Raw genomic sequence first — 72,089 nt, 5'->3', positions numbered from 1 at the left:
TATAGAAATGTTTGAAATCATGAGTAAAGTGTTCCAATATATCAGGAAGGTCTAATACGTATCAGTTGTTCCAAAATATATATATATATATATGCTTACAGTTTGTGTATACAGCCAAGAGAAAACTGAATTGTGAAGTATGTTGAATGGAATACTAGCAGAAGATGAATTTCATTTTGTAAATTTCTACTTAGTAGCAAAAAGCCAATTCCGATTGCTACGATTATTTTTTTTTTCGTTTTATTGTGAAACTGTTAAAAGAATTATATTTTATTAATCTAAAGAAGTAGAAATTGCAATAGTTTAGGTGTAACAAAATGGGTTCTATCCATTGGCACCTTTTCAAAAATATGATTGCCTCTATTCTATAAACATGTACCCTCAAGGAAAGATTATCAATAGCAGCATTATATTTTTAAACGTTCTCAAAACGTTTCAATGTTTCTTAAGTTGTAAAAAAAGTCTTGTAAACCACTTTTAAAAAGCATTAAAATTATTCAGTATCATATTTGCTGAACTAGTGTATGAACAATTTTGTTTTCTTCAGGCGAAGCTGAAAAGGAATGAAGTTAATTCCCAATAAACTGTCATAAAAAGTTGTGGTATTTAAACCCTTGGAAAAAAAACTTGTGTCATACATTCCCTAGAAAGGGAAGAAGTAGGTTGGCAAAATTTGTCGCTCCTTTTTATGTTAGAAGGGGGCGTGCTTGTTACGCGTGTTTGTGGTCGCACGGTCACATTTTTTTTTTTTTTTGGAATGCCCCATTTTTTAGGGGAAAGGGTGAGAGAGAGTGGAGTGGTTGAGAGTATAAAGTGTATAAATACCTACACGTACTTAAAGAAAACCGTTCTGAAACGTAATGAAATGTAAAAGAAATCTGAAGAATCTCTAGAATTATTCAACAATCATGGCATTGTGACGTCATGACGCAATCCGCGTGACATTGCGCAGGTAAAATGATTATAACTTGGTTAAAACCGTTGAAAGTCATAAAATAAAAAGACAATTTGTTTCTTTTACATGTAAACACCATAGTTTACATATTTACATATTTACGATCTTAAAGTGAAACAAACCAATATCTTTTATTATACTGAAACGCAAAAGATGACATTCTAATGGCATTTCTGGCATTGCAGACGATTTTGCGATTTGAATTGCAAATTGTAAAATATAGCAAAAGCTCGATTTTATTTTATTTATTTTATTTATTATTACTTTTTTTTTTTTTTTGCTGATTTCTGCCATTTTGTTTTGGCGTATTCGCGTGTTTAAAGAGCGCCAACACGCCAAAACACCAGAAACGACAAACAAGCGCCCATACGACAAATACCATATTTGTGATTCTGGCGTGTTCGACAGGGCCTTTCGTTGATAACGATTATTATTCTGTTCGACTGCTTTGTTGAAGTGTTTCTGCTGAGACCTTCAAAAATTTATTTTCAAGTACAGTTAAAATGAATAATGAAAATCAGGGGCGTAGCGTGATCAATTTAGATGTTACTCAATGGGAGAGTGTGGGAGGAGGAATCCCCTCCTCTGGCGGTGTCCGGGGAGCCTCCCGGTGGAAATATTAGAGCAAATATTTGGTGACTTTTCTAACCAAAACTATGCTCCTTTAGTTTAGAACAAAATATTCACAAACGGCTCGGAATGTAAAGAAAGGTCTATATAAGTTGATAAACGTTACAAATCGGGGTCGGGGAGAGGAGCGAGGCTGACATTTTGGAAGGACTTGGACTAGGCAGGTCACAAATTAACAACATAGTTCTTTTTCCAAACTTATTTGTTGTATACAAAATTTGCATTCACTATACATTTTATATGGAAAGACAAATGCGTTAATTTTCATAGAAAACAACGTTAGAGTAATAACATCAATGACGACCCTTTCCGCGAAATTGCACGTGTAATCTGACGTCCTTCACCAAAAAATATTAACAGAATGGTCACGTTCCAAAAATTATTTCATAATTGGACGCCAAAACTTTGAAAAAGAACATTTAATTATAGCTTTAAATAATTTTTCTGGTGTCAAAGATCACAGAACACGACTGTATTAATTTTCACTGGAGTTAAAATATTTCAAACAAAAACCAGGAACTGTATTTTTATCGGAAGGCGAATTATAGTTGAACGTGGGCGGGCCTTTTTGACTGTTCTGTTACAGAATGACGGAAAGATCAATATCTTGACATTTATTTTGATTTTCTGATACTCCTAAAAAGCAAACCAGTTATTTTTGTAGCAAGCTATCGTAAAATGTAAATATAAGAATTGAATGCTATTTATTGTGCGTTCATATGGTTATGAACCACACTGGAAGGCCAAGTATCGCTTGTGCGATTCATGAATTTGCAGGAAGTCCCAATGTGCTTTATACCCGTATAAACGCACAGAAATTATTATTAAATTCTTAAATAAAGTACACATGTGTTCATGCGTGTTACAACAGAATATATGCAAATTACCTTGCAGTAAATACTCTAAAATGCCTATGAACTGATCAGACTGCTGAGGGCAAACTTTGACTTATGCACAATTTAAAAACAGACAAAATGATGAAGCTATTTCAACAGATTCTTATTTCATTCTTTACCTAAATTTACGGCAAATTCTCTTTAAAATATTGCAGTTAGGAAAATGTTGTAAGCATTATATTGATTTCTAGACCAAGTTATTGTTTGCCATCTGTTGCATGTTTTTAATATCACAATCGTCTTCCTTTCAAAGCTTCAAAACAGTTTCGGTGAAATGAATCACTGCATCATTGGAAACCATAAAGTAAATAATTATACCGAGACAAAAGTCTTGTGACAGATGTTTAGGCTGAAATATAAAATCTATATCACGAAACAATAATAAAGAAACTTTTATAAAACTATACTGAGAAGAGAATGACTGAATAAGTTTGCAGATGTTCAAAGCTGTGAAAACATTTATTCAAGGAGAGCCTAAATTGTCCCAGTATTATCAGAATGATTTGCACCAATTCCACGTACATGGGAGGAAAACGTAGGTCACTAGGTCGTGGTGGGTCTTTAACACTTCAAGTAAGTTTTTGAATACCGATGGTTAAAAATAAATACTATAGCCTACTTATTAACGGTTAATGCGTATGCGATAATGTTACACACTGATAGCCACACGAGAACTACATGCAGATATAGACTTGTCATAGTGCACTACTGCGGGAAATATAAAGTGATAGTATTGGGAATTCATGGCATGATAAATTTTGATTGATCTATTTTTTCTGCAATACATTTTTGGAGATGAGTGTTAGGGCATAAGAAGAAGGCGGCTGGAATTATGTCTCCCATCACACAGTGGTGTGGGAGACATATTGATTTACTCCTGTCTGTATGTCTGTGTGTCTGTCTGTGTGTCTGTCTGTCACAAAGCTTGTCCGCACTCTAAGTCGAACACTTCTCATCCGGTCTTCACCAAACTTGAACAAAATGTGTGTGCCAATAAGTCCTCGGCCAAGTTCGAGAACTGGCCAAATCGGCCAAGGCACTTCGGAATTATGGCCCTTGAATTACCGAAAAACGCTCAGATTTTAGGCGCATTCCTGGAGCCAAAAGGAACCCTATACTACTCATCAGTAGTATAGGAGTCCTTTTGGCTCCAGGAATGTGCATGCAATCTGAGTAGTGTAGGAGTCCTTTTGGCCTGATGAATGTGCATGCGCTCTAGTAGGGCAAGTTCGATAATGAGCCAAAGTACTCCAGGCACTTCGGAGTTATGGCCCTTGAATTACCGAAATTCGGCCTTTTTACTCTTGTCCGTGCTCTAAGTCGAACATTTCTCATCCAATCATCAGTAAACTTGAACACAATGTGTTTGACTATAAGCCCTCGGCCAAGTTCGGTAACTAGCCAAATCGGCCCAGGCACTTTGGAATTATGGCCATTGAATTACCGAAAATCGGCCTTTTTACTCTCGTCCGTGCTCTAAGTCCAACATTTCTCATCATTTTCTTCACCAAACTTGAACCAAATGTTTTTGACCATAACTCCTTGGCCCAGTTCATCAACAAGCCAAATCGCCTGAGGCACTCCAGAATTATGGCCCTTGAATTACCCAAAATCGGCCTTTTTACTCTTCAAAGGTATATTTGTAGTGAGTAAACAGTATATAAAGACTGACTTGCTATTTAGATGATTAGGCAGTTGTGGGAGACATGCGCTTTTCTCAAAAGCAACTCTAGTTGAAATTTGTTTTCTTTATACCAGGGCTGGGACGGTTTCAAAATTTTGAAACCGGTTAATCATTTGTTTGAAATCGAATCGAACTGGTTAATTGGCCGCCATATTGAAAATGCTGTTTTCTTTCCTAACGACCGTATCAAGGTACTTTTAGTAGCTGACTTCATTAGAAACTTACGGACTTTATCGATTGCAAGCAATGTGACAATAAGTCATATTTTGATGTATTTCATTTTAGATAGATCACGAGAAGCAAATCCGAGACTATTTATTATGTTCAGTTCATGTATTTTAGCGGAAGTATTACTGTGGATCTATGTGCTGGTCTAAAAATGTATAAAGTAAAGTACGACTCGATTATAGGTTTTGCAAAATTGAAACCGGTTTCACCTAGTAATCGAATCGGATCCGATTAACCGAGTAATCGTCCCAGTCCTACTTTATTCTAACCCATCCCTCGACGGAGTGATGTAGGGTTGAGTAGGTGCTTTGCAGTATAATGACCAGGAAATATATAGTCATAACGGTATGATTTTCATGTAGAAATTAATGAATTGATAGTTTATATGACTGAAATTGAGTGTTATACTATGGCAATGAGGATAACAAAGGCTAAATGTTAATTTATGAATCTGTTCTTTTTGCTCTCGTTGATTCTCTTTGATTATGGGATAACAGATAAAATAATGCTTTGGAATTCATAGTTGTTACAGACACGGTTGCTTATCCTTCCAAATTTTACTAGTGATGGACAACTGCCATTAGGAAGATCGTTCTTATGGTCAATAGCAGCTATAGTATATATGCATCTGAAATCATATATGTATTTAGAATTTTAGATTTATTTAGATTTAAATATGTATTTACAATAACAAGTGCAAGTGGAGCAAGAAAAAAACAACAAAATTTATAAATTTTGATCGAAATTTTGATAAAAGAGCAAATGCAATCTGCCGGCATTCGTGGTGTTAGAAACATCTTAAAATGTGAAAGATTTTAAATTAGCTGTATTTTCTGCTTTAAAATAAGCATCTACAGTCCATAAAAAAAACAAACGTGTTTGTAAACATGGACGGATCCAAACGGAAGGGGAAGAAGCATTTTATAGAAATATTTCGATGGCAAAATACAATACATATCGTAGCCCTGACTAACCTATAAAACGGGCCAGTCTATTTTATAAGTACAACAACACGGTTTACACATTTAAACGAGTTGTACAGTATAACATTCCATAGTTATACAAGTTTCATTTATTTCATAATAGTCATTTATTACCAGTAAGTAAAAGACAGATTTTGAAGACACAATGACTGAAATTTCTTATTCTTATGGTTGTTACGAAAACTGTCATAAAACCAAACATTTTTATTTTTTTCACATGGAATATTCAGATTTTATTTTGGAATACATATTAGTATGTGCCAAATGATTTGTTCTTCCCATTGATATCCCTAACAGTTTCCACTCTATTTGCGCTGGTCCTCGACACTTTCATGAACACTCGCAGACTTTCAGGAGGTGGTGCCAAACGATTTCTTCTTCCCATTGACATCCCTAACAGGTTCCAGTCTATTTGCGCTGGTCTGCCACACTTTCAGGAACACTAGCAGACTTTCAGGAGGCGGTTCTAAACGAGTTATTCTTTGCTGTGTCAGCTCTCATTTGTATAGCAGGGTTACTCGGGAACCCAAAAACGTGATGTGTTCAGTCACGAACATTCTATATTGAGCATCAAGGTCAGTCACGTGAAACTAGGTAGGTCAAGGTGAATGAGTTTGTTAGCATCAAGAAGTGTTTGCAACATATAAGGGATTTACAGTGTATCTACTACTCATGTTCTTTATAATATTCAACTTATATGAAACACTTTTCCAAATTTAGCTCTTGTTTTAAAGTATTGTTGTAGAAAACAGAATCTAATGCATATGTTGCCATGGTAACACAATTTAATAATGTTTTTTATAGAAAATGTGAAGGATTTTAGTTAGCTACTAGAAATCAGAAACAGCTGACAAATCTTGCCAAATACGTACGGTTTATCATGAATGCCTTAAGCCGTTCACAAGTTTAAATTTATAGCTATAGAATTTATCTATGTCCGTTCACAAGTTTAAATTTAAAGTTACAGTATTCATCTAGGTCCGTTCACAACTTTAAATTTTTAGTTTCAGTATTCATCTATGTCCGATTTATAGTTACAATGCTCATTTATGTCCGTTCACAAGTTTAAATTTATACTTACAGTATTCAGCTGTGTCCGTTCACAAGTTTAAACTTATAGTTAAAGTATTCATCTATGTCCGTTCACAATTTTAAATTCATATTTACAGTATTAATATACTAGTATGTCCGTTTTATAGTTAAAGTAATCATCTATGTCCGTTCACAATTTTTAATTTATAGTTACAGTATTCATCTATGTCCGTTTTACAGTTTCAGTATTCATCCATGTCGATTATCAAGTTTAAGGGGACGCATATTGCTACATTCACAGTTCATACAGAAATGAGGAAGGGGTGCATATTCAAGAAATCGATGGTGGGAAGATAAAAAACATATTCCTAAACTGATATAATACTGATGGATACCTGTAATATTCAGTACTTTGTGGATAAGGATGTGGTACTATGAATGTAATAGGAAAACAGAGGTCTTTGTGAAAGTACATTCAACACAAAATATTAAGCTTTTGTATCAGGAAAAAACAGGTTTTTTACAATACCTGTGTTACAAATAATGTTGAAGGGATAAAATTTTCTTTTTAACACACCAGGTTAGCTTAAACATGTAAAAATTTAACGCCACGTCATTTCAGCTCGGGATGGACGCCATATTTCTCATTGATAAAAAATGTAAACAAAAAAATCAGAGTGGGATTAGCACTGCAATGGCATAACATGACATTCTACACAATGAATACCTTAGAACCGATATCTAAGATGCTACACAGGTCAGGTGGGTTAAATGCATAACGTCGATCACTTGAAATTGATCTTGAAAAGGTGATTAATTTTAGTTTATTTACATGGTTTTTAATTTTCCCACGACTTCTCGGCGATTCACTGCAAAAAGTATTACTGCGCCGGACGAAAGGTAACTCTATTAAACAACGGGAGACAACTTAGGTGTCAGCACGGGTTTGATTTTTAAAAAAAACATGTCGATGATTATAATTTCTTATCAAATAACGAATCCTATTCAGATATTCGTCTTTAATATCAGAAAATTATTAATTTCTATGGACATTTATAAAAAAATATTACTTACAGTGGACTACTTTGCGCATCAAACTGGTTTCCGCTTCAGTTGTGAGGCACTTCCTTTATACTTTTTGACAACAATAACAAAACACAAAATGAGTCAAAAAAGTCACTTTTAAACCGACTGCTACTTAGATCAGTGTAAGTATAGTGGTTGTTACAACATTATACTTGTTCATTAATTTACGTTAAGTTTTTCTTGAACTGCATAATCCATTATTTACGTTTAGATGATATTGCATTTACAACTTATCTGACCCCGTTTTTACGTGAATGACAGCATTCTCGCGCGACTCGTGCAAACAGAGTTACGAAAAGTATGGTGTAGAATTCAAGAACAAATTATAAATGACATTAAAGTGAGGATAACTGTATATTCGTCCAGTTTTGATCATTGACATTCCTGCTGTGTATTAGTAAGTTTTGTGAACAAGATTAGAATGTTACTTTTGCACATATACACATTGATTGGACCTCTCAACCAAATTTCATACCTTATTTTAGGGATTTTTAAGACAATACATTTTCAAAAGTTTGTTGAATGTGTTTTGATATTTAAGTGCATTGTAGTTCATGAATACCAAGTTGAAAATTAATAATGGAAACATTTCTAGGCCCTTATTGTAAGCCACTCGACTTGTGTAACGATAAATGTTTAATGTATTAAGGGGAATATACTCTTTTAGTTTTGGAATGTGGCATTCCTTGACCACCCTGTCTTTTCTTATGCACTACTTTGTAAACAAACTAAATAATGTGTTTTAGCTTACATATGCAAAATGAAAAGCAAGACAGTGAACTTATTTCACTTTTTTTTCTTAAAATTAGAATCTGTAGGAGATTGATAAATGTTTGGACAAGGTAAAGCACTATTATTTTCGCACAAAAAAATATCAATTGTTGACTTTGAATTTACACAATAAGTCTTGTGTAATTCAACAATAACTTTCTTTTTTCAGTTTTTCTCATTTTTATTTTAGTGAACAATCCTTTGTGTACTTATAACAGTTGAAACAGTATCCATTTCAAGTACCAAACCTTTGTAACTTTTTGCAGGTAAATTTTATCATACCCCACCCATTTTTTTTCTAATTTCAAAGTATGCGTCCCCTTAAATTTATAGTTACAGTATTCATCTATGTCCGTTCACAAGTTTAAAGTTATAGTTACACTATTCGACTACGTCCGTTCACAAGTTTAAAGTTATAGTTACAATATTCGACTATGTCCGTTCACAAGCTTAAATTTATAGTTACAGTGTTCATCTATGTCCGTTCACAAGTTTAAAGTTATGGTTACAATATTCGACTATGTCCGTTCACAAGTTTAAAGTTATAGTTACAATATTCGACTATGTCCGTTCACAAGTTTAAATTTATAGTTACAGTGTTCATCTATGTCCGTTCACAAGTTTTAATTTAGTTTCAGTATTCATCTAAGTATAATCCATTGTTATATGTTGTATTTTGTTGTTGTTGTTGTTGTTGTTTTCTATCAAGAAAAAAATCTCTGTGAAGAATTCAATTGATATAAACGGCTGTGACCCACTGTCCGTGTATACAAACGATTAGCATTCTTATCGTCCGATTTTATGTATCTAGATAAAACAAAAAACGATAAACCACTCTCCCCACAAACATAAAATTACCAAGCATCGAGAAGATGGCACTGACATCGAAGATCGAAAATCGAAATTAAATTTCTAGCCAGCTTTAAATTTCGAGCCAGCTCGAAGATCGAAATTCAACATTGAATATCAATTTCGTGCTAGCTTTTAACTTCTAGCCAGCTCGAAGATCGAAATTCAACACAGAATTTCGAGCTGAAATTGAATTTCGAGCCAGCTCGAAGATCGAAATTCAGATTTTCTAAAACTAGAATATCGAGCTGGGGTTGAATTTCGAGCCAGCTCGAAGATCGAAATTCAGATTTAAAGTTGAATTTCGAGCTGGGGTTGAATTTCGAGCCAGCTCGAAGATCGAAATTCAGATTTTCTAAAACTTGAATATCGAGCTGGGGTTGAATTTCGAGCCAGCTCGAAGATCGAAATTCAGATTTAAAGAAAAAGTTGAATTTCGAGCTGGGGTTGAATTTCGAGCCAGCTCGAAGATCGAAATTCAGATTTTGAAAAAGTTGAATTTCGAGCTGGGGTTGAATTTCGAGCCAGCTCGAAGATCGAAATTCAAATTATCAAAAAGTTGAATTTCGAGCTGGGGTTGAATTTCGAGCCAGCTCGAAGATCGAAATTCAGATTTTGAAAAAGTTGAATTCGAGCTGGGGTTGAATTCGAGCCAGCTCGAAGATCGAAATTCAGATTTTCTACAACTTGAATATCGAGCTGGGGTTGAATTTCGAGCCAGCTCGAAGATCGAAATTCAGATTTAAAGAAAAAGTTGAATTTAGAGCTAGGGTTGAAATTTCGAGCCAGCTCGAAGATCGAAATTCAGATTTTGTAAAAGTTGAATTCGAGCTGGGGTTGAATTTCGAGCCAGCTCGAAGATCGAAATTCAGATTTTGTAAAAGTTGAATTTCGAGCTGGGGTTGAATTTCGAGCCAGCTCGAAGATCGAAATCAGATTTTGAAAAAGTTGAATTTCGAGCTGGGGTTGAATTTCGAGCCAGCTCGAAGATCGAAATTCAGATTTTGAAAAAGTTGAATTTCGAGCTGGGGTTGAATTTCGAGCCAGCTCGAAGATCGAAATTCCAGATTTTGAAAAGTTTGAATTTCGAGCTGGGGTTGAATTTCGAGCCAGCTCGAAGATCGAAATTCAAATTATCAAAAAGTTGAATTTCGAGCTGGTGTTGAATTTCGAGCCAGCTCGAAGATCGAAATTCAGATTTTTTCAAAAAGTTGAATTTCGAGCTGGGGTTGAATTTCGAGCCAGCTCGAAGATCGAAATTCAGATTTTTCAAAAAGTTGAATTTCGAGCTGTGGTTGAATTTCGAGCCAGCTCGAAGATCGATATTCAGATTTTTTTAAAAAGTTGAATTTCGAGCTGGGGTTGAATTTCGAGCCAGCTCGAAGATCGAAATTCAAATTATGAAAAGTTGAATTTCGAGCTGGGTTGAATTTCGAGCCAGCTCGAAGATCGAAATTCAGATTTTGAAAAAGTTGAATTTCGAGCTGGGGTTGAATTTCGAAATGGGCTGGGGTTGATTATCAAAAATCTGAATTTCGATCTTCGAGCTGGCTCGAAATTCAACCCCAGCTCGAAATTCAACTTTTTCAAAATCTGAATTTCGATCTTCGAGCTGGCTCGAAATTCAACCCCAGCTCGAAATTCAACTTTTTCAAAATCTGAATTTCGATCTTCGAGCTGGCTCGAAATTCAACCTCAGCTCGAAATTCAACTTTTTCAAAATCTGAATTTCGATCTTCGAGCTGGCTCGAAATTCAACCCCAGCTCGAAATTCAACTTTTTCAAAATCTGAATTTCGATCTTCGAGCTGGCTCGAAATTCAACCTCAGCTCGAAATTCAACTTTTTGATAATTTGAATTTCGATCTTCGAGCTGGCTCGAAATTCAACCCCAGCTCGAAATCAACTTTTTCAAAATCTGAATTTCGATCTTCGAGCTGGCTCGAAATTCAACCCCAGCTCGAAATTCAACTTTTTCAAAATCTGAATTTCGATCTTCGAGCTGGCTCGAAATTCAACCTCAGCTCGAAATTCAACTTTTTGATAATTTGAATTTCGATCTTCGAGCTGGCTCGAAATTCAACCCCAGCTCGAAATTCAACTTTTTCAAAATCTGAATTTCGATCTTCGAGCTGGCTCGAAATTCAACCCTAGCTCTAAATTCAACTTTTTCTTTAAATCTGAATTTCGATCTTCGAGCTGGCTCGAAATTCAACCCCAGCTCGATATTCAAGTTGTAGAAAATCTGAATTTCGATCTTCGAGCTGGCTCGAAATTCAACCCTAGCTCGAAATTCAACTTTTTCTTTAAATCTGAATTTCGATCTTCGAGCTGGCTCGAAATTCAACCCTAGCTCGAAATTCAACTTTTTCTTTAAATCTGAATTTCGATCTTCGAGCTGGCTCGAAATTCAACCCCAGCTCGATATTCAAGTTTTAGAAAATCTGAATTTCGATCTTCGAGCTGGCTCGAAATTCAATTTCAGCTCGAAATTCTGTGTTGAATTTCGATCTTCGAGCTGGCTAGAAGTTAAAAGCTAGCACGAAATTGATATTCAATGTTGAATTTCGATCTTCGAGCTGGCTCGAAATTTAAAGCTGGCTAGAAATTTAATTTCGATTTTCGATCTTCGATGTCAGTGCCAACTTCTCGATGCTAAATTACCAGTACCCTTTTGTCAATTTCTTATATATATGTTTTGTGCACATGTTACTGCAAGATGATTTTTTGTAATCTGTGTTAATTCAATAAAGTTCAGTACTGTTCTGTTCTGCTAGATTTTTGCACTTTAAGTGAAGATCTAAATATGCATGATTTCAATGTAATAGAAGATTCATTTATTTAAAAATAGCCAGTTATTACCAATAAGTGAAAAACTGACAAATTGAAGAAACAATGTTTGAAATAGTTTACTTTTATGGTCATTACCCGTACAAAATCTGTCATAAAAAACAAACATTTTTAATCTTTTCACATAAAATTTTCAAATTTTACTTTTGAATACCTTTACTTCCAAATAATCAACTTATTAGAAACATTATTTCAAATTAAGCTTCTTTTTTAAGTACTATTGTAGAAAAAGGAATTTTTAATGCATATTGTTTCCATGGTAACGCAATTTGAATAATGTTTTTAGAGTTTTTAGTCATAGAAAATATGGAAGTTTTTAATTCGCTGTATTTTTCTACTTTAAGTAAGCATGGTTGAACCGTAATTTTCACACATACGAATTCGTCACACGTGTGAAAATTTCGTACGAATTTCTCACACATTGTGTGACAAATACGTGCGAATATGTCACACATTTGTGAAAAATTAGTTCTGTACCAGCCCTGGTTTGATGATACATGTTATGAAAAACGCTATGAATTTCTACGTTTTTTGAATAAGTACCGTAATAATCCTTGTAATGAAAATAGAGTAAATATGGTAAAAGCCAGGTCTGAGTATAACATTTTGTTACGCAAATGTAGATATGCTTATGATAAAGAAAAAACAGATAAATTGTTACAATGTAGAATTAAAAATGCTCGTATGTACTGGAACCTACTGAAGGAGTCTGCAGGTATAAAACGTTCTAATATTACATTATCAACTTTTGAAAATTACTTTAAAGCAGTTAATAATCCATTAGATAGATATTTTTCGCCTGATGAAGATATTTTATATTTTAACGACAAATACAGAAATATATGTATATCTAAAGAGGAAATCTTGTCAGCTATAAATCAGCTCAGTAATAACCGCTCAGGTGGTCCAGATTTGATACTTAATGATTTTTTGATCGCTGGAAAACATGTTTTAGTTGATGTATTTTACAATTTATTTAACAAAGCCTTTGATATCGGGTATTTTCCTGAACGGTGGTCAGAAGGATATGTTATTCCATTACACAAAAAAGGAAGCATTAATAATGTAGATAACTATAGAGGGATAACTTTGTTAAGCTGTGTCGGTAAATTATTTACACGTATAATTAATAATAGATTGCGAAATTGGGCTGAATTGTATAATGTATATATTGAAGCGCAAGCTGGATTTAGAGCTAATATGAGTACTGTTGATAATATTTTTGTGTTGCATGGTTTGATATCACATATGTTAAACCAGGGGAAACAACTCTACTGTTTGTTCGTCGATTTTAGTAAAGCTTTCGATTACGTAGTTAGGGATAATTTGTTGTATAAGCTTGTCAAACTAGGTTTACGTGGTAAAATTTTAGACATCATACAATCTATATACAGTTCTGTTAAATCAAGGGTGAAATACTTGAACAAAGTTAGTGAAGAATTTACATGTACACTTGGTGTTCGTCAAGGGGAGTGTTTATCTCCCTTTCTATTTTCCATGTATGTTAATGACCCTGAGGATACGTTCATAAGTAGCGGCTTAGATGGAATAGATGTACAAATGTTTAAGATATTTTTGTTACTTTATGCAGACGATATTGTAATTTTTGCGAATTCTGCTAATGAATTACAAGACAGTTTAAATTTATTAAATAATTATTGTAATACATGGAAACTTAAAGTAAATACATCAAAAACAAAGATTATGATTTTTAAAAGAGGCGGTAGGGTACCCGTAAACCTTTCTTTTTATTATAATAATAGTGAGATAGAAATCGTCAATAAATTTACATACCTTGGAATAGTATTTTCTACTGGAGGGGCATTTAATGCTGCTAAAACCACTTTAGCGGGCCAGGCACAGAAAGCAATTTTTCAATTAAACAAATACCTGTATAAGTTTACTTATATAACTGCTAAGTACAAATTAGATCTATTTGACAAATTAGTGTCACCAATTTTAAATTATTGTAGTGAAGTTATTGGTTTTGGTGATTGTCAAAGTATTGAAAGAATACATTTACAGTTCTGCAAAAAGTTATTAGGAGCAAAGAAAACAACACAAAATGATTTTATATATGGAGATTTAGGAAGAATGACCTATCAAACATTGCAATCGTATAATATATTAAAGTATTGGATAAAGTTGTTACATAGTAATGATAGAAAATATGTTTATAAAGTTTATCAATTGTTGAAAGGTGATTTTGAAATTGCGCCCAATAAAGTGAATTGGTGTTCTTCTGTTAAAGTGTTAATATGTTCACTAGGTTTCTATGACGTATGGTTGCAACAATACGTTGGTGATGTAAATGTTTTTCTATTTGTTCTAAAACAAAGACTTAAAGATAATTTTATTCAAAATTGGCATAGTCGATTAGAAGATTCATCGAGGGCACTTTTTTATAGAACGATATGTATATTTGAGTTTCATGACTATTTAAATGTAATTAATATTGATAAATATTCAAAAGCCTTGTCAAGATTGAGAGTTTCTTCACATAGATTAAAAATCGAATCTGGTCGATGGACAAGGCCAGTAAGTACTCCTATAAATGATAGAAAATGTTCATCATGTAATGTTTTAGAAGACGAGTTTCATTTTATTCTTGAATGTTCATTGTATAGAGATATTAGAAAGAAGTACATACATAAAAAGTATTGGAGACATCCTAGTATGATTAAACTGGTGCAGTTATTTGAATGCAAAAGCGTAAGTCAGATTAGAAATCTTGGAAAATATACATACTATGTTTTTGCTTTAAGAAATGAAATAGTTTATGGTACAAATAACATTTAATTATCTAGATGGGTATATTTAGTGAAGGATTTCCCATTTCTTTATAATCTACATTATTATCAGGTCTCTTATACAAAGCTTGATGTAATGTTTTCTAGTTGTAGAATGTGAATTATATTTAACACCAGAGACCGTGATCAATCTTACAATTCGTTTTCCGGTAAGGTTGATATCCATCGGTTGAAAATCGTTCAAATCAACTGAATTATATTTGCTATTACATTTTGTCCATCAATCTTACTTTTCGTTTCGGTAAGATTATGGTAGAAATAAAATTTAGATATGTTCATGAAATGTCGTAAATAATTATAATTATATTTGAGTTGTAAATAATTATGTATATGGAATTCATTAGATTAATAGATCTAACTGATCAATTTGGGATATCAAACATAATACGGCCAGTGTTTTATGCATTTCTCTATATGATGTCATATATTTGTTTTTTGTTATACAACTTTCTGTTTTGTAACGTTTTTATATATTTGTGAAAATTATGTTTGTCTTACTTTCCCCATATATATTGTATATCACCACTGTTCGTTTATATTATGTATATGTGTGCCACCGTGGGCTTATAGCCCAGTGGAATATATTTGAATAAACTTCTCAACTTCCCTATACCCCCTCAAAGCAGAAACGTATACTTCACAAGTCAAAAAAAAGTAGAAAAACATATGTAAAAATATTGTTCATACGAAAATTTCACACATTCCAAACAACTTTTTAAGCCACTTAGACAGATCAGGGGGGTGGGGGGCATATTTTTTTGCTATGCTTGAAACAGCTTCATTTTTCACAGGGTGATAGAGCATATTGAGTAGATGATCCATGCAGAATTTTGAGTCATTGGATCAAAGGCCAAAGTCACAGGGGGTAAAATGTCATATTCTTCAGCACTCAATATCTTGATAATCGTTTGACACTGACACTTCTGTCCATCGAATTTCGTGTCCTGTAAATTACTTCATGATTCACGGATCGGTTTGCAAATAACTAGGCACAAGTGTTGACCACATCATGACAATGTGTAGCGTGCAAGACCCAGGTCCATAGCATAAAGGTCAAGAACACAGTGCACTTTGTTGATTTACACTGTATAAGAATAGTGATTGTGTTGTTGGTGTCTGGGGCATTACGTTGCAATGCATAAGTGGGATTATAGAATGACTTCGCAAAAAATGTTAACAATATGGCCTGTCGTCCACTTTGCCGATAAAATTTTCCTAGTTTTGGGAACCTTTCGGGATCATTAATCAATAAGAGGGTCATGATGACCCTGGATCGCTCACCTAAGTAATACGAGCTACATGTTTCAAATGTCATTAAGAAAGTAGGTCAGTAGGTCACATTTATGGTCACTTAAAGTCAGTTTTAAGATCGGCGTGCAAAACTGTACATGTCATCCAAATTTAAAGGCTGTACTAGTATCTTAAAAAACAATTAAGTAGGTGAGTAGGTCATATCCACGGTCACTAAAAGTCAGTTTTAAGATAGGTGTGCTAAACTGTACATGTCCTTCAAATTTCATGGTTGTATCTTTAAAATCAAGAAGTTAGGTCAGTAGGTCAAGATCACAGTCAAGCGAACCCTAATCGATTGGGGTCATCATATACTTATAATTGAACAGTCCAGGAAATATGATCTGATAATTTTATATTTGACCCTATGGGGATAATTTGAACAATCTGAGTAGAGAACCACTAGATGATGCTACATTAAAAATATCAAAGCCCTAAGCTTTGTGGTTTAGGACAAGAAGATTTTCAAAGTTTTTCCCTATATAAGTCTATGTAAACCATGTGACCCCCAGGGCGGGGCCATATTTGACCCGTAGGGGGATAATTTGAAAAATCTTGGTAGAGGACCACTAGATGATGCTACATACAAAATACCAAAGCCCTAGGCCCTGTAATTTTGGACAAGAAGATTTTCAAAGTTTTTTCCCTGTATAAGTCTATATAAACCATGTGACCCCCAGGGCGGGGCCATATTTGACCAGCAGGGGGATAATTTGAACAATCTTGGTAGAGGACCACTAGATGATGCTACATACAAAATACCAAAGCCACAGGCTCTGTGATTTTGGGCAAGAAGATTTTCAAAGCTTTTCCTTTCGGTTGCCATGGCAACTAGAGTTCTGTATGAGAACCACTGGTGATGCTACATTATAGCCCTTAGCTTTGTGGTTTTGGACAAGAAGATTTTCAAAGTTTTTTTCCATATATAAGTCTATGTAAACCATGTGACCCCCAGGGCGGGGCCATATTTGACCCTAGGGGAATAATTTGAAAAAATTTGGTAGAGGCCTACTAGATCATGCTACATACCAGATAGGAAAGCCCTAGGACCTGTGGTTTTGGACAAGAAGATTTTCAAAGATTTTCTATATATAAGTCTATGTAAATTATGTGACCCCCAGGGCGGGGCCATATTTGACCCTAGGGGAATAATTTGAACAATCTTGGTAAAAGCCAACTAGATGATGCTACATACCAAATATCAAAACCCTAGGCCCTGTGGTTTTGGACAAGAAGATTTTCGAGTTTTTCCTTTCGGTTGCCATGGCAACTAGAGTTCTACATGAAATTAAATTCTTTGGGCAATTTTGAAAGGGGGCCACCCAAGGATCATTCCTGTGAAGTTTGGTGTAAATCTGCCCAGTGGTTTTGAAGAAGAAGATTTTTTTACAAATTGTTGACACTACTACACACGACGCACGACGGACGACGGACGACGGACACCGAGCATACATACATATATGAGCCGCGCCATGAGAAAACCAACATAGTGGCTTTGCGACAAGCATGGATCCAGACCAGCCTGCGCATCCGCGCAGTCTGGTCAGGATCCATGCTGTTCGCTAACAGTTTCTCTAATTATAATAGGCTTTGAAAGCGAACAGCATGGATCCTGATTCCTGACCAGACTGCGCGGATGCGGATGCGCAGGCTGGTCTGGATCCATGCTGGTTGCAAAGCCACTATGTTGGGTTTCTTATGGCGCAGCTCATATGTAAGTAATCTGACATTAAAATATGAATTTCTGCAGTAGTTAGCACACTGGGCTGAACATGTAACGGTCTGGTGTTCGAATCTCGGCATCGGCATTCTATTTTTCATGATTTATTTTTGTTTCTTGTTTCTTTATTGTGTTTTTTTTTCTTCTGAAAATACAAAAATGGTTGCTCGTCAATTGATCAATAGCTTGAGTTTGCATTTTTTGATGGTAATATAACTTGATCTCTTGAAAATCTAGCCAGCGTTCAGTATCGGCCAAATTCAGTGCATTCAGTGCTTTGCAGAATAACTCCAGCAGAATAGCAGAACAACTTGCCAAGATGTAAGATGTTCACTTTTGACCCTGACCCCCCCCCCCCCCCCCCCCACACACACACCCACACACACACACACCCGCAATATGCCCTTGAAATTTGTCGTTCTGCTATTCTGCTGGAGTTGTTCTGCTATTCTGCTATTCTGCTTACTTCACACAGACACTCTGTTGAACCGTAATTTTCACACTAGGATTCGTCAAATGTGTGAAAAAATTCGTACGAATTCCACACACATGTATGACGTATTTGTGAAAATTTCGTTGGTACTAAGAGGTGGTTTAAAAATGGCGCTCGAAAATTTCACAATACCTACTTGCGACATATTCGTACGTATTTGTCACGCAATGTGTGAGGAATTCGTACGAAATTTTCACATGTGTGACGAATTCGTTTGTGTGAAAATTATGGTTCAACAAAACACCACAAGTATAAAATTTCATAGTAATAGAGATTCATTTTTTTTTTCTCAAAAAAGTCATTTATTAGCAGCAAGTAAAAAACAATGGCAAAAATATCATTATTATGGTTAATACCCATGTTATAAAAACTCATAAAACCAAACATTTTTAATATTTTCATGTGAAATTTTCAGGCCATTTTTCTAAATAATATGCCTTCAAATACTTTTACTTTTTAAAAACCATATTTCAAATGAAAATGTTTTTTAAGTATTATCATAGAAAAGGGAATTTAACATATTTTTGCCATGGTAACAAAATTTGAGTAATGTTGTAGATTTTATGTTATTATCATTTTATGTATTAAGAAGGGATCTAATTTATATTATGCCAGTGTAACAGAAGATTAATTTCACTCAGAATTGTTAGCCATTACCCGTAAGTGAGAAATAAACTAGAAAGAAAGGATAATTAAAATGTTCTGTTTTTATTTTTAACATCAATATTACAAAATCTGTCATAAAACTCAAAAATTTGAAGATTTTCATCTGAAATTTTCAGGATTTTTTTCTAAATGGATATACATTCTAAATATGCAAAAATCTGAAAATGTCAAAATTCCTCATCTGGACCCATTTTCTCAGTCATGGTCACAATTATATGTTTATATGAATTTATTACTTTGGCATTCAATTCACCATAATTTATTTGAACTTAATAAAAAAAATTCTTTTCAACCTGATTAATGTTTATACATAATTTTCGGGGATGGCATGTCTAAGTATTGATGTTGTGTTTGTTATGTCCCTATTTTTTTTTAAAGTTGTATATCATTATAAAGATCGCGAGTAAAAGCAGTGAGCTTCTTTCATACATACATTAACGTTGACTTAATTTACCAAATTAATGTCAAAATGTGCAAAATTCAAGAGTAAAAGTCGAGAGTTTATACATAAACGGAGACATATTTTGGTAACGTAGGGTAATGTTTGTCACATTATTTCCTTTTTCCTTTTTAGTTCCTCTGTCATATGCAAGTCTATATATTAAAGTCAATGACTCAATTTTGTTTTAAAAGTTGACTTTGGAACCATGGTGGGGGCCAAGCATAAGGATACAAACGCAGCATAAACGGTTTATTTACCAATGGTGTGTTTGCCGCAGACGGTTACAAGACGGTACCCAAATGTGTTCCTTTCCTTTGTTGTCTATAAGTTTTACTTCGTCTATATTTTGTCAGATTCCCAAGTGAGAATTACGTTCTGTTTGTCTTACTAACTGTGTTATCCCCAATGAAGCAAACACTATGTGTTTTTCACCATCTATTGTCTGTAATATCCTAACACTACCTTTCTCAAGTTAATTAAGATTATTCCTCTCAACAGTACCCTATGCTCGCCTTAGTTTGATACGGAAAAGCCATAATACTTCAGATTTTGCAAACGGTTTTCCCACACAGTTATTTAGTGTTTTGTGGTAGCCAGCCTTTCCGTACTGTCAGTGCTTTGATCTTTCACTAACATACAGTTTATTGGCCAATTCAGAATTGTTCCCCTTGGGAAAGTACCATCTCTAACTCTATTGCTCAAGGGGAACCAGTGTTACTTTCAAGGGGGATAAACTACTATCACAGGCCAGTAGCTGGTATCACAGTAGCCAGTAGCTGGGAATGCTTTGCAATAAACGCACATATACAAAATATTTGGAAAGCTCCAGTACATTTCTGTACGTATTTTCATGTACAGTGATAAGTTGATAATCATCCGCATGTATTTGTATTTATTACATAATCGTTTCTATTCCCCGTTAAGTTACACTGGTACCGGAAACGTCAATAATTTTCCATACACTGACGCCTGAATTTCATATCGGGTGCGTGATGTAATCCAGTGTGTGTTGTTGCACTATTTTTTTCTATTTAGTTCTGTATCGTCAATACTATTCAGGCTATTGAACATATTTATGATATATACATAATATTTGTACGAGTAGATGCGTATGTAATAAAAAGGTTATCATCTTTGCATCGGGAAATATGCACTCGTTCCTCAGCGGAAGAATATTGCGCTCCTAAAGTCGCGCAATATTTCCGCTGAAGACCTCGTGCATATTTCCCGATACAAAGCTAATAACCTAAATATATGCTATGACGATAAATCACTTTCAACCTCTTTATTCAACATACCTACGAATTTCTTGCCTGAAGTACAACATGTATTTCACAAAACGCCAGTTTTCAGTTCCCATTGGATACGGAAAATATACAATGGTATAAGCAACAAGAAACATTGACAGAGTAATGCTTGAATAATTTTATTGCGATATATAACACATTCTATAGGCTTTTAATCCTGTGATAGAAGCAGATGATGAAGCTGTCCAAATGCAGAATGTTTATAATTTTTATTACTAAAAAAATACACTTCTTTCAATACTTCACATGAACTTATTCAGTCAGAGCATTAAAAGGAGTTACTAGTAATAAACATAAATGAGCCGTGCCATAGGAAAACCAACATAGTGGCTTTGCGACCAGCGCAGACTGGTCTGGATCCATGCTGGTCGCAAAGCCACTATGTTGGTTTTCTCATGGCACGGCACAAATGGACTCAATTATAATTCTAGATTATTAATCAGATATTTACATCCATGATTAACAATTTTAACAATTACTGAAAATTTGAATTAATAGAAAATTAACATATTTTAAGGGCATACCAGAAATTGTGACAGTCGCATTATAAAGAAAGCCATTATGGCCCGATAAGTTCAATGGTTAAATGCAGGTTATAATCTTTGCACATCAGTAACGCATATAAACGGATACAGTTTTTCAGTTTACAAAACCTTCATATCCAGCAATTTAAAGAGAAAAAACTTTTGATACTTCAAAACCGGTCATATTTAGCGATGGAACCCTTCTTCAGTTTTAACAATATTTAAATGCGCTATCGCCGTGACTGGTTTAAGAAAATGCATTCCATAAAAAATCAGAATATAATCTACATTATCACATTCTATCTTCCTTTTGCTTTTAACAAATCAAATTTGCATATTGTACAACTGCATATTTAATCAGTGCAACTAATTACAATAATATCTCAATATCGTTTATATATATAAATGACAAAATGTTCCATACAATACTGAAAACTTATATTTTTAAAATATATCTTCAAAATAACGTTAATTTAGAATATTGACTAGATTCTGACGGAAAAAGTATACCCGTTACAGAGCGTTCAAAGCATTTATTTATTATCTTCATTTTTGCTTTTTGGAAGATTTGGACGATGATTTTTTGGACGCTTCCTTTTCGGACGATTTGGGCGACGATCCCTTTCCGGACGATCCCTTTCCGGACGCTGACGATCCCTTTCCGGACGCTTTCTTTTCGGACGATTTGGGCGACGATCCCTTTCCGGACGATCCCTTTCCGGACGCTGACGATCCCTTTCCGGACGCTTTCTTTTCGGACGATTTGGGCGACGATCCCTTTCCGGACGATCCCTTTCCGGACGCTGACGATCCCTTTCCGGACGCTTTCTTTTCGGACGATTTGGGTGACGATCCCTTTCCGGACGCTTTCTTTTCGGACGATTTGGGCGACGATCCCTTTCCGGACCCTTTCTTTCCGGACGACTTGGACGATTTTTTACTGCTCCCTTCAGTTTTAGCGGACTTGAGTCGATTTATTAGATGTCCAAATTTCTTCGTAATGCTTGGTTTAGCCATACACTTATCCTCCATCAACTTTTTCATTGTCGGGGAATGACAGGCCTGTAGAGCGCAAAATCCACGTGTGTACCAAATATCATTTTGATTACACGTACAGAATTTATCTCCAACTTTGACAATGTCTGAGTACTTTATTATTGCCGCCCCCTCCCTACATGTTTTCTCTGAAAATATAAATTGAATTGATTTTGATATATTGCAATCTAGAAGATATTCCTTCCAGGCTAATTCAAAGACTCTTTGCAGGAAAAAAATGCTCTCTTGATCACCAGTAATTCCGTATATAGATTTTGACATTTTATAAGAGTTATAGCCATGTATTCACACACAGAGTTGTTGGTCTGATTGCCGTTATTGTCACGCCCTTTCCATTCCTCACGAGACACAGGTACTAATTATTTCATAAGCGTTCTCATGTGTGATTTAAATTGGTTGACAACTTTCATTACAACCTCCATGATACTAGTAGTCCGAAAGATAGGGCACGTTCATTTACTTTTTCTGAGCCCAAGCAAACACTTTATTTCATTTGACGGCCAATAAATTTAAAGTTGCAGGAATTCCATTTCTTTGTTGCCAAAGCGGGTGAAAAAGCGGGTGAAAATTCCAAATTTTCAACATTGGTGCCAATATCGTCGCAATAGTTATTTTTTAAAATTTCCGTTTATTTTCTAAAGGAAGCCTTTCTATATCATTTTTTTTTCATGAGAATGGATTTATTGTATAGAAAACATAATTTTCAAAAGTGCACTTGCCCCTTCATTTCTATTTTATATGTTTTATATGTAAAAATAATGCTTAAATATGCGCAAAAATAGTACATTTTTTACGATTTTCGCATTCACACAACTTGTCAATATTTGTCATTTCAAGAGCGTACATGGAATAATGTTGTGGTAGCTTTATGTCTCTGTAGCATGCCTCTACTTGATAATAGTATATAGTTTCTTGCCAGAGATGTTATGCTAAGCAGAAAAAATATGTTTGTTTACATATAACCAACAGGCCGAACACTTTTTTAACTTTCATTATGATCCCCATATTACCTTGGCATGACCAAATGTGAAGTTAAACCAGCAGAAAGTGTTAGTCTGGTTATAGATCTCCCCATATTACCTTGGCATGACCAAATGTGAAGTTAAACCAGCAGAAAGTGTTAGTCTGGTTATAGATCTCCCCATATTACCTTGGCATGACCAAATGTGAAGTTAAACCAGCAGAAAGTGTTAGTCTGGTTATAGATCTCTCCATATTACCTTGGCATGACCAAATGTGAAGTTAAACCAGCAGAAAGTGTTAGTCTGGTTATAGATCTCCCCATATTACCTTGGCATGACCAAATGTGAAGTTAAACCAGCAAAATGTGTTAGTCTGGTTATAGATCTACTTCAGATTAAAAAAAAAACAAAGCATTAACTGGCTAGGGAATTGTGAATGACAATCCTAATTTATTTTATGCTTTTCAGTGAAATACTGAACTTTGTCAGTGAAATAAAATTGATATTTTCACTGCTTCAAACAATGAAAATATCATATATTTTTTACTGGTACGGAACTAAAGCTAGGTCTACCATTATACTTGAATGCAGGCACGTAGGAAGCATTTTCAGATGGGGGAGGTGGGGAGGGTTTTTTGTTTTTGTGTTGTTTTTATTTTGTAGTCTTTTAGTTTGAGATGGGCTAAGCACTAGGCCTACTGTGCTAAGCTGTATACCTAGCACGGTGCCTGCTTAGTCAATCTAAAACAATTACAAAACTGCAGGTTACAGCTAAAATTGACTCACTGTCAAAAAATGCTCAAATTATCTCCACCACGCCTGACCCCCCCCCCCCCCCCCCCCACCCCCTGTTCCTAAGGCCCGGGAATGCGAGTGAATATAAATTATACATAATCGAAAATTCCTTGCAAAATATACTTCAGTAAAGATATAGACATATATAAATATTTACAGGATCATAAAGACATACTTTCCATCTTAATAAAATCGACTGTGACTCAATGCAGACTTGGAGCGCCGGTATAAATTACTGACTCCGGTATATATCGGATTAATTAAATTTGAACGAAAACTATCTTAAATGTGTATATTTTGTAATCATGGTGATACTAATCCTAACCTTTAGTCAGTATTTTATGCATATAATGCACTAAATGCGTGCGGACATGCAAAAATATGCATATTTTAGCCGTGCGCTACAACTGATAATCACTTTCGGGCATGCACAGAAGCCCGCTCCAACTCTGCAACAAGAAATCATTTTTTTCTGCATAGATATCATGACGTCATGAGGGGGTAAAATTGACATGATTTGTTGAAAACCATTGAAAATACATAAGATAAAATGAAAAATTGTTTATTTCAATGCAAGATCGGAATATAATTCACTCGTGAACACCAAAATTTACAGTTTCACTCGTTGCTGCGCCACTCGCGAAAATCTTTATTTATTGTGTTTACTCGGTGAAATATATTTCGATCTAGATCTATATAAAGGATGTTTGTTTGCTTTGAGTGAATATGGATTATAACCTCATTGAGAGGTGAGAAATTGAGGTGAGAAAATTTCAAATATTCGAGGTGAGATATATTATCATTATTATTATTATTATACCAGATTTATATAGCGCCCTTTTCATGATCAATTTCACGTTCAAAGGCGCTTTACATAGTTCAAATGCAGCCACACAGGGCGCATAATTCATTGATCGCGGCCGATGAGCATTTTGAATAGGACAAGTATATACGTGCTGGGGAAAATATTTCATGATGGGCCTGTGAATTCTTTACTTGTGGGTGAAACAGGTCTCATAAGCATAAATACGACTAGCTTCTACTGATTATAAAACATACCGTACGATTTGTTGTGAATTAACTGTAGTTGTACTTTTAGTAGTTCAACCGCAACCCTTGTTTAAGAGCAACATTTAAAAAAACACGTTTTTTTTCATCCTCAAGTAATAAGTAAGTAGACTCGCCCAGTTCAATCAACATAGAGCGCTTACTTCACCCGATTTACATTCGGAACATTTTCACGCGTTTCGGGCTTTATCGTATGTTTAACATGGGATTTTGGAACCGTCCAAAGATGTTGGAAATGTTTGTCTCATTGTTTATTTTTTGTTAATAAAAATGTTACTGCTTTCATTGTCTACCACTTTTTTCCACCCTTGCCTGAAAAAACAGTAATGAGTTTGTACACTGTTCGGACAATTGTGCTCTGTTGAAATTTAACCAAACACAAGTTTACCTGCATAAACAGAAAGCGTGATATGTCATCATGCGCGGATCCAGAGGGGGGGGGGGGGGGGGACCGGGGGTCTGGACCCCCTCTGGAAAATCTTTAAAAAAGGAAAGAAGACAAGAAGGAAAGAAAATGTTTTTCGAAAAAGGCAATATTAGGCAATATATGCGGCTGCTGCTACATACGACCCCGACATAATTCATATTATTTATCTAAAAGAAACTAAGAATTTTACCTTCAAGAAAGCTTGATTTTATCATTTTCCCCAAATATAACAGGTTAGTCCATAAAACTGCCCCAGAATGCAAAAAATGAAGTGCACCGGGCGATGAGAAAATGCTGTTCCTATGGTCACTATGACCGTCCTACTGACTAAATTACAAGACACCAGTGAGCCGTAATCTTTTACCAGAGAGGGACAGGCAGAGTGCCCACGGCAGAGAGATCAGAAATCAGATACAGGCTTGTCCGGCTAACTTAGCCTAGCTCGTTGCGAATAGACAGCTTGGTTCTTTAACGTACCCAGTGTATAGCACTGATACACGCAAGGATTGCCTGGGTTCCTGACCAGTACACCTCTAGTTGGGTGGGAAACACTGAAAAGCGTTTCTGAAAATTCCCGAGTAGCTGCCGGGGATCGAACCCCCGACCTCAGGATTGGAAGGCCAGTGTGCAAACTACTGAGCTATCCGTCCACCTGGTGGTATTAATTAGAAAATGTACCGGAATCGTTAAGTCATCACATGTGAAAATAATACATTTAGGCGTCGTCACGCTATGTACCCGGATAATCATAACTCTGTTCAGCGACCCTAACTCAGTGCCAACATGGCGGATGTAAAGCCGATACAACTTTGTTTTCTGTGTAATTACGATGTATAAAGGAATGTTTCTGTTGTTATATCTATCTCCATTGATCAAGTGTATATTTATTTCAAAATGTATCATGTTAAATATATCAACCCTTCTGTTTTCAGGTAGAGAAACGACGAACAAGGCAAATTTTTCAATGAAAACTTTTACAAAAAATCTTTAAAAATACTTATATGCTTTTGATGCCTCGACTATTTTGTTGTTTGAAAGCAAAAATATACTGCTTTATAGACCCTTTTACATTATGTTGTTAACACACTACATGTTGACACAATACATGTTCAAATGTAATGAAAGCGAGAAAATGATTAAAAACCTAACATTGAGTTGATAAAAACCGAACTCAGTTTACATGAGGATGGATAAAAACCTAACTTAGCACGCGAAATTGCGTGAACGGATTAAACTATCTCAAGCTGAATTTACTTTTAGAAATACTTTATTTTAATTGTTTACGTTCTGATGTTTTTAACATTACTTTTATCGTGTGTGTATTTTTCATTTACAACTTTGTGATGATAAATTTTTTCACAAGTAGTTTTATGTTCCCTATCTATTTTATTTTAGTGTTTTCAAATATTTTTGTCTCTTAATTTTTAATATGTAGCAAAACAGCAATGTGCAAATGATTGGAAAAACCCTTTAGAAAATTAATGCGCTATAAAAGTCTGGAAATTTTGATATTATTTATCTATAGAAAATCTTTATTTCCTTTAAGTTGCTTAACAATGCACTTTATACAGCTTCTACTCTCTTTCAACACATACATCTGTTTTCGAAAATAGTTTAGTGTTTAAATGTGTATATCTTATCCGACGTTAAATAATTTTTATTAGATTTCTATGATATTTTTCATAGTTGATTTACATGGGATAGACTATTATGAATTATATATATATTAAACTAATGATATTTTTTTTCATGAATGGAAAAGTATGGTGGAAGAGAAAATGCATTGTGCCGGATCACGGAGTCGGGTGGCAGGCCTGGGTGTGGGTAGGTGGAGAACATGCCATTAAGCACAGACGACAGGTGTTGGTTGGTTATCGTCTATTCATTTTCCACTTTCCTACCGTAGATACCTAAAAAACCCACTATAGTCACATAGTCAAAATTTCACCCTTTATACTGATTTGTAAGAATTAAACCTTTATGAAACAACGACAAACTTAGAACCTGGAGATCTGAGTTTCTTTATAATTAGACACATATGGATTGAGAAACATATACACAAGACATTAGTCAACAGATATTATGACTATAAATATTTGCCTTGTTAACTATAAAACTGAAAACGCGTAAAGTTCAAGATCTTTTCGTCACAGTGGCCCGAAGTCCTGACAGAGTTAGGTTATAAAATACGTTCCGAATGTTTTTATGCATATTAGCGACTCACGTTGTTTTGGATTATTATTTGGTGACTACTGGCCGTCCAACATTCCCGCAGACTTCTGCTCAGCGTTGAATTCTACCTTACCAAATTGTAAACTACTTTACTTTATAATATTTTTCATTGTTTACGTATGCTGCAGTGTTTTAAAAAAGTCCATTTTGAAGTCTAAGGAATTGTAAACTTTTTCCTTTATTTATAGATTTTTTACAGATGTATATTCATGTATGGATGCAAATGATGTTCCTTTAGAGCTATAATGAAGTTTCAATCCATTTCATCGTTTTATAATTTCATTAACTATATAAATTTCAAATGGTTTTATTTTAAATGAATCGTAAATGCGTGAAATCTTTTACTTTTGTGTACTGTAGCTACTTTTTTATATGCTTTAATGACTAAATTTGATAAGTAGAAAAACACTTTTTCGTCTTTATTACTAATAAATTGTGACAAAGATTTTTAATCACGTATAAAACCATGTCAGTGATAGATTTGGATTTTGTTTCACTTTCTACTTAAAGAGACAACGAAAAGCTTCAATATAATTGCTTTAAAGCAAAGAAATGGCCCTTTATATATCCAAACCTGTTTCACTTATGTATTTTAGTTACATGGCGTAGTTATGCGAATTCTTTTAAATATGTATACGATTATACTATATTACGTTTAACTATAAAGTTTTTCATCACAAAATACTCTATAAAATTTTATAGATGAGGTCGACAGAGATTACATGTGTACGGACTACCCTAGTAAAGCCATTACATTATCCCTCACAATCACGACAGCAAACAATCTAACGCATTTTGTGCTATCTACATTTTACGACCCGTCAAAAATGAAAGCTTTGATGCTGCCGCGGACCCAGCAAACGATTGAAAAAGCAACTTGATGCGAAAACTCACGAGTCCGATAATTTGACATAGGGGATCCCACATCCCTGCAGGTGTGGGTAGGTCAAAGAACTTTGAGCATCAACAGTCCATAAATAAAGCACAGACGAACAGCTGTTTTTGTTTGGTTAGGTTTTTATCCATTCTAAGTTCGTATTTATCCAGCACTGTTTCCTATACCAGTTAGGAATTATCCGCAAATTTAAACCCACCTCATAATCAATACAGTTTTTAAGCTATAAAAATGAATTTCAAACCTTGATACTGTTAAACATTGTCAAAGAGACGTTTATAGAACTAATACATTTGATAAGTAAGGTCTTACTGCAATTTCTGGTACTTTAAAACAGTTAGAAACATAAAACATGTTCATTTTGAAGACTTCTTTGAGTACATTTTAATGAATTCCAGACACATAATGTGACTTTTCGATTGAAATATTTAGTACACAAAACATTTTATCAATACAGGATATTATGACTATCAAAAGTTTTACGCTAACATTGCATACTAACATAAAAACATGAAAAAAGACAAAGAAATTAACTACATACATCGTCTTTCTGTCAGCCATGTTGGCACTGAGTTAGGGTCGCTGAACAGAGTTAGGATTATCCGGGTACATAGCGTGGTCGTGTAATGTTTTTATGCGAGAATAGCGACAATACACGTTTGTTTGTGTATTAACGTGGCTATGTTTGTGACCTCGACCTTCGGTCTCGGTCACCAACATTCCCGCGAGCTTCTGCTGGCGTTAATACATATCCCTACACAAATATGTTTGGTAACCCTATTGCATAACCTTTAAATGAAGTCATTTTTCCAGCTGTTTACGAATAGGCTGCACGTGCAGTGAATTTGGAAAAAAAAGTCCAGTTTTTCGACAGCTAAGAGCAAATTTAAACTTTTCGTACCCAGATATTAACAAGATTTTTACAGCAGTATATTTCAATTGTATTGGAAACAAAGATCACGTATCCTAGAGAGCTGATAATGAAATATCACAACACATTTCATCGTTTTTAATAATTATCATAAACCTATATCAATTCTGACAAAAATGCGGCTTTTATTTTACAAGTAAATACGAACAGGCGGAGAAAAATCCGTATTGTACCTTTTGCATTGTAAGTTGTGAGACTACTTTATTTAATATGCATGACCTGACACATCTCTATAAGTAGCGCGCACAAAAACTATACTCAGTTCTGTTTTAACATAAATAAATTGTGAAAACAAAGAATATTTTAACGACAAAGAAAAATAATAAAATGACCATGATAACAGTAGCTAGATCTGGGATTTTGTATTCGACTTTCGTGGAAAAATGAAAGAGACAACGGCAATAAGAAAACTAATCAATATAATGACTCTGTTAAAACAAAGAAATGGGTTCCGTTAAAATATCCAAACCGTTCACTATAGTGCTAGTGTTTAGGTTAAATGGCGCAGTAGTTATGCGAATTCATTAAGTAAAACGATTCAACACTATTATTACGCCATATTGATAAGCTATATGAAGGTTATTCATGCAAAATATACTCTTATACAATTGCCCTCTATAGTGAGGTCGACATGTAGATTTATTGACTGGAAAAACGGTACTACGCAACATGAGTTGATTAAAGCCTTACATATTTTCCCATCTACGATCTACGACCCAGGTCAAACAATTCTTAACGCATTTCAGATGGCTGATCTACGATCTACGACCCGGGTCAACCAATTCTGAAAGCATTTCAGATGGCTGATCTACGATCTACGACCCAGGTCAACCGATTCTGAACGCAATTCAGATGGCTGATCTACGCTCTACGACCCAGATCAGCCAATTTTGAACGCATTTTAGTTGGCTGATCTACGATCTACGACCCGGGTCAAACAATTCTGAATGCATTTCAGACGGCTGATCTACGATCTACGACTCAGGTCAAACAATTCTAAATGCATTTCAGAGGGTTGATCTTCGATCTTCGTCCCAGGTCAACCAATTCTGAAAGTATTTCAGACGGCTGATCTACGATCTACGACCCAGGTCAACCAATTCTGAAAGCATTTCAGATGGCTGATCTACGACCCAGGTCAAACAATTCTGAAAGCATTTCAGATGGCTGATCTACGATCTACGACCCAGGTCAAACAATTCTGAATGCATGTCAGATGGCTGACCTACGATCTACGACCTGGGTCAAACAATTCTGAATGCATTTCAGAGGGTTGATCTTCGATCTTCGTCCCAGGTCAGCCAATTCTGAAAGTATTTCAGACGGCTGATCTACGATCTACGACCCAGGTCAAACAATTCTGAATGCATTTCAGAGGGTTTATCTACGATCTGCGACCCAGGTCAACCAATTCTGAATGCATTTCAGATTGTTGATCTACGATCTGCGACCCATGTCAACCACTCAGTTTGTTGATGTACGATGTACAAGTCAGCTGCGGGAGATGTATTTTGTGGAATCTGCGTATTTCAAAGTTTGTTATTCTTGTATTACAATTCGTATTGATTCATGTTCCTGATTTTATTGTTTAATGTTTTTAGGTTTATGTACTTTACTGGTACTTTGTCGAATAAATGGAAAAGATCTACAACACGAATGAGTTCACCATAAATCCAAATATACTACTACTACATATTTAAGAAATAATCATGGTACAAATAAAATCAAACGAACGACCCTCTGGAACTACATGTACTTTCTTACAGCAGCGTATTTACACAAAGCGCGTGGAATCAACGTTCGTGAATACGTCATTTACGGCACAAGAGTCATTTTACACGCCGGTGTATAAGATGGAGTTTTCCAGCACCGATGGAATACCGGAAATCACCTTCTGGTACGCAAAAAAGGCATATCTTTCGTCACATTTTATGACGTCGAAACGACACTGCTAAAGTTGCTAGCACGTTTTTGGCTCCGCCATTGAATACGTCAGTATGATTTCTTTTCATTTATCATTTTACAAAACATATAACAATGGTATAGGGTTATGATGTTAGTCATAGTATATTTTTTTCAGTAGGTTATAGAAATATAAAATATAGTTTTATAGGTATATTTTAGTCGTGAACATCATGCAGGTCTTACATTTTCATTGCTACGACACCCTTGAATATATTGCTTCTGCACGGTGCTCACGCGGTGAAAGATAGTTTCGATGTTAGATTGAAACAAATAAATTCTAAGTATTCCACATATTATGATATATCAAATTGAATGTACTTACCGTTTGGACATACGTAATTACAATCCTTGTCAAAAATCGGATCCATACATTCCAAAAGCTTGAGGGGGCACGATGGACGATTACAAGTAATGGTGTCAGTAGCTGGGTCGCATGTACAGTTTTCGCATTTGTGTCCAAATTGTCCTGAAATATTTATAATCGCACTAAGGTCCGTGTTCAGCTTTCATAGATAGAATAAATTACATTGGACAAAATTATGACGCCGTGAGTACGAAATAAACATGATCGGCGAATTCCGACTTCGGATTAGGTTGATGCACTTTGTTTAAATGAGCGACATACAACATGTATTAGAAGTCTTAGGACAAGTACATATGAGCCGCGCCATGAGAAAACCAACATACTGGGTTTGCGACCAGCATGGATCCAGACCATCCGCGCAGTCTGGTCAGGATCCATGCTGTTCGCTTTTAAAGCCTACTGCAATTAGAGAAACCGTTAGCGAACAGCATGGATCCTGACCAGACTGCGCGGATGCGCAGGCTGGTCTGGATCCATGCTGGTCGCAAAGCCACTATGTCGGTTTTCCCATGGCACGGCTCATATATGTGTACTGCTTGGTGGCAAAGTACGAATACAATACTTTACCACGTTAAAGGGAGATAATTAAGATAAAATACATCAGGACAAGAATATTAATTTTTGACAGTTGAACTCTTTATTAGTACTTATAATGAGTAGATATGTAAATTTATAAAGAACGTAGTGATTTGAAGTACGGAAAATTTACGTATGCAAACAAAATAATATGAAAACGTTTAATTTTCCTTTAGAACGCTCGAGTATATTTACCAAAAACACCAAAGTTAAACCTAACCCTAACTCTTAGTCAGTATATTATACACTCAATGCGTACGTGAGCCCACCCGCTTAGCTTAGTAGGTAGAGCGTTGGTCTACGGATAACTGGGTCGTGAGTTCGATCCCCGGGCGGGGCGTATGTTAAACGCGACTATTTGATAAACGACAATGTGTCTGAAATCATTAGTCCTCCACCACTGATTCATGTGGGGCAGTTGGCAGTTACTTGCGGAGAGCAGGTTTGTACTGGTACAGGATCCAGGAACATTGGTTAGGTTAACTGCTCGCCGTTACATGACTAAAGTACTGTTGCGAAACGGCGTTGAACCCAAAACAAACAAACAAACAATGCGTACGTGCATCAAAAAGCAGTAAATTAATGTTTGCGAATACATTCGGTGAAAGTTATCTTTTTTTCCATGCAACGTCTGGAAAATGGCACTTTTCAGCTATATTGATATTTGCGAATACATTCGGTGAAAGTTGACCTTTTTTTCCATGCAACGTTTGGAAAATGGCACTTTTCAGTTAAATTATGTGGCGAATACATCCGGTGAACGTTGACTTTTTTTTCCATGCAACGTTTGGAAAATGGCACTTTTCAGCTAAATTAATGTTTGCGAATACCTTCGGTGAAAGGTAACTTTTTTTTATGCAACGTTTGGGAAATGGCACTTTTCAGCCAAATTAATGTTTGCGAATACATCCGGTGAAAGTTGACTTTTTCATGCAACGTTTGGAAAATGGCACTTTTCAGATAAATTAATGTTTGCGAATACCTTCGGTAAAAGTTGACTTTTTTCCATGCAACGTTTGGGAAATGGCACTTTTCAGCTAAATTAATGTTTGCAAATACATCCGGTGGAAGTTGACCTTTTTTCCATGCAATGTTTGGAAAATAGCACTTTTCAACTGAATTAATGTTTTCGAATACATTCGGTGAAAGTTGACCTTTTTTCCATGCAACGTTTGGAAAATGGCACTTTTCAGCCAAATTAATGTTTGCGAATACATTCGGTGAAAGTTGACCTTTTTGGAAAATGGCACTTTTCAGCATATGCTTCTTCATAGGCCACTTGCAGACTTAACAACGCTGATATATTGAAGTGAATTGTTTCGTTTAACATGACAGTGTTTAAGTTGTTTTGTATATACAACTATTTAGATCTGACATAAAATCTTGTAATTCTTTAAAAAAAAGTCATAAGTGCTATCCTTCAGTGACAAAACCTGAAGCAGGATTTCAACGTACCAGCATTAAAGGTGGTCAGTCACATTTGAAAAACCATTTTATGACAATTTCCATTTTTAGTGTTTTCTGTTAGAGATTTATTTCATGAACAAAAAGACTCAAGGCATAGAGTTAGATCCCATAGAAAAGTTTATTATTTAATGAAATTGCAATTCCCTATAGAAGTATAAAAAAGACATCTTATTTTAAAATGACGCTCTATCAGTCGTTTACATTGCGTTTGTGTTCTGGGATCCCAACCATAACAAAGGAAGATAAAACGCCAATAGCTAAGAATTCATTTCTGTTCAATCTGTTGGTAACCAACAGATGAGAAATAATGATTTCATATGACGTTTTTCTTCCTTCGTTAGTGTGAGGCCCAGAACGACAAATGCAAAGAACTGAAACTTTATAGAAGTCGTTTATAAAGTGTCTACTTTCTTGTCGTTCTGTGGAAATTGCAATTCTTCATAAATAATAACAACTTTTGCGGGTGGGGCGGGGAACGAAACAACGCCAAAAGAGGAAAACGTCGTTCAGAAATCAGCCACCATAGTATAAGTATCTAGTATATTAACTCGAGATGCTATTTTTTCCAAGAAAATATAGAGCTGTGCACACTGTATTTTGCGGTGATGTACACAAATACACAATACACGGACAACATGTACATTATATACCCTTCACACTACAGGTATATACATTTTTGACGTTTGTTGTAAAACGTTGTTTATATTGAATAAAAGTCATCATAAATATAGGGTATTTCGAATGACCATAAAATTTTTATGTTTTATATTCTATACAAACTATCAAATAGTTATTTATTTGTAACATATATATATCATTTTTCTCTTTCATCACCCTTAATAATAAGTCTGGACCAATTTACATATTACAATGTATTATACTGAAAGGTCGTTTCCATGTTAAAATTGTAACATAAAACCTAATTTTATAATACAGCCTTCATTATGGCCTTATTGTTTTTAAATTTAAACTTGATATGAAAAAAACATAAACTTTGACATAGCATTCCAAAGCCATTTTCAATAAACAAGTGTTCCTAGGTAGTACTTACCTGGAGGAACAGCTGTTGGAGAACTTGAGCATCCACATTCTGGGCAACAACTGTCGGCATCGTATGCTGTTCTGTTGTGAGGGCATGTTAATGTTTCGCAGTTTTCCCATTCTTTCTTGCACTTTTTTTTGTCGCATTCCATACAGCACCCGTCTTTCGAAACCTTTTGCATATTGAGACCGCAATTTAGAGTTGGACATGTCTTCGGTACACAAGTGTACACCGCGCTAGAGCCAAGAGCGCAGCAGTCACACACCTTACATTTATCAGCTGGGTCAATAAAAAGTCCTGAAATATAAACACCGTACTTAAAAACAACTTCTGGACAATTGCTTACCGAAATCCTTTAAAAGAATGTTAATATTTTTATCATACTTCAAGCAGCCGAAAATACATGTGCCCTCTTTCTTACATATTTTCAAAAGATGGACGGTGGGAAGGGGGGAGAGTGGCATAAAAAAAAACAATTTTCGGTTGCTGTGCATTTAAATGTGTTAAATTAACGATAATGCCACATAAGTATTTGAAGTTGATGCTTTAGAAATAAAGAAATCGGACTAATAAAATAATATTCTACGCAGTGATCTCCCTCACCTATAGGTAGAGTTTCTGAAGTTGAAGGGACGCATTTCCTGTGTGCAGTTTGACTTTTCTTAAAAAGACTGCCACAGTCAAAATATGACAGAAAAGTCATATTTGGAAACTTATTATTTCGTACTGGTAATAGGCAGAGCCTATATTGGGTTAAAACTTAAAAGGTATAATTTCCTCCACCCTTTTTACACACACACACATCTATTTCAGCTGGATTTTAACTTGAAAAATGCGCATAATTCCACTTTAAATACCTATTAATATCTTAAAACTTCTTTGTTGAGACCACGCTTAAGAGTTTCAGTACTCACATTGTCTATTTATTTACCTTCCAGCATATTTGTAGTCTCACGGTGGCGTTATTTTAACTTCCGGTTTTATATATCTATATGTCAGTCTCCTGCATCCAACATTTTTGTGGTTTAATTCACATTTCACGTAATTTTTGTGGTTTAATCCACCTTTCACGTAACTTTTGTGGTTTAATCCACCTTTCACGTAACAAGGTTTTCCTTTTTTGACTTTTAATGTGATAAAAAGCGAACCATACTATACATTATTTCAAAGAACTCTTAGGTTGATAATTTAGATTTTTAGCACATCAAAAGCATCTTGATTAGTTTTGAATTGATCAAATATAAAAAATTACCTATTCTGATATGGTACTAGTAGTATTGTCCAGCGTAAATTTTGGTCATTTTAGACACACAAAAAAATGAGAAATTGAAAATTTCCATTTTGACGTATATGTTGATGGATTGTTATAAAAATTTCCGGAAACCTTAGAATAAATACACAATTTCCGTGAAATATTTTTGTAAACATTAGAAAAAAGATTCAAAGCGTTACATGAACAGTATAATTTTTAAACTGAGAGAATACAAAACAAGAGCACCGCCTTGCGGGTGCTGACGCTCATCTGATTTTGTTTTGTATAATAGAAATATTGTCCTACCCATGATTTCCTAAGTCTAAAAAGGGCCATCATTCTTGCAAAAAGCGGGATAGAGTTATGTTTCTTGATGTTCAGCGTCCGCTTATGATGGTGAAAAACTGTTGCAAGTTTTAAAGAAATAGCTTTGATAGTTTATGAGAAAAGCTGACTTAAACATAATACTCAACCAAGAAAACTGATTTTCTAAGTCCAAAAGGGGCACCAATTATTGCAAAAAGCAGGATGGAGTTATGTTTCTTGATGTACAGGGTAAGCTTATGATGGTTAACAAGTGTTGCAAGTTTCAAAGCAATAGCTTTGATAGTTTAAGAGAAAAAGTTGACCTAAACATAAAGCTTAACCAAGAAATCTGATATTTTCTAAGTCCAAAAGGGGTCATAAATCTTGCAAAAAGCAGGATGGAGTTATGTTTCTTGCTGTACAGGGTCAGCTTATGATGGTGAACAAGTGTTGCAAGTTTCGAAGCAATAGCTTTGATAGTTTAGGAGAAAAGCTGACCTAAACATAAAACTTAACCAGGAAACGCCGACGCCAACGCCGATCAAGTGATGAAAATAACTCATCTTTTTTTTTTTCAAAAAATCAGATGAGCTAAAAATGGTGTTAAAATTGACCTATAAAATATATCTTAAAAGACATAACAACCCTTTTGGTGGATTAAAGAATAGGACTTAATAAGTATCCGAATGAATCAAGTTATTGAATAAGCGGTATCAAAAAGGCAGAAAAGGGTAGGGGACGAAAGCAGATCAGTTTACAGCTCGATGGAATCACGCTACTTCTATCACAAAACTAAGCTGTTATTTATCGAACGTTGCTGTATTCAAACGTATGGAAGCGTCCTACTGTCAACTGCGAGAACTGTTATGGAGTCAGTGCTTCTTAATTAGGACTTAGTATCTCCTAATTAGGACTTAGTATCTCCTAATTAGGACATGCTTTCTCATCATTAGGAAATAGTATCTCCTAATCCGGACATGGTATATCCTAATAAGGATTCAGTTACTCGGAATTGGGACTTACTACAGTATCATCCGGCGGCGACTAGAAATAAAATTACAAACAAACGATATAGAAACGATCGACAGTTTCTTTTTATTCTATATGACAATTAAACTATTGACATCAAGTTGGATGGGATGAGTATATTAGTCAATTTGAGTATAATTACAAAAACTTCGATTGCTTTGACGCGTAGATTGGCTAGAGGTAACTATGACGTCAAACGTCAGTTTCATTATCACGTAAAGATTATAAACCAGAAGATGTTTTTATCATTATGTTTGTACAAAGCATAAAAGTGAACATAATAGTGTAAAGTATCGTGCAAAAAATTGCAACGGAAGTATTATTCCAAGTTGATAACTTGACAGATAAATGGTGACAAAAAAAAAAAAAAAAACAAGGATAAATATCAAACAAGGAATGCCACGTTCCAAAAACGCAGCCTCCCCAAACGTTAACCCAGAACGCGGACGCGTACACGACCAACACATGCTCCTCATCTTAACAGACACGGAGAGTTTAGAACGAATAACATTCCCTGAAGAATAAAATTATAACAACATTGATTGAATGTACGGGGAGACAAGCCATCATTTAGGTAGTTCTGCACGTTCGAATCTATTTCTTTTTCTTCGATGTCAAATCTTTATTTTTTTAAAACTTTAGAATATACTAACAAACTTTGACAAATAAATGATAGGTGGGTGTTCTGGACCTTTCCACAATATTTTAAGAGGGAAAATTACTTTTTTGATATTTCCCAAATAGATTTTTTTTTCTAAAATGTAGATTTTAAATCACACTTCTCACAGTCACTAATGAATATGTATTCTTTAATATTGTGAAACAAAAATGAGCCGCGCCATGAGAAAACCAGCATAGCGCATTTGCGACCAGCATGGATCCAGGCCAGCCTGCGCATCCGCGCAGTCTGGTCAGGATCCATGCTGTTCGCTTTCAAACCTTAATGCAATTAGAGAAACCGTCAGCGAACAGCATGGATCCTGACGAGAATGCGCGCATGCGCAGGCTGGTCTGGATCCATACTAGATGCAAAGCCACTATGTTGGTTTTCTCAAGGAGCGGCTCAAATGGTTTGGTTTGTGTGCTTGTTTTTGAGAAGAAAGTTTGTGCGTGATTATAGAAATCCGCATATAACATGCTGATTTTTGAGACATTATTTAAAATTATTCAACAAGTCTAACGTTCAAATATATAGAGGACATACATAAGCGTCTTTTTCTCTTGAATTTATTAAAGGAGTTTAATAAGATGATAATATGTGAGGATAAAATGCGAGGTTCTGCCGAGCATTTTATCAATTTTATTCGAGGAGTTTAATAAATTCAATGTGGAAAGTCACAAAGGTTTTTTTTTTCTTTTTCATTTTTATAAATAAAAAAAAGGAAAACTGTCATTGAAAATGCCACAAAAATGTCAAGTATAGGTCCTCAATGAAACAAAAATAGGACCTGGCCTACATAAAGCATGAAAATACCACTTTAACTTGGGGAAAAATAAGGATTTTTTTTCATTCCGCCACTATCCGAACGACCCGGATGTGCTGCTTGGTTAGCTATTTAGTACTATTTTGTACAGAACGTAGCTGTATTTTCTGACGATTTGAATCTGCCCAAAACATCATAGAGTTCACAAGGATAGCTGTTAAAACACTGGAAAGTGACGCGCTTATCTGCAGGGGTGGAGCTCAAAATGATATGCCATGCCATTGAAAAGGGTCTATGAACTTTTATATCTACGCCATCGAGCGCCCGCTTCGGCTTTGTGTGTTCAATTCCTGCCTGCGTCATACCAAAGATGTAAGAATGGTACTAGACATTCCTTTGCTTGGCGCTCATCAAAAAAAAAAATGGAAACATGCTTCCACTCTCTCATGTATTCATGGTGGTTGATATCATCAAGACATGGTGATGTCGAGAGTGACTTATCTAAGAAAAATGAGTCATTCTGTATAAATATATAAACATGTATCCAGGCCCTGAAATATTTCAATTTTTGAGATCGTAACGGCGAAAGCAGAAGCTTCTAAGTACACAACTGGCTGAGTTACCTAAAGTTTCCATGACTGAACATTAATTAGCCTACAGCTTGAAGGTGACCCCCCTCTCCCCCATCCCCCTCTAGGGATTATTGTAAACCCCATTATTTTTAAGCTTCTTGTATTTAGATCATATTTCTGAATTCTGCCTTCTGGCAAGCGGGATTCTATTGAGTTACAGTCTGTTATTTAGTTACCTTAACAATTATTCAATAAATGATAAAACTGGAATGTGGTGATTTATATTGTAGAAACAACCAAAATCATTAGTAAGTGGATTTAGTAATAAGCAGAATATGCTGTTGTCAATGTTCCCGCTTAGTTTTGCCCTTTCAATCAATCAAATCATTTTGTAATATGATTTTGTCATATTTTTTATAAAAATACTCATATTAATTAATTCAATAGGTTTAATTGTCAGAAAATATCAGACATGTCTAAACTATAGTGTTTTCAGATACACATTACGTTAGTATTTAAGAATGTATTATTCAACAGTTTGAAGAACAAGTACGTTACCATTATTATATACGTTACTAAAATTCACGATATCATATAATCATTTCTCAGTCAATAGATTGTTTATGCAATCCTTATTATTATGATGTTCATACTTAGATAATGCGAGTAACTTATCAAGTTCGAACAAGTTTGATACAAAATGCATATAGCACAGCACTGACATTGTAACCTACGTTACGATACATTACTGTGTATTTTAGAAACTGAAAAATACACACTTACAACCGCTTATCTGTTTAACCAAATAAATGCACATAAATCAAAATTGGAAAACAATTAAGGTGCGGGATTCATTCACCTACATCGTCATAATCACTGTCTGTTTCGTATATGGTGTCAATTATATTGGTCATCTCTACTTCTTCATAGTCATCATCAGAGTCATCAGAGTCACTTGTTGCTGATGTATCACAAATTGATTTCAGCTAGTTCTTGAATTACTATATTATCGGAATAGGAATACTAGTCACATTCCAACAAATTTTCTTATCCAAATTTCTATCCAATTTCATCTACTTTTGGTAGAATTTGGCAAATTGATCATTCACACGTGTTATATAATTATGTGCATTTAATGTGACAATTCGGCTACGCCTTGGAATGTTGCAGGGATGGATACTAAGCTTTGCAGTAGGGCGTTACTGTCAATCAGCAAATCAGTGTCATCTGTTTTGGACGGCTGTAGTCTCTACATAATGAAGTAGTTTTGACTTGTCTGTTTTCATTGGCATTCCAGTCGCAGTAGCTATAACGGTCAGGTGACAGGTCCTAGAGGAAAAGAAAGTGTCAGTTCGAGATCTATGTTGTGCTGAACAGCCAAAATACCAACTATTCATACACGTTACGTTCTGCTCTTATCTGTAGTATTGGTTACTTTCCTTTTCACTTCAGCTGTGGCAAATGTTTTCTGTTTTCTTCTCTTAATGGGTCTTGAAATGGAACTGATTTTCAATCAATCTTATTTCAATAATCCATTCGTCGTCATTTTACCTTTTTCATTTGCCTTAAGGTCATGAGCGACTTCTGCTTTAGCAGGAATACCAGACAGTAAATTTCATATTTTTTTTTTCAGCCTTGAATGTGTTCGTGAAGGATTCTATGCCATCATAACCCTGTTAACTTCTTCTTCACTTCTGCGTATCTGAGCAGGTTATACTTCTTTGTGGACGGACATGTCTTCTCTATTCATATCTGCATTCTGAAGTGTTGGTTCAACATACCTGGCTCTGTAATGACGGGTCTTGCACCAGTGAAAATATGCAGCATAGTTTCTACTGAAAAAATTATGCCAACATCAGACTTTGCATGTCTGTTAATTGTCTGCTCTGTAGTAATATCTAAGCATTTCTCAATGCCGGTACTGGAGACCTAGATACACTTAAAGCATTACATCGGAGAAGCTCTCCTGCACCTGGATCAATATTCATTAATGTCAACAGGTAAACTAGGAGGTAGCGGGCATAATTATTGCAGTCAAATGCCGAAGAACAAAGAACACAGTTTGTGCAGAGTTGCTAAATGTAAAATTCAAGAGCAGTAATCTGTGTTGCTTTGATGAGCAACAATATCATGTGAATTATGCCTAGATACATTAACCAAACTTGAACAGTTTTGCCACTTTCACCCTTTCTTATATGAACTGCTGATGTCTGTTAAAATATTCTTCAAAGTAAGAAGAGTTATTATTATAACACCTTTTCTTTGCATAGACTTTCAGTCCGTTTCTGTAATATTAGTGTCTTTTGAAATGCTTTTCATTGCGGGGTTCTGTCTCTTCATACTAAGAGCATTGAAACAAACGCTCACGAGCTTCCATTTCAGACCTGTGTACATTTATGGTATGATTGTAGCATTCACCTGGTAATACTTTATCAAGTGAACCACTAGAACAAATTCCTGATTCTATTACAAGTTATGCAAGACTATTGCCCTTTATTTATTTATTTATTTATTTATTTATTTATTTAATTTTTTATTTCATTTTCCACCCAATGAAATCAGTTTCATTTCACATGAAAAATGATTTTTTTTTATTTATCTTGTTTGTAAATTCAGTTTGAAGAAACTGTATATAATTTATGTAATTAGTAATTTTCGTTACATAGACTTATAAGTTGTGATATGTTCATATGTTTTAAAATACATATTTATAGAATTTGCACATATCTGTGTAACCAAATTTAATAAACCATATCTCAATATTTTTTCGACTTTTTCTGAATTTTTTTTTTTTTTATAAATTTGAAACTCATATTGTCAACATTATATTATTCTATCTTCTCTACTATACATTATTCCCGTATTAATTAGAAATATTTTACAACCGATATAATTATGTCAAGCTCTTATCTGTTAAAACCACAACCCCTTTTTATAACAATTCTGACATAGACATTTCAAATAAATTATAAAATCACATAGTTATATTTTCTTTTTCGTTATAATTTTTGGTAACGAACATATGATAACGTAAAGCGCATGCTTATAAGCGTCAATCTTACCTGCAAAATATAAATCTGTTTATCACATGTTTGACGTCGCGGGAGTGTAATAAAGCCATTAAATAAAAACGATAATACGCTAGTGTAATTAAGAAATAATTTTTAGCAAAACAGTGCTTTATCACTATTTATACACAATGGGCGGATATACGTCGGGCGCCCGAGTGAAATTATTTCGGACGACGTATAACCGCCCGAGTGTATAAATAGTGATAAAGCACTGTTTTGCTATAAATTATTTCGATTCTAATATGTTCTTTATTGTACAATTTATATCAAATATGAAGGAACTGTTTCTTTGCGCAAGCATGGCGCCAATAGTAGGTATTTGTTAAAACACGCCAGGACCGGAAACGGTAATACGTCTTGCGGCAGAATTCAGTTCGAGTGAAAATTATTGCGTATTATTCAGCAATGGGAATTAAACTAATTCAGTATGTGTATAAATTAATCGAAACATTTGTGCAATGTGACATTTCGTTTATGACAGGTTATTAAGTAAAATATTTCATAAAATTCTTGATGCGTACATGGCGCTAAATATCACGTTTACGTGACGTCAACATAACATCATTGTGATGATTAAACAAAGAAGGAAATCAAGCTCTGTATATTTAACAAATAATCAAGGCCTTCAAGTTGCTTATCGTCTGATTTACCACGGTACAGAGTTCAGATGCGTAGGAATTGAACCACGAGGGCGTTAGCACGAGTGGTTAAATACTGAAGCATCTGAACGATGAACCGTGGTAAATCAGACGATAAATAATAAGAAGGCCTTGATTGTTTTCATTCTGACATGCTCATTGATATATTTTAATAAATATTATACTGGACTTCATTTACGCGAGGAGTAATGTATCGGGCGTCATACGGCAATATGACGTCATAATTGACGTCATAATGCTCTCTTACCGGTCCGCGCGTCAACCGTTGTTTATCGCAGAATAAACAGAGCTTGATTTTCTTCTTTGTTTAACTAGAAATCAAATCGAGCCATGTTAGAATCTGCAATAAACAACGGTTGACGCGCGGACCGGTAAGAGAGCATTATGACGTCAATTATGACGTCAAATTGCCGCATGACATTCGATACATTACTCCTCGGGTAAATGAAGTCCAGTATAATATTTATTATAATATGTCAATGAGCATGTCAGAATGAAAACAATCAAGCCCTTCTTGTGATTTATCGTCTAATTTATCACGGTTCATCGTTCAGATGCTTCAGTATTTAACCACTCGGGCTAACGCCCTCGTGGTTCAATTCCTACGCATCTGAACTCTGAACCATGATAAATTAGACGATAAACCACTCGAATGCCTTGATTATTTATTAATTCTAACACGATCCGATTTATTTTCCTATTAAACAAAGAAGGCTGAAAACAGTGAATTATTATACAGCAATTCATTGTTCTGACGTCACAATTATTACCTCATAGCGTCAAACGGCATAGCAGCTTGTTTATATAGTAAAAGAAAGTAAAATATTTGATGTTTCGACGAGAAAGGCTAACATGTGATAAAAAGAATATTACATTTGTGACTTTCCACATTGAATTTATTAAACTCGTTGAATAAAATTGATAAAATTCTCGGCACAGTCTCGCATTTTATTACTTTATTCAACTCGTTTAATAAATGCAATATATAATATCCTCTATAATTATATTCTATCTTTATAAACTGCCAAATTGTGTAGCTAGTAAACCATTTATGGCTAACTGTAGTCCCAGTCAGTATTTTCCAGAAATTATTGATGGTAACGTATAAAGTAGGCTGTAACGTAAAAAAAGAACCAGACTGCCAGATGGCAGAATTTCTGGAATGATAGCTCATATCAGAAATATCCCTAAAGGGGAGGGGAGATAGAGGTTATTGTCAGCTCAAGGTCTATAAGCCCATTTCTGCAAACTAGGAGAAGCGACTGATGCGTATTCTAGTCCTTTGTGTGTTATTTCTATTCTTTGAAGACGATCGCATTCTTATGGGGTAATATAGCTTTTGAAAGCCAGCTTTCGATTGGTCATTTTTCATAAACGAACCGCCATTTTCCTTAAGGTTTCTTTTTGTAATTGAAGGGAAAGATAGGAGCCAGGCTTTGGAGATGTTCGGCGTTGTGGGTAGATTTCAAACTTGAAAGGAAACACTGGTAAAAATTGAAACCCGGCAAGATAAGGATGGAAATGGGCTACTTTGATTAGAAATTGAAGGCAAATGACAAATGAATTGCAATTTTGCTGTAAATGATGATAAACCCCAGAAATATCACATTTTCACAGTTTTGGGTGTATTTTTTTTTTTTTTTCTTCAAAAAAAAAAAAAAAAACAAAAAAACAACTGGATATTTATGGCCTAAAGATTGCTAACTTCTGGCAGTCAGAGGTAAAAATGAACATATTTAACAGTTTAAATGTGTAATTTGTATGCAGATCAGAGTATGAAATGGCAAAACAAGGCTACAGTTAAAGTAATTGCTTGAAAATTATGTCGCTATTTATGGCAAAATCTGACGCGTTGTCTTATGTTACTGAAAATCCCATAAAACCTTAGACACTGTTGATATCAAACTAAAATACGAAACTGGCACAATGTAAGGGAAAAATCTTATAGGCATACAGGCACTTAATAGGAAAATGGCGCGAAAAATATGGTAGTTACATAATGGCAAATACAAATAGTCCTCAGATATTTTGCTCTGTAGAACTATTTTACTTATTTTCTTTGCATTGCTTTTGCTAAAATTACATGGCAGATATATGATTGACATGTAGGTAGCATTTTCATTATGGATTAACAACATGACAAAATATTTCATGAAAATTTAGATCATACACCACCATTACAATTTGGAGTCTCATTTTTAGTTGATTTTGCAGTTTGTGTGTTTGACCGAAAAAAATATTCTTACATCAAACATGATCCTCAAATTTCTTTTGATTTTTATTCAGCACTGACAATATTCTTCAAGTAATTGTAAATAACAGACATCTGAAATGGGTTCTGATTTGTGCCGCGGCCATTGGTCAGTTTTATATAGAATAAAGAAAAACAGGTATTTAGTGTGTTGAAACCTTAAGTACATTAATCGAGGGTTGAGCGCAGTACTGCTGTAACTCCTATCAAATAAAGGAGGAGTTACGACAGTATTGCGCTCAACCCATGACATTTTGCGCATGCTCAGTCGCCTGGTAAAATAATAATAATAATAATTTATTATTATTATTATTAATAGTAGTAGTAGTGGTGGTAGTAGTAGTATACCAGATTTGTATAGCGCATTTTTCATGATAAACACGTTCAAAGGCGTTTTACATATAGCAAACGCAGCCACACAGGACGCGAAATTCATCCATCCTCTGCTAGTACAGACCAAAGAGCTATAAAGATAAACAGAGCGATCTGACCAGAACATGAAATAGAAAGAAATCCTTTTTTAGATACAGGCCTGCCCGGCAAACATAATATCGCCCGCTAAATGTATGTTTAGCTGGGAACCATTAATCATAAAAGGTCGATTAACTGTCGTATAAGGAATGATAGACAAGTAGAAGGGATGAAGCAGTGTGGTATTTTATTGTACTTCTTGCGATGAGACATATTTTTACTTTTATTTTTTTAAGAGTCGGAGCAGCTAGTAAATAAAATGCTTACCAAGACTAAATGACTTTCCGTCCTTAAAACATTTAACAGCGCCTGTGCCACTTGGGTTAGAACCGCTTTTTTCGCTTCCTTTGCTTTTTTCGCTTGTTCCCTTAGAACTGCCTTTGTTGCTTCCGGTGCCCTTGTCGCTTTTCTCTGTCGAACTGCCCTTGTTGCTTCCGGTGCCCTTGTCGCTTTTCTCTGTCGAACTGCCCTTGTTGCTTCCGGTGCCCTTGTCGCTTTTCTCTGTCGAACTGCCTTTGTTGCTTCCGGTGCCCTTGTCGCTTTTCTCTGTCGAACTTCCCTTGTTGCTTCCGGTGCCCTTGTCGCTTTTCTCTGTCGAACTGCCTTTGTTGCTTCCGGTGCCCTTGTCGCTTTTCTCTGTCGAACTGCCCTTGTTGCTTCCGGTGCCCTTGTCGCTTTTCTCTGTCGAACTGCCTTTGTTGCTTCCGGTGCCCTTGTCGCTTTTCTCTGTCGAACTGCCCTTGTTGCTTCCGGTGCCCTTGTCGCTTTTCTCTGTCGAACTGCCTTTTTCGCCGTTGTTACCCGTCTCCCCCTTATTGCTACCCTTTGAACTTTTTGTGTTTTCGCTGACAGCTTCCGTTATGTCATATAAAACACAAAGTAAAATCACCAGAAATACCAGAAATAAAAAGGACTTCATTGTTGAACTCCTAGTATCAGGTAAATAAAATGACTTAAAAATGAAAGGATACTTCTTAAATATATAATCAGATACGTTTGTTTTACACGCATCATTTATCACAAAGCATATCACCCCAGTATTTTTCATTTCTGAAAACCTTACACAATATCCATTTATATTCAAATCTGGAAAGAACAAGGAGTTAAGTTTATGATGAGCGTGTTTTCTTCAAGGATAAAAACAAATATGTATCATTACAAAATTATTATATCATATGTAAAATTAGAAATGGGTACTTGAGCGTTTTCAGGGTACAGGTAATATCCGCGTTACCTAGAATTCAGACTTGTCTGAAAGCTTTGATCTAACAAGACTTGCCGTTACTGCCTATTGATCTAAAAGGACTTACCGTTTCCACCTAATGACCTAATCGTTCTTGCTGGTACGATCTCTTGATCTAACCGGATTGGCCGGTGCTATTTGCTGGTCTAACTAGACTTACCGGCGCTATCTACTGATCAATTCGGACTTATCGGTGCTATCCACTGATCTAACCGGGCTTACCAATTCTATCTATTGATCTAACCGGACTTACGGTACCTCCTGGTAAAGTACACTCTCTTATCAGTACTACCAGTTGAGCTAACTGGACTTAGCTTTTCTACCAATTGAGCTTACCGGACTTACCTGCACTACCAAATAAGCTAACCGGACTTACCTATAATACTAATTGAGCTAACCGTATTTATCTGTACTACCAGTTGAGCTAACCGGACTTACCTGTACTACCAAAAAAGCTACCTGGACTTACCTGTAATACTGAAAGAGCTAACCGGACTTACCTGTAGTACTGAATGAGCTAACTGGACTTACCTGTAATACTGAATGAGCTAACCGGACTTACCTCTAATGCTGAATGTGCTAACTGGACTTACCTGTAATACTGAATGAGCTAACCGGACTTACCTGTACTAAGAGTTGAGCTTACCGGACTTACTTGTGGTATATATTGAAGTTACTTGACTCGCCGGTACTACTTGTAGAGCTAGGCGGATGTATCTGCACTACCGATTGAGCTAACCGGACTTATCTGTATTACCACCCGAGCTAACCGGACTTGCCTGCATTACCAATTGATCTAACCGGACATGCCGGCGCTTTAGAATATCTTTACTAAATTAAGTAGTTGATTTACATTTGATGTTTGAAGGCGTTCAAAAACATCTGGCACTTTTACGTTAAATGAAGCGATATTACCAATTTTTTTTGCACCAACATTTTGCAAAAACATGTTTAGAAATCGTTTTCTTACCTTTCATTTAACTTTAACATAAGTCTGTGGACAACGTGACGACTAACTTCATAAACTTATTAGCAAAAGCACAAAAGGCACTTTACTGGATCTACATGAAGCATATTAGCAATCTAAGTAAGCTATTTGATATTTAGAAATAGTAACGCTGTTTACGTTGACGCAATTAACTGCATCTGTCGCACCAATGAAACAGTCTATTCAGGAAAGTTTGCCGTACTGCTTTCCTTTCTGGAAAGGCTTAATTAAAGGAACTTAAGTAAGTGCCTGCTAAGAAATAGTCGATGTTCATGAATGTCAAATAATTAACTAAAGCATAACACCGAGTAATTGAATTAAGGCAACAGGCCGCGAGTTTCACACCAGACTTCCTACGAAGAGGGATGTTCTAAAAGGTACGATACTAACCTCATAACAATGTTGTAAGTGTTCGAAATAGTATCTAAAACCCATCTAGTGACCTACTACCCCCCCCCCCCCCCCCCCCCCCCCCCCCCCCCCCCCCCAACACTCTCCTCGCCCTCCCCCCAACACTCTCCTCCCCCTCCCCCAGCAAGAATTTCGTTCAAATAATCCTGATAATACAGCTATTCTACAAGATGACAGGTGGACAATTTAGGCTCTCCCTGTATTAATGTGTCTTCACAACTTCATTTGCAAACTTATTCATTCGTTCTCTTCTCAGTATAGTTTTATAAATATAGAATAATAGAATAATAACTATCTAACACTGTAGAAACAAAGTGTGGTATAAACTCACCTTAAAATATCAAGTACTGTTTATACTTCTATATTAATTAAATGATATAATTACGCATTAAACACATTACCTTGGCCTTATATGTGTCGCTATCAATTTGTAACTAGATACTACTTGTTAATATTTCTTATTTTCTTCATGTAAAACAAGTATAATTACCATCATGGAAATACAATACAAAACAGTTATTTTGTGGCGCGTCTTTAACATATACAAATATTTTGTTTCTGCTACTTTAATTATACGTCAGCATTATGACGATTTTCCCCAGCTTATCATGGTGGAGGAAGACCCTAGGTTCCCCTCCGAGTTTTACTTCATCAATTGCGGGTACTTGGGTGAACCACTGACCTTTCGTAAGCCTATGACTTCCTCACGTGAAAAGTTCTACGCCCAAAGTGAGGGTTGAACCTTGGTTAGTTTAAACAATATTTATTTTTCAAATGAATTACATGCAATTCATACAATATACACACTACAAAGTTATAGCTGTACAATATATAGCAGAACCTTGGTTAGGCCAGTGAGGATCGAACCTTGGTTTGGGGTAAGTGATTTGAAGACAGCAACCATAACCATTCGGACACAGACATACAAGAATAGAAAGGTGTGCTTTATTGTACTCAAAATGACTTAATATACAGATATTTAGCTCTACATGTTGTCTACATGTTGTATAAACTAAGAGATGTACAAGCGTGTCGCGGTCAAATTGACTAAGGGATTGGTCTCTTTTTGTAACCGTGCAAGTGTTATAAGCGCTTCTTCGTTAAATTCCTGTGAAATTTCATATGAAAATACACGTGCAGAGTAGAATAATTACGGAAGCAGAGGCATGTTTTGAATTGGTCGGTCCACAAGTTTTATTAGATAAATAATGTCATTTCCGTAAAAAAAATAAGCAACCAAATGGCTAATTTTTAAAACAAACGGAATTTAGCACATGTAAATGTGCAATATCTATGTTAAAAGTACAGGTGAAAAATAAAATGACAAGAAAAAAAAAACCAAGGATTTTTGTGAGAAATGAGACTAATCAATGCATATTTTTTTAACCTTTAGCCTGCTGGTGGTAAGTGATTCTGTCTTTACGACCAGTGCAGACCAAAATCAGACATCTTATTCTGCACTGTTTACACCCCTTGGAGTACTAACCGTTAAGAAGATCTTAAAATGACCTTGTACATGACCGGAATGATGCCTCTGACTAACGGATTCGTATCCAAAAGGGCCTTTTTACATTTGTCAGATTGTTTGAGCGAGTATGTCGACGCTGTGAAGATAAATGTGGACATCTGAAAAAAAAAGTCGTCTGCATCTCTTCTGATATCGCCACAATTAAACATTTGAGCCGCGTCATGGAAAAAACAACATTGTAGCTTTGCGACCAGCATGAATCCAGACCAGCCTGCGCATCCGCGCGGTCTGGTCAGGATCTATGCTGTTCGCTTTCAATGTCTATTGCATTTAGAGAAACTGTTAGCGAACAGCATGGATCCTTACCAGACTGTGCGGATACGTAGGCTGGTCTGGATCCATGCTAGTCGCAAAACAACTATAATGGTTTTCTCATGGCGCGGCTCATTTGACCAGCCAGTAAAAAATGTAAACGGATGTAAAAAAAAGTCTGTATCAAGGTTACTACATTATTTTTTTCTTTTCTTGCATAATGGACATACAAAAAATGTCGCCGGAAGGATTAACTGATGGATTTTCGAGTGACTTGATTTTTGTTTATAATCATGTATGAAACGTAAATCAAGATCATTCCACATTTTGATGGATGGTAACATTACTGACTTAGCATAGATTTCAAGCTAGAGTGCCATAGTAGCCTAATTTGCAGTGTTTATCACCCTTAAGTATTGTTGTTATAACACTGTTCAAAGTATGTGCTCAGAAAATAACCTAGGCAATTCTCAGCGATTATATTATAAACTAAAAATATTTTTTTGAATATGCTTTCTGTCGGATACTGACACCAAGCCTATAACAAATGATATGGATCAACTCCCGTCGGAGGTAAGATATCTTGTTACTACTCGTGACGCGTAATATAGAATTTTATCTTTAAATCACAGAGTTTCCCCAGCCTATTGATGCATACGCAATTACTTTCGGCGGGGCGACATTCGGCGGGGGACATTTGGCGGGGCGACGTTTGGCGGAGCGACGTTCTGCGGGGCGCCATAACGAAGTGACATAAATCAACCACCATAAGTAAGACATTACACTTCGGGTAAATGAAGTCCACCATGATAATATTTATTAAAATATATCAATGAGCATGTCAGAATGAAAACAATCAAGGCCTTCTTGTAATTTATCGTCTAATTTACCACGGGTCATCGTTCAGATGCTTCAGTAATTAACCATTCGGGCTAACGCCCTCGTCGTTCAATTATTACGCATCTGAACTCTGAACCGTGGTAAATCAGATGATAAACCACTCCAAGGCCTTGATTATTTGTCAATTTTACGATCAGAACATAACGTTACGCTGCAAACGATAAAACTGGTTTAACTTTGTTATTGTGCGTCACTGAAACGTCATGACGTCACTTCTGCTTACGGACGTTAATTTTCCGCATTTTGTGTTAAGAAATGAAATGATTCTTATATCGGTGCTAATGCGATATGAACGACAGAAAAGTATCAGCAAATCCATGAATCGTGAAATTTGCCGATCCTATTCTGTCGTTCATTTCGGATGAACACCGAAAAAAATAGTTTCATTTTTTTATATTTACATTATATTTTCTTTCCATTTGTACACAAGATTATAAATGGCACATATTTTGTGGCATTTAACATTAAAATCAGCTTCCCGGCCATTCTGTCAAACACATGGAATAACTGCGACGTCATCTAAGGAACGTTCTCCTTGACTATAAGCGGACGTCGTCAAAACAACGGTCAGTTATCACTAAGCAGCGATAACGTAACTTTCGCGACTTTCCTTTTACTGTTCATACGAAATGAACGTCATAATTTGCAATGGAAACGAATAGTACGAATGTAAATATTGCATATTTTACTATAAGAAAAAGTGCTACAAATAATGTATTATTCTAGTTGCTATATCTATTCTGGCTTTTTATTATTATTATTATTTACGGCAAGGACTTAAAACGATAAAACTGAGGTAGCAGCGTACACTTTTTGGTACCATCAATATTTGTACTAATTAGAACTTCGTGCTATTGGATGTCTGTAAATTACAGTGAGTACAAAACTAATCAATATTAATTCTTTAGAAAACGTAAACAGCTGATACAAGTAACTGCTGCTAGCTTTGTATGAATAGATGATTCATCTCGGTGAAGGAAGTTCAAAACATTGAAGAGTTCCATGCTGGGTGATTGCTTGTACATTTTTGCTATTTTGTGTAAAAAAAAAAAGAAAAGAAAAAAGATGGCTAGGCCGACATTCCATTAATATCATGTAGTTCAGTAGAGTCTATTAAATTGAGAAATGAAAAAAAGGGACTTTGTTCCTGCAGGCTGCCCCAAAAGTGCAAAATTGATAATGTTGGCGCCTTATTTTGGATAGGTTGGAAACTACTTTCGTTTTTCATAACTTTCTGTGTTCTTTTATGAGAGTCCTGATTTTTCATTGATTAAAAGCGCAAAGCATGCGCACAATAATCACGACTGGCTACATACAATCCACGCCATGCCCAAAATGTCCGAATCCAATATAGGTTATAATGCAGCAATTCGGTCCAAAATGTGCTTCCGTGGTGTAGTCGAAAGAAGTCCCTAATAAATAGATCCTAATTTTCCCATTTTTCGCGCATTTGCGCGTAAATCGGGGGCCAAATGGGCATTATTTCACTCGTTGAATGAATTTTACATAAAATAGGACACGTTTCATGCTAATACTCGCATGTTTTCGAGTTGTTTACTTGAAAACCAAAGTAGGGTGTTTATTCTCCGGACCGCTTTCTGAAATGCGGCATTAGAGGTTACCTGACTTCAGTTGACTTGCATTTCACTGCATACTATTCAACACCCCTTTTTCTTTTCGTTTTCTTGAAGCAAATGTATGGATATCTTTTGGAAAATAGGTCTACGACGGAGTGAAAATCTAGAAACTGTAACAAAATTGTGCTGAGGTAGCTGAATTTTATATGTAACAAAGAACAATTTCTTTTATTGGTATATAGCCTTTAACCCTTCTACCTAAAATGGAACTTTGTTATAGGTTAGAGAACACCAATTGTTTTCCCATAGACTTCCATTATAATATTATGGCGTGTACGGCCTTCCATAAATCAAAACATGTATATCCAATCACATTATTTGCAAGAGCTATCTTAATTCCACCAAAATATCGGACGAAAAATATAGTATATGAATAGTAATACTTTATTTAAGTAATTTTCGTGAGAATGAGAAGAACCCCTGTTTACATCGTGGTATGGCGAAAGAATGTTTCAACACACATAAAATATAGCATATTTTGTCAAAAGGTATTATGAAATACTGCAAATGGAGTAAAAGTAAGTTTGCATGAATGGCCAGTCAGAACGGACAAACATAAACTTATTCCCATGTAAGTTCCCTGTACTTTTTTTTAAATTGGCGATCTCTGACTTTTGTGCGTCACTGAAAAGCCATGACGTCACTTGTGCTTACGAAAGTGCTTTGTGTACATATTCTACGTATAGGTTATAGATCATTTATTGAACTTCTAATGCAATTAAGTTTGCCGAAACGGAACGTAGCGAAGAAAGAGTGCTAGTTGCTTTATTTATTTTATTATTTTCAAAATCCGATAAGAATATAACGTTACGCTACAAACGATAAAACTAAAGTGGAACTTTGAAAGTGTGCGTCACTGAAACGTCATGACGTCATTTCTGCTTACGAACATTAATTTCCTGTGCCCGGAATGAAGAAAAATAATCGGTCAGAATAAATAGCCTATATGTATATAAGACCTATGCAAGGAAAATATCAGCCATGTGGTAACGAATCATATAGAAATATCCGTTCCATGGCCACCTGCGCAAGGGCGGTAACTCGGCAGGTGCCTCGGGGACGGATATTTCTTTCCGATTCGAAAACGCATGACAGATATTATTATTCTAAAATCCATTAGATTCTCGTGAAGCTTGATTTGATATATGAGCCGTGCCATGAGAAAACCAACATAATGGCTTTGCGACCAGCATGGATCCAGACCAGCCTGCGCATCCGCGCAGTCTGGTCAGGATCCATGCTGTTCGCTTTCAAGGCCTATTGGAATTAGAGAAACTGTTAGTGAACAGCATGGATCCTGACCAGACTGCGCGGATGCTCGGGCACAAACAAATCCCTCAGGATTCTGCAGATGTTATAACACGAAAAAACATGCGTTGATTTCAGAACGACATTGGACATTCGAACCAAGAACGACAATGGGAATTCGAACCTAAACGATATTGGACATTCGAACCCATAATGAAATAATATTAGACATTCGAATCAAAAACGACATTGGGCTATCAATACCAGAACCACATTGGACATTCGAGCTCAGAATGATATTGGACATTCGAACCTAGAACGACATTAGACATTCGAATCCAAAACGACATTGTACATTCGATAACAATACGAGATTGGACATTTGAACCCACAACTACATTTACTAGTAACATTCGAATCTGAAACGGAGGAAAAGCAGACTTTCAGAAATCGATGCCAAGGGAGACTACTAATGTCGTTCTGGGTTCGAATGTCCAATGAATAGTTATTGTTTCGAATGTCCAATTTTGTTCTTGAATCGGATGTGCAATGTCGTTCTGGGTTCGAAATTCCAATTTCGTCCTGGGTTCGAATGTCAAAAGTCGTTCTGGATTCAAATGTCCAATGCCGTTCTTGGTTCGAATGTCCAATGTTGTTCTGGGTTCGAATATCCAAAGTCATTCTGGGTTCGAATGTCCATGTCCAATGTCATTCTGGATTCGAATGTCCTATATCGTTCTTGGTTCGAATGTCCAATGTCTTTCTAGGTTCAAATATTCAATGTCGTTTAGGGTTCGAATGCAAATGTCGTTCTACGTTCGAATAACCAATATCGTTCTATGTTTGAATGTCCGAAGTCCAATGTTGTTCTGGTTTTATAGTCCAATGTCGTTTTGGGTTCGACTGTCAAATGTCGTTCTTGGTTCTAATGTCCAATGTCGTTCTGGGTTCGAATGTCAAATGTCGTTCTGAAATCGAATGTCCAATGTCGTTTTAGGTCCGAATGTCCAGTGTGGTTCTAGGTTCGAATGTCCGATGTCGTTTTAGATCCGAATATTCAAATGTCGTATTGGACCGAATGTCCAATGTCGTTTTGGTATCGAATGTGCAATGTCGTTCTGGGTTCAAATGTCGAATGTCGTTCTGGTATCGTATGTCCAATGTCGGTCTGTGTTCGAATGTACAATATCGTTCTAGGTTCGAATGTCCAATGTCATTCAAGATTTGAATGCTCAATGTCGTTCTAAAATCGAATGTCCAATGTGGTTCTGGTGTCGAATGTCCAGTGTCGTTCTGGGTTCCAATGTCCAATGTCATTTTGGGCTCAAATGTCGAATGTCGTTCTATGTTCGAATGTCGAATGTGGTTTTGAAATTGAATGTCGAATGTCGTTCTGGTATCGAATGTCCAATATCTTTCTGGGTTCGAATGTCTAATGTCGTTCTGGTATCGAATGTCCAACGTCGTTATGGGTTCGAATGTCCAATGTCGTTCTGGGTTCGAATGTCCAATGTCGATCTGGGTTCGAATGCCCAATGTCGTTCTACGTTCGAATAGAGCCTTCAACAAAATGGCCATCGTCACCCTTATTTTACAAGTGTCTAGACAAGTTGGCGTCTTTGAGTTTAAATGTAAGCTATTCAAGGCTGTAGACTAGGCATAATGAGTTTGGTTACTATTTTCTAAATGTCCGATGTGTAACCCGCAGCTAGGTATCCTGCATTGTTACTGAACTAAACATTTTGGTTGTTCCATAGCGTGTCTTTGTAGACCTCCATAGCGTTATGGCAACATAGGGACCTTTTCAATGTATCAGTATATCGATTTTTGTTTAATTTCTTCTTTTTTTCAGTTTAGGATTAAAAACTTTTTTTTTAATGTGGGGGACCCATAATTGTATGGGCACCAATACTGGACGAACACTTGTGGTTATTTCCCTTATTCCCAATGGTGAACTACAGTCGCTTGTTAACAAAATCTCCTTTGGCATGCTTTATCATAATTGAGCCGTGCCATGTGAAAACCAACATAGTGACTTTGCGACCAGCATGGATCCAGACCAGCCTGGGCATCCGCGCAGTCTGGTCAGGATCCATGCTGTTCACTTTCAAAGCCTATTGCAGTTAGAGAAACCGTTAGCGAACAGCATGGATCCTGACCAGACTGTGCGGATGCGCAGGCTGGTCTGGACCCATGCTGGTCGCAAACCCACTATGTTGGTTTTCTCATGGCATGGCTCATTTACACTATTTCACTATTTCGTAGGTTTTTGTATCCAGCCTGCAAGCTTAGCATTATATAACACACATAGCGTGGGTAAATTATTTAAGGTACTGGACCCGTAATAGAATACCTCCTTTCTGAAGAGTATTCAATTGCTACCATAAACCTATTTTGACTGCAATTTTCACGGGGAGGGGGGGGGGGGGGGGTAGGTTCAAGCCCCACTGGGACCGAATTTTTTTTCCTTATTTTCCTTTTTTCTAGTAAGTTTTTACTTCTTTGAAGACTTATTATAAAATTTTCATTTTATAAGCGATTTCTTGCTGTTCATAGTGAATTTACCTCTGAATCAGGTAGGGTAGAGTTAGACATCTTTAAAAATACTGAGTTACATGCGGTAAAAGTTCTCTATTTTGCCTTCATTCTTTAGATAAAATATTGTGGAAGAAATGCAGGTAGATTTTACTTCTGCCCCAAGGTTACTTTTGAATGAAGTGAGCAAAATTCAAAACAGACCCACAGAATTCGACCTTAATTTTTCAATGTTGGAGTTAGAATTCTGTCTGTTTAAATCTGTTACTTGAGGCACCCTAGAAAAAATGATATTTATTTATTTTTTGTTTTATAATTGTTTAACAAGTTTGATGTTTCTTTTATATATGCTGTAATAAAATCTCTGCAAACATTTTAGATAGTGGCCATCACATTGAAATTTGTTTCAACTTGAGCTTGAGGAAATACCATAAATTATACAAAATTTACAAAAAACGGCACGGTAAAAGTTGTTGTTTAGAATTTGCAACACAGTGCGAAACATGGTCAACTTTAAGAATATACTAAGCAAATGCAATTTTTTGAACATTACTATTAGGGGACCAATATCTTAAAAGAAGACGTTTGACCGTCATAGAGTTTACACTAAAGGAGAGTTGCAGTTTCGGGACTAGGAGTTGAGCTTTATGGCCAGCGCGTGGAAGTCAAATTCAAATGCTACATACGATAACATATAGGACAAAGTTCGGGTAAATTGGCAAATGACAGCCAAGGCATCGTTGTTATACCTTCACGGTAGTTGACTGCCGCTATATATAGAGCTGCGGTGGCCTAATGAATAAGGAACCGGCCCTGCAATCGGGAGGTCGAAGGTACGAACCCTGTCAGAGGCGGATCTTGTTCCTGAAGAGAGATCGGTTGATGATCCAAACTGTATCTACAATGTGACAAATCATAAATGTCACCGTATTTCAGCTGTATCGACAATGTGACACGTTATGAATATCGCTATAATTAAGCTGTAACGACAATGTGACACATTATGAATGTCACCATAATCAGGCTGTATCGACAATGTGAATCATTATGAATGTCACCATAGTTCAGCTGTATCGACGCCGAGACACATTATGAATATCAAAATAATTCAGCTGTTTCATCAATGTGACTCATTATGAATGTCACCATAATTCAGCTGTATCGACAATGTGGCATGTAATTATGTCACAAGAATTTATCTGTTTCGACTATGTGACACATCATGAATGTCACCATAATTCAGCTGTATCGGCAATGTGACGTATCATGAATGTCATTATAATTCAGCTGTATCGACAATGTGGCACATATTTATGTCACCATATTTCAGCCGTATATACACTGTGACACTTTATGAATGTGGTCGTAATTCAGCTGTATTGCTAGCTCACTTGTCACGTGACAAGGTGAGCTTTTGTGATCGCTCTTCGTCCGATGTCCGTCCACAATTTCTTGTGAACACAATAGAGATCACATTTTGTATTTGATTTTAATTAGACTTGAACACAACTTGTATTAGCGTAATATCTCGGTTTCTTTCGAAAACTGGCCAGATCCAATCATGGGTTCCAGAGTTATGGCCCCTTAAAGGACCAAAATTTGATATTTTGGATTTTGCAGCCATATACAGACATTATTTGTGGTTTGATTTGACACAAACTTGCAAAATGTCATTTACAACAATAGATCTTGGATTTCATGATGAATCCGTCAGATCCAGACATAGGCTGCTGTATAGTTTTTCTGTTAGAGTTTTTAGAACAAGACAATGAGTTTGTAAAAGAGCATTTATACAGTATATACAGTATTTCTGGTAGATATTTTAGAACAAGACAATGAGTTTGTAAAAGAGCTTTTATACAGTATATACAGTATTTCTGGTAGATTTTTTAGAATAAGAAAATGAGTTTGTAAAAGAGCCTTTATACAGTATAATACAGTATTTCTGGTAGATTTTTTAGAACAAGACAATGAGTTTGTAAAAGAGTTTTTATACAGTATATATAGTATTTCTGGTAGATTTTTTAGAACAAGACAATGAGTTTGTAAAAGAGCTTTTATACAGTATATACATTATTTCTGGTAGATTGTTTAGAACAAGACAATGAGTTTGTAAAAGAGCCTTTATACAGTATATACAGCATTTCTGGTAGATTTTTTAGAACAAGACAATGAGTTTGTAAAAGAGCCTTTATACAGTAAAAACAGCATTTCTGGTAGATTTTTTAGAACAAGACTATGAGTTTGTAAAAGAGCTTTTATACAGTATATACAGTATTTCTGGCAGATTTTTATACGCCCGTTTGAAAAACGGGACGTATTATGGGAACGCCCCTGGCGGGCGGCGTCCACAGACCTTGTCCGGAGCACATCTTCTACATGCATGGAGGGATTTCGATGAAACTTGGCACAGTTGTTCACCATCATGAGACGGAGTGTCATGCGCAAGAACCAGGTCCCTAGGTTTAAGGTCAAGGTCACACTTAGAGGTCAAATGTCAAATTCAAGAAAGACTTTTCCGGAGCATATCTTCTTCATGCATGGAGGGATTTTGATGAAAGTTGGCACAATTGTTCATCATCATGAGACAGAGTGTCCTGCGCAAAAACCAGGTCCCTAGGTCTAAGGTCAAGGTCATACTTAGAGGCCAAAGGATACAAGAATGAAAAATTCAAGAATGACTTTGTCCGGAGCATATCTTCTTCATGCATGGAAGGATTTTGATGTAGCTTGGCACAGTTGTTCACCATAATGAGACGGAGTGTCTTGCGCAAGAACCAGGTCCCTAGGTCTAAGGTCAAGGTCACAGTTAGAGGTCAAAGGATACAAGAATGAAAACTTTGTCCGGAGCATATCTTCTTCATGCATGAAAGGACTTTGATGTAGCTTGGCACAATTGTTCACCATCATAAGACGGAGTGTCATGCGCAAGAACCAGGTCCCTAGGGGTAAGGTCAATGTCACACTTAGAGGTCAAGGATACAAGAATGAAAACTTTGTCCGGAGCATTTCTTCTTCATGCAGTGAGGGATTTTGATACAACTTGGCACAAATGTTCACAAGCATGAGACGGAGTGTCATGCGCAAGAACCAGGTCCCTAGGTCTAAGGTCAAGGTCACACTTAGAGGCCAAAGGTCAGATACAAGAAAGACTTTGTCCAGAGCATTTCTTCTTCATGCATGGAGGGATTTTGATGTAACTTGGCACAATTGTACAACATCATGAGACGGAGTGTCATGCACTGGTCCCTTCTTTTGAATTACTTCCCTTTGCTGTTACTATAAAAAGCTTATATTGTATCTTTTTCATTACAAGTCGTAGGGAAAAATCGAGACCACTTTTCTGTACAACATGCATGTTACTTCAAATTCTGAGGTGTATTTTGAGCTATCTCTACCTGGTAAGGATTTTTTATGGACTTAAAAAATAAAAGAATTACAATAATTTCTAAAAAACAAACATTGTAAACAACTAGAAAATTATAATTCCATTTGCAAATACAGGTGCTAGTGTAAAGAAATTTGCTGTGACGGGCATATATTGTGACATTCTGGCACTCTTGTTTAGAACAAGACAATGAGTTTGTAAAAGAGCTCTTATACAGTAAATACACAGCAACTGAAAATTTTAATCAAACAGTTTGAAACTAAAATGTTCAACATAACTACATGTCTAGGTCTACCATTCTCCCCAATTTCTACCACTTCAAGTCTTTTTCGATCACTTTGTGAATTCCGGTGGAAATTGAATTGGGAAAATGCTGTCATATGTAGAAATTGTCAATTATAAAACATTATAAGTTACCATAATACCGGTATATATGAGCCGTGCCATGAGAAAACCAACATAGTGGGTTTGCGACCAGCATGGATCCAGACCTGCGGATGCGCAGGCTGGTCTGGATCCATGCTGGTCGCAAACCCACTATGTTGGTTTTCTCATGGCACGGCTCATATGAAGATCTTTCTTGTGTGTAATATTTGCAAATGTGAGTTGTTTAGCAATGTAACATACCGGTATAACTTTTTGTTTACCTTTAACAAGATACAAAGTGGCAAAACTGTTGTAAAACAGCAAAATCTCTAAAAGCTTACAATCATTTAGGAATTTTATGTTAAGATTTGGGGGAAAAAAAACACTTTGCTGTTGGACTGCCTCCCTTTACTGGAGGTAGTTACACAGAGTGAAAAACTCTACATTTTCTCAATTTTATCATAACAACACCATTGAATTTCTCCTGTGTTGCTTTCTATACAGTCTGTTTCTATTTACCTGCTTTTTGCTAGAAATTTTATTGCATTTTATACTATTTTATGTTTGCTAGCCACCTTAAGTTCTAAGCTTCTGACTAGATGTGTTACTTTTTTAGTGGGACAGGGAACTCCATGGTTATCATTGAAGTTTTGTTTTTTCTTTTTTTCTCTTGAGCGTTTTTCGTAGTTTTTGCATTCTCCTGTTCTTCCTTTTTATCTAATTACTATATGAGCCGTGCCATGGGAAAAGCAACATAGTGGCTTTGCGACCAGCATGGATCCAGACCAGCCTGCGCATCCGCGCAGTCTGGTCAGGATCCATACTGTTCGCTAACAATTTCTCTAATTGCAATAGGCTTTGAAAGCGAACAGCATTGATCCTGACCAGGCTGTGTGGATGCGCAAGCTGGTCTGGATCCATGCTGGTCGCAAAGCCACTATGTTAGTTTTCTCATGGCGCGGCTTAATCATGTCACTGACTTTGAATCACTTGCCCTTCATTGTTTTGAGACTAGATAATCTTTTAGGGTGTAGAACTTTCGTGTGAGGAAGCCTCCCAGCTTGGTTACGGTAGGTTGGTGGTTCTACCCAAGTGCCGGCTTGAACCTGAAATATTGCCAGAAGAGGCGATTACACGGGAACTTAGACAAAAAGACCAGTCAAGTATAGCATCTGCAGCCTTTAGAGTTTGAGCTGATTTCATTAGTTGAAGGTTGATATTTAGTTGAAACACTGAGTGAGTTTTGCCTGATCCCTGAAATGAAATTATCTAGCTCAAAATTGAAATCATTTGCGAATCATTGGTATACGAATCACTTAGGCAAGGTAGCAAGAGGAAAATTTTATATACGAGATATTTCGTCTCACCAGCTATCAGCTATACGTTTTAACTAAGGACATTCTACATCGTTTGTCAGCTAGCCTAAGACATCGTCTTTAAAATGTGGTAAGGATTTGTTCTCTGAAGCTATTGTCAGCAGCTCTTTAAAAGATGTCAGTTTTAAATATAATATATAGAGAATACTATTAGTCAGGATCCATGCTGTTCGCTTTCAAAGCCTTTTGCAATTAGAGAAAGCGTTAGCAAACAACATGGATCCTAACCAGACTGCGCGGATGCGCAGGCTGGTCTGGATCCATGCTCGTCGCAAATGCACTATGTCGGTTTTCACACGGCGCGGCTCATATATATATATACTTGAAGTTTGTATTTTTAGTTCCACTGTCTACATCATTTGTGATTGTCTATCGATTTTTGTTTTGCTAAAGAATGCAATAACCTGTATTAATTTTTGATCACAGAGTAAAGTAACGCCATATCAACACTTATCCTTTGTTAATAGGAACCAAGACATGCTTTATTAATCACGTGACTCTTCTGTCTGTACTAGATTATACACCCAAACGAAGAAATGCTGCAATATGCAGCAAAAGGAAACTTCGCGCCAAACAAAGCGTTGCATCTACATGTATATCTTTTCAAACAACTGCAAAAATACATGGATCACCTTTTTTATTACTAGTATTTAAGGGGACGCATACTTTGAAATTAGAAAAAAAGTGGGTGGGGTATTATAAAATTTATCTGCAAAAAAGTACACGGTTTTGGTAAATGAAATGAATACTGTTTCAACTGTTATAAGTACACAAAGGATTGCTCACTAAAATAAAAATGAGAAAAACTGAAACAAGAAAGTTATTGTTGAATTACATAAGACTTCTTGTGTACATTCAAAGTCAACAATTAAGACTTTTTGGTGCGAAAATAATAGTGCTTCACTTTGTCCAAACATTTATCAATGTCCTACAGATTCTAATTTAAAGAAAGAATGTGAAATAAGTTCACTGTCTTGCTTTTCATTTGGCATATGTGAGCTAAAACACATTATTTAGTTTGTTTACAAAGTAGTGCATAAGAAAAGATACGGTGGTCAAGGAATGCCACATTACAAAACTAAAAGAGTATATTCCCCTTAATACATTAAACATTTATCATTACAGAAGTCTAGTGGCTTACAATAAAGGCCTAGAAATGTTGCCATTATTAATTTTTAACTTGGTATTCATGAACTGCAATGCACTTAAATATCAAAACACATTCAACAAACTTTTGAAAATCTACTGTCTTAAAAATCCCTAAAATAAGGTATGAAATTTGGTTGAGAGGTCCAATCAATGTGTATATGTGCAAAAGCAACATTCTAATCTTGTTCACAAAAGTTACTTAATACACAGCAGGAATGTCAATGAATGATCAAAACTGGACGAATATACAGTTATAGTGGACACAACTTGACTCCGATGGTTGACCTTTGTATTATAATACATAATGAGGCACAATCTATTTTTGAAAAGTGAGTGTACGTAAAACCAGAGATGCACGAGAAAAAGGAAATGTAAACTTGTGTAAATATAAATTAGTGTATTGGAAAGTTTTCACTGATCAAATGTAAGTATATATACTTTGAAACTGCATTATATACAAACTAATTCCATATAAATATATACGGCTACCCTAAGCACCCTTGATTTCTATAATGAAATATTCGATATGAATAATCAGCCTAAGGTCAACCATCGCGGTCAAGTTGCGACTACTATATCCTCACTTTAATGTCATTTATAATTTGTCCTTGAATTCTCCACCATACTTTTCATAACTCTGTTTGCACGAGTTGCACGAGAATGCTGTCATTCACGTAAAAAAATGGGGTCAAATAAATTGTAAATGCAATATCATGTAAACGTAGTTAATGGATTATGCAGTTCAAGATAAACTTTATCTCATAACGTAACGAACATGTATAATGTTGTAACAACAACTTTACCTACACTGATTTAAGTAGCAGTCGGTTTATAAGTGACTTTATTGATTCATTTTGTGTTTTGTTATTGTTGTCAAAAGTATAACGGAAGTGCCTCACAGCTGAAGCGGAAACCAGTTTGATGCGCAAAGTAGTCCACTGTAAGTAATATTTTTTGACAAATGTCCACAGAAATTAATAATTTTCTAATATTAAAGACGAATATCTGAATAGGATTCATTATTTGATAACAAATTATAATCATCGACATGTTTTTTTAAAAATCGTACACGTGCTGACACCTAAGTTGTCTCCCGTTGTTTATTAGAGTTACCTTTCGTCCGGCACAGTAATACATTTGCAGTGAATCGCCGAGAAGTCGTGGGAAAATTAAAAACCATGTAAACAAACTAAAATGAACCACCTTTTCAAGATGAATTTCAAGTGATCGACATTATGCATTTAACCCGCCTGACCTGTGTAGCATCTTAGATATCTGTTCTAAGGTATTCATTGTGTAGAATGTCATGTTATGTCCTTGCAATGTTAATTCCACTCTGATTTTTTTGTTTACATTTTTTGTCAATGAGAAATATGGCGTCCATCCCGATATGAACTGACGTGGCGTTAAATTTTTACATGTTTAAGCAAACCTGGTGTGTTAGAAAGAAAATCTCATCCCTTCAACATTATTTGGAACACTGTTATTGTAAAAAACCTGTTTTTTCCTTATACAAAAGCTTAATATTTTGTGTTGAATGTACTTTCACAAACACCCCTGTTTTCCTATTACATTCATAGTACCACATCCTTATCCACAAAATACTGAATATTACAGGTGTCCATCAGTATTATATCAGTTTAGGAATATGTTTTTTATTTTCCCACCATCGATTTCTTGAATATGCACCCCTTCCGCATTGCTGTATGAACTGTGAATGTAGCAATATGCGTCCCCTTAAGGTAATAGACATGTAAAGCAGATCGACTCGAATAATTCACATCTTCAAGCATGCCATTTTTTTTTTGTCATTTGTATCATTGGACAATTTCATATGAAAAGTCCTCTTATGAAATGTGTTGAAAGATATTATCGGAATGCCTTAAATCCCATATTGGTAACTTGCGCTGCGCGTTTGAAAAACGCACATATTGGTTATTTGCGTACGTACTTGCGTGGAACATTTGCGCAGCAAATTACGCAAAGGGAAATTATTGCAACTCTGAATAAAATCTTTGGATACACTTACAATTAGAACAATATTTGTTAGACATCAATATGTCCTTTAAAAATGCACAATCATTCACTTGAGTTTATAGATCTTTCTGGCGCAGTCGTCAAACTGAAAAGGAATTTTCCAAGTGATGTCCGACAAAAATTGCTTTCTTTTCTGCTCTTTGATTTCTTTTCTGTCTTATGAAACATATTTTCTCATTTGTGCATTTTAAGTTGACACCATTATTTCGGGCCAAGCCCGACATTAAAAATGAAAACTTGAAACTTTGCCTATCGAAAGGACAAAATTGTCATTTACGACATACATTGTACTATCATAAGGCCATCGCAAATACTGTGCGCCTGTGGGCGCGGAGTATTAACAGCAGTCCTAAAAAGTTCTTAACATTCCGGAACACTACTCTTTTTCTCTGCATTGACATAAGATATGTGCAGAATGTTCGGAGTAGTAAAAGGAGTATGACCCTCATTTCTCTATGTCATATAATGATACGAATCTTCACTGGCACCAGAACAGAAAGAAAATGTCACTGCACATGTTATACTCTATCCCCGAAAAACTTGAACCAAGAAAGCCAACGCCGAAGCCGGGGCGAGTAGAATAGTACCCCTATTCTCCAAATAGCGGAGCTAAAAATACAAAGAAAAAAAAAAGAAAAACAAAATGTCCTGACAAACTGAGCGGAATAAATATATATTTTTATATATGCATATAGATTCTATTTCTTGTCCAAGACAAGGACATCGTTGGTGAAATAGACCAATAAATACTGTTTGACTGTCGCAAGTAAAATACAATACAAAACTTATTTATCAATTCAATAAGTACAGTGTATGGAGCTTATAAGCCCAAACACTTCATCATTTCTTTATTGAATAGGGCGAATAGTGGAACAGTTTTATATCAAGTTTTGCGACTAGGCGGTCAGTGCATAATTCAGATACATGTTGGATTAAACAGTATTTTAACTATTCAGGATTGTAAATACATATTTGTACGGAATCCTGTTGGGGCCATTTATAATGTCGCCGTCGCGTTTGTGGGGTCGACAAACGACAACGCGAAGTGACATAGCGACATTAGGAAGTGACACCCGACAATCCGACAATCGCAAACGACGGCGACAATCCCAAACGACAATGTCGCAATATCCACTTTGAAATGTCGCCTTTCAAAAGCACGATATATCGCAATGTCACTTCGCGTTGTCGAGCGTCATATCGCATTGTCGCTCTGTCACTTCGTAATGTCGCGATGTCACTTCGCGTTGTCGTGTGTCGACCCTGCAAACGCGACGGCGACATTATCAAACGACATGCGATAATCTCAAACGACGCTCGACAACAGGAAGCGACATTTTCCTAATATCGTATCGTATGCCGCGTGTCGCGGGTTTGGGTGAGGGTCGACACGCGACAATTCCAAACGATACACGACACGCAAAGTGACACTCGACAATACGAAGCGACATTTTCATAATGTCGTATCGCATGTCGCCCGTCTACCGGTGAAAATGTAAAATATTTCCGTACTTTTCCGTACGGAAAATGTCCATGTTTTTCATTAACTTCAAATAATTGTAGAGTGTTCCAAACACAAGATATTTTAATGTAATAACTTTTATATATTAAATTCAAACATTGTCTAAACGGATATGTACTTGTATAATTTTACCGCCAACGGTTTCGTCGGAGGACCGTCTCAAAATGTATCAGTTTTCGTGAAAATATGCATACTTCTTCATATATTAAATAGAGGGGTGGTCCTTGTCTGAGAAGCCATATCTTCATAACCTGATGTCCGATTTTAATAAATGATACCTTGTTGCAAAGTCAGTACCTAGAGAGAAGAGGCCACGTCAGTTTCGAACCCGGTCGGCTAGGGGTCAAGGTCATAGGTCAAATTCCGGTAATATTCTCAAAATATGAACTTGTCAGAGCAGTCAAGACGGTCCTGAAAACCCAAGCACTACCTTCACTGAGTCCAATGACACCATTGGAGCAATTCTCACGGCTCCCTGGGTCGGGTCAGCTTAGTCTTGACCAGCACCCTACCGCATATACTGAATTTCAGTTGATAATGACACTTTGTTATATTCTGACCCTTGTTAGAGTCTCTACACCCCCAGATACCTACCTTTACTATATATATATATATGAATATGTCTTCATAGATGACTTGGCTTTACATTTAAGCTACTTACAAGTCCATATGATGCCATCAGAGCTCAGGACAGGTATCAGAAAATGATTTACCCCTCTATTTAATATATGTACATAGTATGCATATTTTCACGAAAACTGATACATTTTGAGAAGGTCCTCCGACAGTTCTATTGTATTTTAGGTCATGTCCACATTACATCAGTCCAGGTTTAACCGGCGGAGCATATAATGCATCTATTTGCATCCATGTTGGTTTAGTTGAAGCATCAACTACACATCTCGTCTTTTGTAAGTGTGTCAAGTCTTCATTCATTATCATTCTTTTAGCACAAAATGCCCGCGGGTACCAGTCGTCTGCTACGCCTCCAACGCAGGTACAAACTTTTTTTCCAATTATTTTAAATTGTCCATACTGTATTATATCCTTTCCGTACATGCATGTTTTTCCTGAAATAAATAAACATAAAAACAATTGAGAGTTAGACCAAGTACGATTCTTATTAATAGGTTACTCTAGCGACTACAAATACACACAGGTTGGACAAATGAATTTCAAGAGTTACTTTGAAATTTGTCTAATTTTCAAGACTGTACTTAGAACACGAAATTGATACTGGAATTAAGGATTGGTGTCCAAACTCGGCCTCATGAGCTGGGATCAGTAAACAAGTTCATTACAGACATTTAGCAGGGTAAGGGTTAAAAGACTGAAGTTTAGTATATACGCTTCCAGGATAAATCCGACTTATGTCCGAAACAAGATTGTTCCTGTATTTAAATAAAAATATAAAATTTTAATCACTTGATATTAAGAATTAACTTTTAAGTTTTATCCTTTAAGTATTTATTTTAAATGCCACTCCAGGGCTTTCATATATAACACTATATAGAGGTAGTACCTAAAATTTTAAATTATGAAAGAGCAATTAAAAAATTAAACTTGTTTGTTTGTTTAAGAAATAATAAATCTGTTCCTATATTTTATCAGTTCATAAAATATGGGCAGGAGTTTGGATGCGTAATAATTAAATCACGAGTGCGTAGCACGAGTGATTTAATTATTCGCATCCAAACGACTGCCCATGTTTTATGAATTGATAAAATTATTGGAACATATTTATTATTTCGATTCTAACAACGCAAATAATTCGCATTTTACCACGCCATGTACCCGGATAATCTTAACTCTGTTCAGCGACCCTAACTCAGTGCCAACATGGCGGATGTAAAGCCGATACAACTTTGTTTTCTGTGTAATTACGATGTATAAAGGAATTTTCTGTTGTTATATCTATCTCAATTGATCAAGTATATATTTATTTCAAAATGTATCATGTTAAATATATCAATCATTGTGTTTTCAGGTGGAAAAACGACAAACAAGGCAACTTTTTCAATGAAAACTTTTACAAAAAATCTTTAAAAATACTTCTATGCTTTTGATGCCTCGACTATTTTGTTGTTTGAAAGCAAAAATATACTGCTTTATAGGCCCGTTAACACTATGTTGTTAACCCACTACATGTTGACACAATACATGTTTAAATGTACTGACAGCGAGAAAAGGGAGAAAAACCTAACTTTGATTTGATAAAAACCGAACTCAGTTTACATGAGGAATGGATAAAAACCTAACTTACACGAAATTGCGTGACGGATAAACACCTAACTGACTAGTATGCTATAGAAATGAATGAGTTGACATGTACATGGTCTGATTATTGTAAACATTACTTTATAAGCGGTATTTTCTTCAAACTTTGTCATTAATTTTACAAGATGTTATATGTATGCCCACTACAGTCAAATATTTTTTCATAATTTTAATATTATGCAAATAGCAATGTTTGGAAAAATCTGGATAAACCCTCAAAAATAACTCAGTATAAAAGTCAAAATTATTATATTTATATAAGAAATTATTTAATACCACCGATGTTCGAAGTTTTGTAGTCCCCAACCCTCTCTCTCTTCATCTCTCTCTCTCACACACACACACACACACACACACACACACACACTGTTTCAGAAGAATTGTGTCTGTTTCAAATCTTGTATATCGTATAGTGTAAGAGATTTTTATAGAGGTGCTAATGGAATATTTTTGATATTGTTTAAATTGGATTAGATTTATGATTAATTATTAAATATGATATTTTTCAGACGGTAAATAGGGAAGAAAAGTGGGTGTGGTGTGGTGGGGTGAATGATGCATGGACTGACGGGACAGGGGTGTGGTTATCCTTACATTTTTTCACTTGTCCACGGACACTTAATAACCCATTTGTCCATAGTCAAATTTCACTTGCTCTGATTTGTAATATTAAACCTTCATGAAAGCGCAAATAGACTGGAGATCGAGGTCTTTATTTAGGACAATAAAATAGAAAAACATATCTCAGTAACTGTGGTAAAAAATAAGTTGTTGAAATATTTGCCTTTTAACGTTTATAAAAGTCTGAAATCGTGTAAGCAGTGTTCGGGATCTTTTGGGGTCATGCCCGAAACACTGTCCACGCAACGGTGCAAAGCCAGATGAATTCAGAGAAAGACTCTTAAAACTTTCCGACTTATTTTAGTCATACTTGCGATCTCTGTGTGCTTTTGATTTTAATTTGGCTGACTACTGGCTCAGATATTTCCTTTGACAGTGACTTATTGGCTCAGCAGTTGGAATTCTACTTACAAACTTGTCATGATACTTTTTTAAGTTGTTTACGTTTCTGATGTCTTTAAATGTCCATTTACTTCTCTGTGTGTAACCCTTGTTTTCCTTTTTTAGTTTTAGTTACAGAATGCTATATGCTGATGATGCAAATATTTTTCTTCAGCTACTTTAAGTAGTTCTTATGTTCCCTTTAGCATGTATATGATTTCTTCTTTTATATTGTTTTTCTTTTAAATGCATGTTGTAAAATGTGACTCTTCTTATTTTTGTGTAGTGTCAGCTAATCTTTTTTTATGTTGCCTTAAATGTGCTAAATCTGTATATGGTAAATTACTTTTTCCTTTTATTTGCAAGTACCTATGTGCTATTTTGTTTTAATGCGCTGTAACATGTGTGTGATACTTTGTGATTTGTTTCTTATCTATTAGAGCCAGATGCTTTATTTGCTTTAATGTGTTTTAACATATTTGCATTTTATTACAGCTGTTTTACTTATGTTGAGCTTATTTACATGTGTTTGTCGGAAAATAGCTTTAAGTGTTATAAGTTTATACTTATCCGACGTTAAATAAATCTTCTTGTATCTAAATCTTCTCTGATATTTTATCATAGTCACCGAGTTACAGTGTGCGCGAGACCTAGTCAAAGTACCCATTATCTTTATCACTTCCATACGCTTGAAGCAACACACAATCTAAATGTTTTATCATTTTATACCTGAAAAAGTATGCTTGTCCGCGGACACACAGAATAAAAAATGCACTTGTCCGCGGGCAAAAAATCACGAGTCGGATAAGTTGGACATAGGAATCCCACATCCCTGCAGGGGTGGGTAGATCAAAGAACTTTGAGCATCAACAGTCCATAAAAAAGCACAGACGAACAGCCGTTTTCGCTTGGTTAGGTGTTTATCCATTCTAAGTTCGTATTTATCCAGCACTGTTTCCTATACCAGTTAGGAATTATCCGAAAATTTAAACCTACCTCATAATCAATACAATTTTTAAACTATAAAAATCAATTTCAAACTTTGATACTGTTAAACATTGTCAAAGAGATATTTATGGAACTAATACATTTAATAAGTAAGGTCTTACTGCAATTTCTGGTACTTTAAAACAGTCAGAAACATAAAACATGTTCATTTTGAAGACTTTTTTGAGTACATTTTAATGAATTCCAGCCACATAATGTGACATTTCGATTGAAATATTTTATACACAAAACATGTCATCAATACAGGATATTATGACTATCAAAAGTTTTACGCTAACATTGCATACTCACACAAAAACATGAAAAAAAGACAAGGAAATTAACTACATACATTGTCTTTCTGTCAGCCATGTTGACACTGAGTTAGGGTCGCTGAACAGAGTTAAGATTATCCGGGTACATGGCGTGTTTACAGTACTACATTTTCAGCGTAATACGTCATTCGGGTCATATGCTGTTACAATTTACCCCCTATGGTTAGAAAGAGTTGCATAGCCAATGGAACGTATAGATATTTGTTTCTTTTTATCAGAATTTTGAGAAGTATTTATAATTTAGTAATATAACAGCTCGCAAACTAATTATGAAGATTATTGCATGACTGCGGCATTTTCCTTTGAAGTTTTGTGTTTTCTAAATTCTGGTATCGCCACGGTTAGCCGTGCTCTAAATTCCGTTGCACACAGGTATCGCTCACAGTTTTCTCTGTCTGGGATGTAGAACAATACACACAAATTAGCAAGTGTTGCTGTGATAAGGTATTGAAAATGATAAGCTATTTGAAATAATTTATTACTGTATTTCTGTAGTTTAGTTCCCTACATCTTGATTAATTTTAAAACTTGACATTTTAAATAACATAAAAATATAACTGCAAAAATGATTATGATATTCTATTCAGTTTAAAAATTCAAATTACGTTTCTGGCAAAGCTTTAGGTGTTCATTTCATCCATACATGAAACGTTTGTTGATAAAATTAGCCACGTGGGTTTGTTTACATTCCCTATTTCTCCAGGGTTCATGACCTCGTTAGCGCCTAACCCCCCCCCCCCCCCCCCCCCCCCCCACGGCAAATTCAAATTTTGAGCAGTTAGTTTAAATGATTTTTGAAACTCTATTTCACAACTTTTTGTTTTGAAAAACAATTACACCAATTGATAAAGAATGTTTCAATGCGTATTTATGCACTT

At 35.7% G+C, this 72,089-nt stretch overlaps 2 protein-coding genes across 3 annotated transcripts in view; both read right to left on the bottom strand.

The window, feature by feature from the left end:
- Positions 1-20,794: 20,794 nt before the first annotated feature.
- On the bottom strand, positions 20,795-46,989 carry LOC123532563 (uncharacterized). The gene is made up of 4 exons (XM_053517602.1): positions 46,298-46,989; positions 35,005-35,292; positions 31,869-32,012; positions 20,795-22,399 (listed from the first exon to the last, which is right to left on the bottom strand). The coding sequence occupies exons 1-4, from the start codon at positions 46,947-46,949 to the stop codon at positions 21,762-21,764; spliced, it is 1,722 nt and encodes a 573-aa protein (XP_053373577.1). The 5' UTR covers positions 46,950-46,989; the 3' UTR covers positions 20,795-21,761.
- Positions 46,990-66,175: 19,186 nt separating this feature from the next.
- The window catches only part of LOC123531954 (von Willebrand factor C domain-containing protein 2-like), a 19,796-nt gene continuing 13,882 nt past the window's right edge, over positions 66,176-72,089 (bottom strand). The window contains exon 5 of one of the 2 annotated variants that reach the window (XM_045313272.2): positions 66,176-67,680. In XM_045313272.2, the coding sequence (XP_045169207.2) occupies positions 67,427-67,680 (254 nt within the window). In that variant the 3' untranslated portion in view covers positions 66,176-67,426. Of the gene's footprint in view, positions 67,681-67,877; positions 68,002-72,089 lie in introns of those variants that run through there. The other variant, XM_053517601.1, reaches the window with a different exon arrangement.

Source organism: Mercenaria mercenaria, chromosome 11 (assembly GCF_021730395.1).
Source record: "Mercenaria mercenaria strain notata chromosome 11, MADL_Memer_1, whole genome shotgun sequence".
Lineage (NCBI taxonomy): Eukaryota > Metazoa > Mollusca > Bivalvia > Venerida > Veneridae > Mercenaria > Mercenaria mercenaria.
This window is presented reverse-complemented; position numbering and strand designations above follow the sequence as displayed.

Coding starts and splice junctions, on each gene's coding strand:
- LOC123532563 (XM_053517602.1), bottom strand. CDS start 46,949: ATGAAGTCCTTTTTATTTCTGGTATTTCTGGTGATTTTACTTTGTGTT. Junction 32,013..35,004: donor TCCAACAGCTGTTCCTCCAG/GTAAGTACTACC, acceptor TAAATATTTCAG/GACAATTTGGACACAAATGC. Junction 22,400..31,868: donor TAATTACGTATGTCCAAACG/GTAAGTACATTC, acceptor TTATATTTTCAG/AGAAAACATGTAGGGAGGGG.